At 36.9% G+C, this 72,089-nt stretch overlaps 2 protein-coding genes and 1 long non-coding RNA gene across 5 annotated transcripts; 2 read left to right on the top strand and 1 right to left on the bottom strand.

Moving 5' to 3' along the window:
- Window positions 1–27,817: 27,817 nt before the first annotated feature.
- On the top strand, window positions 27,818–31,391 carry LOC110869610. Its single transcript, XM_022118851.1, has 5 exons — window positions 27,818–28,319; window positions 28,711–29,634; window positions 29,727–29,810; window positions 30,187–30,423; window positions 30,589–31,391. The coding sequence occupies exons 1-5, from the start codon at window positions 27,818–27,820 to the stop codon at window positions 31,389–31,391; spliced, it is 2,550 nt and encodes an 849-aa protein (XP_021974543.1).
- Window positions 31,392–34,695: 3,304 nt separating this feature from the next.
- On the bottom strand, window positions 34,696–42,271 carry LOC110872166 (K(+) efflux antiporter 5). 2 transcript variants are annotated; one of them, XM_022120955.2, is made up of 17 exons: window positions 41,774–42,271; window positions 38,934–38,977; window positions 38,790–38,857; window positions 38,636–38,672; window positions 38,488–38,549; window positions 38,331–38,406; window positions 37,199–37,345; window positions 37,025–37,108; window positions 36,889–36,957; window positions 36,646–36,812; window positions 36,476–36,572; window positions 36,346–36,399; window positions 35,823–35,918; window positions 35,560–35,748; window positions 35,403–35,480; window positions 35,180–35,323; window positions 34,696–35,104 (listed from the first exon to the last, which is right to left on the bottom strand). In XM_022120955.2, exons 1-17 carry the CDS (start codon window positions 42,003–42,005, stop codon window positions 35,036–35,038), a joined length of 1,713 nt encoding a protein of 570 aa, XP_021976647.1. In that variant the 5' UTR covers window positions 42,006–42,271; the 3' UTR covers window positions 34,696–35,035. The 2 variants fall into 2 exon arrangements, with proteins under 2 accessions (XP_021976647.1, XP_021976648.1); XM_022120956.2 differs by having other exon boundaries at window positions 34,696–35,101.
- Window positions 42,272–45,991: 3,720 nt separating this feature from the next.
- On the top strand, window positions 45,992–48,624 carry LOC110870862. Of its 2 annotated transcripts, none has more exons than XR_004876719.1 (3): window positions 45,992–47,746; window positions 47,837–47,948; window positions 48,323–48,624. It is a non-coding gene; the product is annotated as an uncharacterized LOC110870862 (long non-coding RNA). The 2 variants fall into 2 exon arrangements; XR_002553309.2 differs by having other exon boundaries at window positions 45,992–46,513; window positions 46,901–47,948; window positions 48,323–48,618.
- Window positions 48,625–72,089: the final 23,465 nt, after the last annotated feature.

The raw sequence follows: 72,089 nt of genomic DNA, 5'->3' as shown, positions 1-72,089 counted from the left end.
TGTATTTGTCTTATTTCTTATACAGTTGTGATGTTATTTGGTATTCCGTTCAAAAGATAATTTTGTATGACATAAATTTATTATAAGATTTGGTCATTTTATTAATGGATTTTATCCCGAATAATCAGAAATTATTGTTTCATTTGCAGATGTTGGTGTTTGTATCTTATTTATTAACGAAAGTCTTTTGAAGTTTGTCCTTTAATAAGTTGCATAAACTACATGTTTAAACGTGGTTAACCTTTAGTCGAAACTATGTTTTACCTTTAAACTGGATCTTTTATCTCATGCTTACTATCCTCTCGGAAGTATGTATTGTTTTATTTTAAATGTTAGATGTTAGATGAATGTTTTCAGAGTTTACTGTTTTTATTCAGTGTTAGATTATTGTTTTACGGTTTATATGGATGTAATCTATAGTTGAGTGAATATATTTTATACTATTTTTGTGAATTAATGATATATTATTTTATGATATTCAGATTATATTGTTTGAAACTTATTTAGTACACAAAGTCTCTTTATTTTTGTAGTATATGTTTTCCAAAACTGCATCTTTAACTGTAGTTACTCTTTTTCATTAAAATTTTGTTTTATGATGAATATGTATTTATATTTAATAATACTTCTAATGCTCACTTTCACTTAACTGTTTTTTCAGTTCAATTGCTGGTTGTGTTCATAATGGGAGACAATTCCGATGATGAGGTTCTTGAAATATCTCGTGATCAGTTCGTTCATAAAGTAGACGAGGTAATCTACTAATATCTGTAAACACATTTTTGATTAATGGTTATCTGGCAGTAATTATTTTGCATATTGTCCTTTATAGGCCTTACATAAAGATTATGGCTTCTTTTTTTCACATGAAGAACCAAATGTCCACCAGGTAATCGTATATTTTTATAAATGTCTATTTTTACATAAAATTCATCTGAGATTTAACAATAACATGTAATCATTTACCTTATTTATGTGAATGTAAAATGTGGCATTGAAACAGGATCTTTGCATTCAGGAACAAAATGCTATCACCATAAATGAGGGACTTGGAAAAACAAGTAAGGGTAAACAACATGACGTTGATTGTACTTCCAAGGGATTTATAGCTGAAGGATCTCCATCTCTCACAAAAGATGTAAGTTTATCAATTTATACAAATAATATTCATTTGTTAACAATAATATGGTATCGTTTTGAAAATAACAACTTTTTTAATCATAAAGGTAAAGAAAAATATAAGGTCGGTTGGTACTTCCAAGTCTAAGAAGCGTTTACCTGGAAACAAATCTGGAAAACACACTATTCCTGAAAATCCTGAGTTTTGTAACTTTACACGTAAAGGGGAATACAGGCTGGTATGATTTTTGCTCAATCAATCTTTAAATTTACATTGTTTTTCGTTATTATTGGATGTTTAAAATTTACACTGTTAAATACACGTTGTTACATGCAGCGTCTTCCGGTCGGGGTATCAAACCGCGCAGGTTTTACAAAGAAGCTTCATACACTGAAGTTTGAAAACCTGCAGGGGCAGGTTAGTATTTATGAAGTCAAACCGGAAAAAAAATGGAAGTGCATTACGCTATTCAGTCATAGACTGGCCTATATTTATGGCGGAAAATAATTTGAATGATGGCGTCATGCTTGATTTCACTTATGTGACTTCAAAGAAAACCGTCATCTTAAAAAATGTCCGATCTGTCTAAGCCAAAGTGCACCTATCTTTTATAAACTGTCTTTAGAACAACTGTTTGGTCTTTGTTTTGTTAACTATCTTTTGAACATGTACCTTTATGGACTTTTTTGTTAATAGACTTTTGTATGGTACCTAACTTTTGTGTATATATTGAATGTTTATGTTTATGTTTCTTATTACAACTAAAAATTTCTATCAAAATTCCAGTAGACTTTATGACTAAAGATACTAATTAGTGTCAACTTTTGTATAGACATTTGTGTGCTACTTATTTTCATGCACTATCTTATTTATCAAAAGAAACATTAAATTAAACCCATATTAGTATTCCATTTAATATATAATAAAAAATTATATTGGTTTGTTTTTGTAAATAAATTTAATACATATACTACACATATGGACATTTTAAATATAAAAAAAAGTTGAAAATTTATTAGAAAACGAGTAGAAAATCAAATCTATATAATTATTAAAACAAACAAATTCAAAATAAATTTTGTAAGTAAGGTCAACTTTTTTAGTTTCTTAAATTTTTGTAAATTTTTTAAATCAAAGAATATATGTTAAAGGAATTGACTTTGTGAATAGAGTAACTATTAAAAAGGTATATATTATCGTGAGTTACTCTAATAATTTATCAATCAAAAAATAAAGTATTAAAATTATAAATCCTCCATTCTTTAATTCAGTCGACTATTATTTTCATGCTTAAATTGTGGAGTAAATTAGAATTTTAAAATTTATAATGGGTTACTCTTAACTTCATAAAGATATAGGTTGTTATATTTGTGATCCTTTTTTTTAATTAATGTTAATAAACATTTCATTAAATGTCGAATGCAAGTATAAAATATTGATGTTTTTGTAACTTCCAAATTTAAAGTTTATGCTCAATCACTGCCAAATTTAAGTATCATTCAAAAGTTAGTGTACAGATTTTCTTTAAATTATTAAATTCCCATCAGCGAAAAATATTATCATTGAATTCACATCCATGCTTTAAGTAAGTCGACAATGATTACCGTGTAAATTGGCGAGTAAATTAGAAGTTTAAAATTCATAATGTGTTACAGTTAACTTTATAATGCCATAGTTTTCTATATTTGTGCTGCCGTTTTTTTTAAATTAATGTTAATAAACATTTCATTAAATGACGATTTCAAGAATATTAACATCATTTTTTTCGTAACTTCTAAATTTAAAGTTTAAATTTAATCACTGCGAAATTTAAGTATGATTCAAAAGTTATTGTTCAGTTTTTTGGAAAATTGTTAAAAGTCTACAAGTTAGTTTTTGTAGGTCCCTCGGAGGTTGAGGATAAACCTATTCCTTGTTATGTTTAACACTCTAGCAAGTGCGGAATCCAAGCTAGAGTGCAAACCGAAGTTTAGATGAAAGCAAAGTAACAAGAGAAAGAGTAGACAAGCAATATATCAAAGTTTTCTCTTGTATTTCAGTGGACACGGTTACAGCTCTTGACCAAACTGAAATGCTCTCTTACAAGACCTTGGGTTCACTCACAAAAGCTCCCAATATGAACTTGAACAACTGCTAAAGAACTTTTTGTGAAGTGAAACCTACATGGGATATATATATACCCACATCAGTTAACATGCACGAAGGATAAGGATTTCTGGTCGAGAAGGATCCATATGTTCCTCGAAGGATGATATATCCTTCGAGGTCCATAAGTTTCCAACGAAAGATGTCTTTCGAGGTCATCGAAGGATACATAACATCCTTCGATGACATCCTTCGAACCATATTATCTTTCAAACATAATGTTGACTGTTTGGCCAAGTCAAACCAGGAGGATGGTTGACTTGGTCAAACATTTAGTCAAACACTTAAACAAATACAACAAAAGACGTAAACACAACAGACAAAAGACATCGTTTTATACATTACAAAATACAGACAAAGTACAGACACAAGTGCACCAACAAACTCCCCCTTGGCTGTAGCTTTGTCTCGGTCTTCGTGTCTCTAAGTCTCTGACGTCCTTTCCACTGTCAAATGATGTGATGACCATGCACTTCCTGCGTTGACCAGCAGATTGAAGCAGTATCGGGCCATCCTTTGAAACTTCATAGCTTGATCTCGATCCTGAACTAAGTAGTTTATCTCATGATCCTTCAGAACAATAATATCCGATCTGGACATGTTAGTAATCCACATCGGATCTATTATCCTGAAGTTCTCCTGACTATCTCTGAAGAGAATCACCGCTTCTCCAGTATCAGCATCGTAAACCCAGCAACGGAAGTTTCCAAGAAAGTCGGTCTTCATCTTCAGCAAGGGTATCTTCTTCATCACCTTGGGAGGATCATATACCAAACGATAACGAGCTGTGTTTGTCTCTGGATCAAGTGTAAACCTGATCTGCTCGTATCTGGGAAACTGTGGCTTGTACAGAGGATCCTTCCAACCCAATCTCCTTTCCAACCTGATTTTCTTAGCGAACAGATCCACCATCTTTTCTTCGCTCCGATTGATGACATCTAGTTGGGCTAACACTGCAACATCATAATATGGAAGTGTGAGAATACTGAGGAGAGTTCTGAAATACTGAAGACCCGTTTCTCTTTTCACGACCATGCAGTGAAGATCTTTGACAAACATCCAACTAATAATGCGACCCCGAGCCCGATTCTTCTCCAGCATCATATAGTTAACCTGTTCCAAAGGAGCGAGCGGAGGAGGATTCCTAGCAAGGAAATCCGCTCGCCATTCATTCACGGTTTTCTCACGGTTTTCTTGAGCTGATGGCGAATCAGAAGAAAGATTGGCGAACTCTGCAGTCTTTTCAGCCACAAAATCATCATCAAGGGCATTCACCTCCGCATTGTCCTTTCCAACATATACAGGACGATCAGGATCCGAACCGATGAAGATTTCATCTATTGAAGAGAAATCGGTTTGATCCTGAACTAACGGAGTGTTATCAATCATGCTTACTGCAACATCATCCAATTCCGTCAGAGCCAGTATCTGTTCATCCGACATTTCAGAAACATATTCTCCCTCTTCTAACATTTCACCCGTAACTGGATGAAACTTCTGAGCACCTGAGGATTCAGGGAGATCTGTAAACGTTTCTGCTTCAATACTAACATGTTCAGGCCCTGTAGATGTTTCCAGTGTCTCTGTCTGCTCAGATGGCCCAGTGGTAGCTGTTGGAGGAGCAGAAGGAGTGTCTTGAGGTGTACCAGATCCACCTGCAGCACCGGATGCAGTTGCACCGGAACCTGAGGCAGTTGTTTGATCTGGATTAGCCGCATCATCATCTTGATCATCCTCACGCCTTGGGGGAACTATCCCTAAGGTTTTGCACCTTTCATTCCACAATGTACCAACCTTGGAATGAATCTTGTTGAAGTTTGCATACATGGGTTTGAAGGCTTCCATCAGTCTATCATCACGACTACTTACCTTCTCCCTCAACGCTTTCGCCTGAGTCTCCAAGTTAGTACTATGCTTTTTCATAATCTCGACCTCCCTATCTCTTTCCTTGTTTGCCTGTTTTAACCTTTCAATTTCCTCAGCCTGTTCCTTGATTTTGATATTCTGAGCTTCAACAATTGAACACAGATGATTGTGTGCCATTACATCCTGTTTACGCTGGACACGATATTCTTCAATAGTTCTTGTGTGTTGACCAACTATAGATCCCAATTCACTGACTTGTTCAATCAGGAATTGTATCTTGTCAGCTTCAGAAAATCCAGACAAGGTTTCTGCCAGAGTTGGCCTTGAAGGCTCAGGTCTTGAAGAACCAGACTGACCAGCCTGACCCGAAGCACCTGTAGGACCAGTAATAGTGAGAGGGGGTCGAGCATGTGTACCTGAGGTGGGAGTTGCAGGCGGCTGTTGATCAACAGTCACCGTGCGTGTCCCAGAAGACCTCTGAGGAGAAGACATTAGCTCCAACGTCTCTTTTTCAGTAAATTGATCACCAGAGGGAGGAAACTGCTGCTCAGGAGCAGATGAAGGCTGAACAGAAACTGGAATAGAGGAATCACCAGCAGCTTTCTTTGACGCACGAGTACCTTGTCGTTTAGCTTTCCTCTTTCTGATAAAACCCGGAGAAGTAAGGACATAATCCTCATCCCTGTCAGATTCTTCAGTTCTAGCTGTCTTCTCTATTCGCTCAAACCGGGGATTCCCGCGACTATCAAATACTTTCATCATCCCTGGAGGAGGAGGATTATCATCCTCAGACGATGAACCACCATCACCCGAACCTCCTTCCTCATCAGAAGATGAGCTGCTTTCATCAACTACCTTTCTTGGCTGATCTACCTTGCCTTTACCCTTGTCAGTCGCAACAGTACCAGACTGACCTGCAGCACCACCATCTCCACCTGTACTAACACCTGTTTCAACAACCACAGCACCACCATCACCACCTGCACCAATACTAGCATCAGGATCTACAAACTCTTCCTGAACTTCTTCAGTTGCAATATTAACATCCACTTCAACATGTGCTGGAGCACTAGAACTCCCAGCAGACTTCCTTGATGCTTTAATTCCATGTTTAGCCCCAAGCTGCGTGTCTGCCAAAGCGATCAATCTTGGCTCTTCATTATCAGAGTCACTTGCGTCTCGCCGCCATTTGAGGTTCTGTGGTGCCTCGTAATTAGGAATATCAAGATGACCAATAAGTTTCCTAATTGGATCTGATTCCTTGTACGCGGCCATGGACTTGAATATCAGCAGAGTACGCTCATTCATTGGATTAACAGGTAGTTTATCTGCTTCAGCCTTTGGAAGATCAGGAATCTGATCGTCAATCATCATTTGCAGAAATCTGGGATATAGCCAGAACTTGGTGTTTGTTCGTTGTGTTGGTGACAGAAGTGGCCTTCGAGCGTTTTCCTTCAGATTATCGAAGATATAGCGAGATATGTTGAACGGCTTGTTCAGAATCAACGCCGTAAACAATCCAGTTAAATCGATTGGCGACAGATCATACCCAGAACGCTTGTTGCTTAGGCAATGAATAAGAATATGCAACAGGAACTTGTATCGAAGTGGCATATACTTCTTGTTGATCTGATTGGCAAGAACGTCGTCGCTGTATCGCAGCCTCATCAGTAACCCCCGCTGACACTGTAAGTCTATAGAAGTTGGATCTTCAGGTTGATCTCCAAGCTGTAGACGTTCTCTGATAGTGTTTTCTGTTATAACCACGGGTTTTTCAGCAACTGTTGCCCTGATCACTTCCTTATTTTCCACCGTTTCAATCACAGCTGAACTCCAAAACGCCTTGATGTGCGACTGATAGGCAACGTGCTGTGTTGTGATAGCATAATTGATGCGCGCCCTATGAAGATACTCCATGATTCCAGTAAACTCAGGACTGATACTGCCTTCCGGTTGTAAATACGCAGCCATGTTATGTCTAGATTCAGACATAGCCTCAACTTTCGATTTCTCCTTCTTTGTTGGCTTGGCCCGCTCTTTTCTTACTTTCGGTGCCATTTCTGTATAATAACACATTGACACGTAATTAGAAAAGTCAAATTGTCAAGCTAGGGTTTCATACTTAGAAAAATTTCAATTTGTTGAAAATTTTCTAAGTGTTGAACCCTCGAAGGATCACATCTATCCATCGAAGGATTGATCATGGCACGAAGGATGACAGATGGTTCGAAGGATGTTAGTCAATCTCGAAAGATGTCACTTATCTTGAAGGATGACAACCTTATCGAAGGATCATCTTTCGAATAATCAAGAGTTTTGAAAGATATCTTGATCATTCGAAGGATTGATCAATCGAAGGATGATCCTTCGAGATATCTAACATCTTTCGAGACTCACCTCGAAGGATGTTGTTCAGCACATCTATCGAGGTGATGAGTCATCATCTATCGTTTTGACTACCGACATCACTGTTCAATGGCAAATTTTCCGGTGGGGTTTTAAGTGTTTTCCGGTGAGTTTTAATTGAAATTTCGGTGATTTGTTAAGTTTTGTTCAAATGTGTTCTATGCCAAACACTAACAACATCATCCACCATTTCAAACCATCAAGATTTAGACCCAAACCAGACATGAACACACACATGCATCAGTTTTTGACCATAAACCCAAAACAATCCCCTGTTTTACCCAAACCAAACCCTTGATATCAAAAATTCAAATGAACACACTGATGATCCGTAACAACTCAACACTATTCTATCAACATTTTCATACCATATTCAACACCTATCATTCATCATTTTCCTAAACTAAGAAACTAAGAACAGAAAGGTAAAATAACATGATCGATTTAAAGTTTCACAGTGTTGTTTGTTTTAATGTTTGAAAGAATTCTGGATCATCCTACCGTGTTTGTCAAAGAAACCTGATATCAACAAGTTTTAGAAAATTTTGGCAGAGGTTCGAGAAGATGAGAGGGTTTTTGAGATGAATTTTGAAACTGTGAAGTGTGCAAATGAAGAAGAAACCCTTTTTATACCCTGACCTCGAAAGTCCAACCGTCTCGAAAGTCCAACCGTTTCGAAAGATAAATGACCATTCGAAAGATGCAAAAGAGAATCGAAGGATCAACTTTGGGTCGAAGGATCCATATTTGGCTCGAAAGATCCAGATATTTGAAAGATCTGGATCGAAGGATACCAGATATTTGTTGTTATCCTTCGAAAGATATCTTTCGACCTTTTCCATCTTTCAAAGGATCTGATTAGCTCGAAGGATTTGGTCAAATCCTTCGTTGACCAAATCATCTTTCGACTGAGGTAGTTGACTTTCATTGACTTTCTTGACCATCTGATCTTTGGAGGGCCATTGCTTCCTCGAAGGATCAAATTTCCCACCAACACTTTGGATTTTTGGGAATTTCAATTTAAACCCTTCAAATTTTGGAGGTTTTCAGAAATGACCATTTTGAAAAGTTGTTCGTTATGAAGTTCTGCAAAGGTTAGTTTTATGAAGTATCTCGGCTTGTCAGGTATCGGATCGAGCACCAACATCAGTTAATCAAAAATAATGTTAAATTGAAAATCTTTTTGGATTTTGTGATTTGATAAAATAAAAGGCAACAATTTTAGTATCCTTTGAATGTTATCAAACGACATCACCGCTAATGTCGTGCTGATATGCACCAAACGACAAAACTGTTTAAAATAAAGCAGTAGAAATTAAGCAGTAAGTAAATATGTACAAACACAACAATATTTTTGCGAGTTTCTGGCGCAGAGAATCATATCAGCTTGCGGTCTTTTGTCAAAACACATTTCCTTTTAAAATTCTTTTACAGAAGATGATAAGTATTCTATCACAATTACCGATATTGTTATCCACTTAAACTCAACAATCAAGTGTAATCATAATACAATGAGATACGTTTAAGGTATGATTTATACTTACCGACCGGTGTTCATCCACTCACGACACATTCCCGTATCAAGGTATGCACGAGAGTTCATCATACTGGGGAGTATACCATTTATCATCCGTTTTTAACGTATATATATACAATGTGAACAAGTCACTTATTTGAGTTTGAAAACAAGCCCTATGTGATAGAATCACTTATTGATGAGGAACTTGATTTTCGATGCATGAGGGCACAGGAGCAAGTCCGTGAACAGGTCAGTACTTCCGTACAGCAGAGAGACGAACTTGACTCCCGGATAGATGTGATATTTTATCACTTATTTTGATGGACATGTGATTGTTTATCACTTATTGAGGTCAAATGCAGTATGAAATATGTACACGTATGTATGGTATCATGGAAGAACTTAGACTTTGTCTTTTATAGAAACAACCATGATACCCAGATGATAAACAGCATAAACCCCGAATATCTCAGAACCTCGACAATCTATCAAACGAAATTTCGGTACCAAGACCATATGCCAATGAGCGGTTCCCACGCGGTTTTCAGTTCGTTATGTTTATATCTCCTGCATACTTTAAAATGATCGTGAGTCTACCGGTACATCATTAGTAGAGCTACTTATCATTTTCTTTTTCTTTTGATTTCTGGAAACATGTTTCAACCGACCTCTGATGTAATATCACTTTCTCTTATATTACCAAGAAACTCATTTTTGTTTTTCTATTGTTTTTGTGTTTTTCTGAATTTTCTCCCCCTTAAATGCAGAAAGTAACTAAATTAAAGACATATTTTTGTATTTTTGTGGTTTTTCAATGTTTTTGTATTTTTCTTGAAACTTTCTCCCCCTAAAATTCAAAAATAAAGTGAAGTAAAAATATTTTTGGATTTTTGGTTTTTAGAAAAATATTTACAAAAACGATTTCCTGATGTCGGTTACTCTTGCTTCACCTTAATGCCGTTTACCAAAAGTAAATAATCAAATCTTGATTTATCAAATGCTTTGGTAAAAAGGTCGGCACGTTGGTGGTCGGTATGAATATGAACCACATCGATAAGTCTCTTTTCAAAACAATCACGTATGAAGTGATATTTAATATCGATGTGCTTCGTTTTCGAGTGCTGTACAGGATTTCTAGTGATCTGTAAGGCAGCCTCATTATCAACATAAATAGGAGTAGTTAGGAATTCAAAACCATAGTCCCGCATCTGTTGTTGGATCCATAGAACCTGGGAGCAGCAACTAGACGCAGCAATGTATTCTGCTTCACATGTAGACGTAGCCACACATGTTTGCTTCTTGCATTGCCAAGTGACTAGGCGATTGCCTAAGAACTGACATCCTGCTGTAGTTGATTTTCCATCTTTCTTGCAGCCGCCGAAATCAGAATCACTGAAAGCTTTGAGATCGAAGTTATCATCCTTAGGGTACCATAACCCGGTGTCAGGGTAACTCTTCAGATAACGAAAAATCCTTTTGACAGCAGCATAGTGAGAGACCTTCGGATTCGCTTGATACCTAGCGAGAAGACAAGTTGGATACATAATGTCGGGTCTTGATGCGGTGAGATACATTAAGGATCCAATCATAGCACGATAGAGTGAAGAATCCACAGCATCCCCTTCTTCATCCGGAGTAATCCCGTGATTCTGCGGAAGAGGAGTAGAAATTGGCTTCATATCGGACATCTGGAACCGGCTCAAGATGTCTCCGACGTACTTGGTTTGATGGATAAAAATTCCAGATTCGGACTGATTAACTTGCAAACCCAAGAAGAACGTCATTTCACCCATCGCACTCATCTCGAATTGATCTTGCATCACCTTTTCAAATTCTTTGCACAACTTATCATCGGTAGAACCAAAGATAATGTCATCGACATACACCTGTACCAATAGAAGATCTTTACCTTTCTCCTTGATGAAGAGGGTACAGTCGATCAAACCCCGTCTAAACCCATTGCTCAGCAGGTAGGTAGACAACGTTTCATACCAAGCCCGAGGTGCTTGATGAAGACCATATAACGCCTTGTTAAGAAGTAAAACCCTGTCAGGATGTAATGGATCTTCAAACCTCGGTGGTTGCTCGACATATACTTCCTCTTCGACTACTCCGTGTAGAAAAGCACTTTTAACATCCATCTGGTACACCTTGAATTTCTTAAAGGATGCGTAGGCTAGAAAGATTCTAATAGCCTCCAGACGAGCAACAGGTGCATACACTTCATTGTAGTCAATACCTTCAATCTGACTGAAGCCTTGTACCACTAACCTTACTTTGTTTCGAACAACAATCCCACGGTCGTCCTTTTTGCACTTAAACACCCAGCGAGTTCCGATCTTCTTGTAGTTGTCGAGCCTATCAACCAATTTCCATACACCCAACTTCTCGAACTGCTGAAGTTCTTCTTGCATGGCTTCCACCCAGGAATCATCTTTCAATGCCTCCTTCCAAGATTTAGGCTCTTCTTGGCTAACATAGCAGGCGAAAGACCAATCATTTTGTTGTCCCGATTCTCGTATCTCAGCATACAAGCCAGCATTTTCGTTGTTTCTGATTTGATTCCTTGTCCTTACACCACTGAGAACATCACCTATAATATTCTGCTGAGGATGAATGTTATGAATTCGGGTTTCAGAAACTGGAGGAACTTCAACATTTGACCTCAAGTTATTGATATTTAAATTCCCGATATCATTCTGAAGCTGGTGAGTTGTAGAAGATGATGCATTTTCTTCTTGGATAATAGGCGCAGACACTGGATCCGTTGCTTCTGAAGTACCTTGAACCGGACGCAGTGCTTCACCATCATTTGCATCAACATACTCCTCATCTTCCGATGACAAATTGTAATCGACAGCATCATTAAACACCTCATTTGAAACGAGATTGTTGACAGAAGAAGATGCTTGAGAGTCAACAATGATTGGACGAGCTAACTGAGAGCCAGTCGCATTCTCGCTTTCAGACAACATTTGAGCAATTGCATTGTCATCATCAAATGTCGGCAGATTAAATGAGTCGAAAAGACCATCATAATCGAACATCCATGGATCTCCAGAAGGATTCGGAGGATTAGAATATCTTTGAACTCTGACTTCACCCCATTCTTCAATCCTTTTGGTAGTCAGGTTCCATACTCGCAGATTAGGAGTAGCATACCCAAGGAAGTAACCTTCGATAGCTTTGGCACCAAACTTCCCGTCAGGCTCAATCATGGTACATGGTGCACCAAAAGGTTCTAGATATTCCAAGTCAGGAGTCTTCTTGTGTAGGAGTTCGAAGCACGTTTTGCCATGTCTTTTCACTGTGAGAACCCTGTTTAACGTGTAGCAGGCCGAGGCAACAGCTTCAGTCCAGAATTGAACTGGAAGCTGAGACTCAACCAACATGGTTCTTGCAGTCTCAATTAAGGTTCTGTTCTTTCTTTCTGCGACTCCATTTTGTTGTGGCGTGTACCGAGAGCCGTATTCATGAAGGATTCCTTTTGCAGTGCAAAACTCATCCATAACCCTGTTTTTGAACTCGGTACCGTTGTCGCTTCGAATTCGCCTCACCTTTAGATTATACAGATTTTCCAACAGGGTGATCAAATTCTTCAGAATTTCTGGAGTCTCACTCTTGTGAACCATGAAGTCAACCCATGAAAATCTTGAGTAATCATCAGTAACTACCAAGCAGAAAACTTCTCCGTGCACACTCTTGTGTTTGACTGGGCCGAAAAGATCCATATGTAAACGCTCGAGTGGCATGTTGACAGTGTTAACCTTCTTCAATGGATGAGATTTCTTGGTCTGCTTTCCCTTTTGACATGGCACACAGACATCTTGAAGTTGAAAATTTTTCACATTAACACCTCTCACCAGATTGTTTTTGACTAGGTGATTCATTTTTCTGAGGTGAATATGACCCATTCGTCTGTGCCAAGAGATCGTCTCCTTTTCAGTGGCTTTTGAAATAAAGCAAGTAACTTGTTTTGACTGAGTTATTGCTTGGCTCATATCAAGGACATACAAATCATTAACTCTTGGTGCTGATAAGAGAATCCATTCAGTGGGAATCTTGAATCCTGGCTTCAGCACATAACAACCGGCATCATCAAAATGCACGGTGAACTTCTTGTCGCAGATCTGAGAAACACTCAGAAGATTGTGATCCAACTGTTGCACATAATTGATTTTGTCGAAACTCACAATTCCATTTGAGATCATTCCCTCGCCGGTGATATACCCTCCTTTGTCTCCAGCAAACGCAACATATCCTCCTCTTATACTTCGCACATCGAAAAGAAGACGATAGTCGCCTGTCATGTGCCTGGAAGCCCCACTATCAACAATCCAAAGACTATTAATAGTTCCTTCTGGAGCCGCCTGCACATGCAATTAACACATCAGTTTGAGAGGGGGACCCAAGCCTTTGTGGACTTGGGTCGTCCTTGATCATCAAGGAAAGTGATCTCAATCACTTGATGATTAGGAAATAAAACTTCTGGTGCTCCCCCTGACTTAGTTACCTGTTTTTGTTTCCAAGCTTGTTGTCCTTTACCAGTATTTGGATTAATTGTTTTTGTATTTACTGGTTTTACATTTGTAGGTTTAGCTTGTACAGGTTTTTCATCCTTGACCTCTGATTTTAAGGCCTTCTCAATTACCTTTTTGTTCTTTTGTTTTACCTTCTTTTCCCTTTCTTTCAAGACACGTGGGTCTTGTTTCGGGGAAACCGATTGTTTTTGGTAATTGGTTTCTTGGGGAGCACTTGTTTTTCCTTTCAATTTTTGCAAGTATGGGCAGTATCTTACAATGTGCCCAACTGTTCCACATTCAAAACACATTCTCCGCTCTACAAACCTCGGAGAAACGTGTTGATGACCAGACGAAGAACCAGACACTGAACTTTGTGATCTAGATGTGCTTGGACCTAAGTCACATCCATTGGTGTGTTGGGTATAATTGTTCTGATCATTTCGTTTTAAAATTCTAACTTGTTTTACAAAATCAATGTTAGATTTATTTTGAAATGTTTCAAGTTTGTCCGTACCCTTTGATCCAACAAAGTTCACTTTCTGTTCTCTTTTCTTAGCTGGAGCTCTTTTGTTTTGCACCCTTTGAACCTTAGGTTGCTCAACCTTAGGTTGTTGAATTTTAGGTTGTGCAGCCTTAGGTTGAGGAGCCTTAGACTGCTCAACTTTAGGTTGTTGAACCCTTGGTTGTTCAGTCTTAGGCTGCTGAACTTTTGGTGCTTGAGTATTCTTGTTTTGAGCCCTCTTTTCCTGTACCTGGCCCTTACCCTTTCCAGAATTCACTTGTTGTTTTCGCTCAACTGGCAGTTTTTGGTTTCCGTATTGTTTTCTAATTAGCTCACACGGAATTGGTTCACATTGAGTGACCGTCACTTTGTTACCTTTGTTTCCCAAAAACTTATCAGTTCGTCCTTCAAAAATTTTCTCAATTAAATCTTGATTTACATTTTTGATTGGAAAATCTCTGTCAGAATAGATTTTGTTGTCTCCCTTGAGCGTATACAACAAGTTATTCTTTTCAATGCTCGGTACACTGGGCTTCATTGCCTTTGGTGTTTCAGCCTTACTCGGTTTCACTGGTGGATCACACAAGATGTGATTCTCAATTGGAATGTCTGGTGTAACCGAGTTAGGCTGTGGTTTCTCATTTTCTTCAGATTCATCGTCCGAAGAATCAGCATCCTCAATAATCGGAGGACTCTGTTCCTTAACAGACGATGAATTTTTCACATTCTCAGATTCAGATTGCCCCGAGGATGATGTACCTGTTGTGAACCCGAGGCCTACTGCAAAGTCATCGAGACTGAGTGGCACATTAGGTTCAAAACGGGGCATATCCTCGTCATTAGGCAACTTGGAGTAATTGTGATTCATCGGGGGAGGGCATGATTTGTAACCAATACATTTTGCATCCCCCTTTTTTCTTTGAACATCAATAATGTGATCCAAAACATAGCGGGAATTGGAATAGCTTTCCAATTTCTGCTTAATTGTCTCACATTCACATCTAGCTGTAGCTAACTCTACCATCTGTTTTTCAATTGTGTCAATTAAATTATTGTTTGCATGTTGTTTTCTCAAAACAGCCTTTTGTAGTTCAGAAACATCATGTTTTAATGACGCAATTGTTGCTTTAAATTCCTTTTCATTTCTGGTTAAAAACAAGTTAGCCTCAGTTGCTTTAGACAGATCAACAATCAATTCTTGATTGTGTTTGTGTGTGATTTCAAAAAGACTTTCCTTTTCTGCATATTCAAGACATTTAGCACATTCAACAGCAGCAGAAATAGAGTCAGGTTTTGAATCACATACCTGAGAGGTTTGTCCTTCAACATGAGCCATGAAGGCTGTATGAAAAGAAAAAGATCCATCTTCAGAGAAGAATTGAGAAAGCTTCTTGGAAGTTCCAGCAGCTTTCTGGCAAAGAATAGATCTTCTTTTGCATAATGCTTCAGCGTCAGCCAAGAGCTCATCAACCTCCAAGTCTAAAGCCTCACTTGATAAATCACCAGCATCAAGTGATTCCCCATCCAAACTTCCACTATAACCCGAGCTATCTTCATCTTCTGAAGATTCACCAGCAGACACTGGTTCTTCAACCTTTTCAACCACCTTAGCATAACATGCTGTTCCACCATTTCCTCCTTCACCAAGCTGAAGATTCCAGTTGCAAATCTCATCAGCTTGAACAACTAATCCTCTGTGGGGATTAGAGTTTGTGGATCCAGATGTATTTCCTCCCACGGGAACTATTTGTCTGTCAGAATTGTTCTGTTGTTGCTGAGGCTGTCTTTGATTCCTGAAAGGATTCTGATTGCCTTGCTTAGGTGGCTTCTGACATTCCCGCTTGAAATGACCCTTTTCACCACAGTTGAAGCAGGTGACAGCATTCTTATCAAAACCATACTTGGTGTTGTTGTTGCTTTCCAAGTTGGTTCTCCCCGTTCTCTCCATAAACTCTTTAGCTCTACGAATAGCACTGGCAAGAGCCCACTTTATATCCATCATCTCAAACTCTTCTTTGTCAACTTGCTGGTAATCTTCGTTGGTTAGATTGATGTTTCCAATCTGACCTGCAACCAACCCACAGTAAGCACTAACCAAGGTGTTCAACATCTCCATATGCTCCTTGGCTATCTCGACACTGACTTTTGAAAAGTTGGAAGTGTCCAATCTGACAGTGTTCGGGTTGGAAGTAGCTTGAAGGCTTGAAGAACTTCCATAAAACCCTTGCTGTTGTGGTTGTTGCTGTTGAGCTCTGTTTGGATCCAAGAAAGGCGGTGGTGTGAATTGTTGAGCTGTCTGTTGTTGTTGTTGTTGAGAAGAGGAATCTGGTCTTGAATACATCATCGTGTATGCTGAAGGATCAAATTGATTTGCTGTTGAAGGTCCGGTGTTGGAGATGAACGCTGTTTGAAGCTTAGCATGCTGAGAAGCTGTTTTTCTCCAGTAATACCACCTGCAATCCCAAAATACATCTCTGGATTCTGAGGAGTGATTGTTCTTTTCGCCTTGAGATTTTCTTCCACATCTTTGTTTTCCAATTTCTGTATTAGCTCATAAACGGTGATTGTGTCCAGAACACCGTTTTCCTTTAGGATCTCAAGATAACTGCTCCACTTTGCTGGTAAGCCATCAGCAAATCTCTTCACCATTTCTTGTGGAGTGGCAGTGACTCTGAAGGCAAACATTTCACTCAACAGATGATGGAATCTTGTAGATAATTCTACCAAACCCTCGTTCTCCATACACGTGAAACCTTCAAACTCTTTCTTCAGCAACTCTTGCTTGATCTTCCTTGATTGAGCGTTTCCTTCACACCGTAACGTGAGCATATCCCACAAGCTTTTAGTAGTTGTGCAATAAACAAACTGGTGGTATATGTCTCTGTGAAGAGCTTGCGTGAGAATCATGAATGCTTTCTTTTCCAACTCAAACTTCTTCTTATCATCATCAGACATTGTGCTGTAAGTTTCTGGATTTGATCCTGCAACTTCCAACTCATTTTCAAATGGAGTGAAGAAACACATCCATAGATCTTGACCTTGCCCCTGAACATAAGTTCTCAGCCTTTCTTTCCACCATCCCCAATCATTGATGTGATTTAGTTTTGGCGGTTTTGTGCTTGTACCAGTTTCACTATCGTTCTGCATCATTGCTTGAATGCTGCTGCTTTGATTTATGACCAATGCCCATTGATTTGCAGTTATTATTGCAGCTTGAGGTGGGGCAATAGCCTGCATCCATGCAGTTTTGTTGAACTCTGGCGCAGATTACGTGGTTGATGATTGCGTAGATGATGACTGTGGAGTCAAAGTTGTTGTAGTCCACGCAGATGGATCCCATTGACCGTTTGTTCCCATTTTATAATTAATATATTAGGTGAAAATTAATTTAAAAAAAATTGATTTTCACAAACTATGTTAAAAATTGAAGGATAACAAACTGTCGAAGGATCTTGGATCGAAGGACCTGAAAATCACAAGTTGTTAAGTTTAAACAGATAAGACTCGAAGGATGCTCGAAAGATGACACTTGTTCGAAGGATCAACAGTGTTCGAAGGATCACTGTTGAGTTTCGAACAATCACTTCGAAAGATTCTCCTACACGAAGGATCCTTATCTTTCGAAGGGAAATAGTAACTCGAAGGATGTATCTTTCGAAAAGATTCCTTGACTCGAAAGACAACACACTGACTTCGAAAGATATTCGAAGGATGGTTATCTGTCGAATCTCCTTGATCGAAGGATGATCTTTCGAGTTCGAAAGGTATCTTTCGAACACGTCTGACACACAGACAGAAAGGACGACTGGTTGGTGAAAAGGTGATGTGGTTGGTGAACCAACTTTCGGCAGAAGGGATGTTTCTGCACCAACTTTTCACCAAGTCAGATTTGACTTTGAAAATAATGCCCAAAAAGGAAGTTTCTTATCCACAACCGACCACCGGATTTTAGCCGGAATATTGGCCGGAAAATAGCAAACCTCTTTGAACAAGATTTTTAAGTTACCCAAACCTTCCCGTAACACACCCGGTTAGTTTAGAACACGTTTTTATGGTTAGAAAGGCAAGAAACACACTAAAACCGGGTGCTAAACCAAGAAAGTTTTTGTCCAAACACAACCAAAGTCTTGCACAAACCCGGTTTTAACAAGAAAAAGAGCCACGGCTCTGATACCACTTGTAGGTCCCTCGGAGGTTGAGGATAAACCTATTCCTTGTTATGTTTAACACTCTAGCAAGTGCGGAATCCAAGCTAGAGTGCAAACCGAAGTTTAGATGAAAGCAAAGTAACAAGAGAAAGAGTAGACAAGCAATATATCAAAGTTTTCTCTTGTATTTCAGTGGACACGGTTACAGCCCTTGACCAAACTGAAATGCTCTCTTACAAGACCTTGGGTTCACTCACAAAAGCTCTCAATATGAACTTGAACAACTGCTAAAGAACTTTTTGTGAAGTGAAACCTACATGGGATATATATATACCCACATCAGTTAACATGCACGAAGGATAAGGATTTCTGGTCGAAGGATCATCTATCGACCAGAAAGTCCATCGAAAGATTCCGAAGGATCCATATGTTCCTCGAAGGATGATATATCCTTCGAGGTCCATAAGTTTCCAACGAAAGATGTCTTTCGAGGTCATCGAAGGATACATAACATCCTTCGATGACATCCTTCGAACCATATTATCTTTCAAACATAATGTTGACTGTTTGGCCAAGTCAAACCAGGAGGATGGTTGACTTGGTCAAACATTTAGTCAAACACTTAAACAAATACAACAAAAGACGTAAACACAACAGACAAAAGACATCGTTTTATACATTACAAAATACAGACAAAGTACAGACACAAGTGTGCACCAACAGTTTTCTTATTTATGGAAAATAATTATGATCAACCTAAACAAATTGTCAATTGTCAATTTCGTCCAATCTTTTTTTTTAGATTAATTAATGGATTAAAGATTAAAGATTTTTTAAAATTTCCAAACATAGTTATCAATAATTTCCAAACACATTGTTAACCTATTCGAGATTTGATATTTATTTTACCTTTTAATACACTTCCTTAAAATAAATGATATATATGTGTCTTTATAAATACACTGTTTTCATCTTTCATTATCACCATATTTTATCATTTTATTTCTCTGTACCGATATCGATTCACTTGTTTCGCCATGGAACCTAAAAAAATAACTATGTTGTCTAATGTTAATGCGGTATCGAATAACTATACTTTGAAGTTGAAGATAGTTTCGTTATGGAGGAAGATGATGCATGGACGTCCCAATGTAACATATCGTGTTGACATGATATGCATGGATGAACAGGTGTTGACTGAATTATGTTTTTTCTATTCAAATTATTAGATGTATTATTTATGTCTGATGTGTTTATTAATAGGTTTAGACATAAAATTTTATAGCTATTTATTTCTTTACAGGGTGATATGATTTTGGCAAATTGTCTTCATAGGATATTGCCAAGATTTGATCATCACTTTAAACTCGACGAATGTCTTCTCATCAGCAGGGCATCTATTGCACCAAACAATGCAACTATCAACTACACGAAGAATAAGCAGAAGTTAACATTTAGTCTTTTCAGTCAGATTCAAAAAAGTGATGATTGGTGTGGTCCTAAGTATTCTTTCTCTTTTGTCAATTTCAAAGATGTTGTAGAAAATAAAGTTGAAGTTGGTACAACTGTTGGTAATTATTTTAACTTAACATGTTTAATTATGTTTCAAGTATGTTTCATTTACGTTTTTTTTTTTCAATTTATCATTATTGCCTTCTTTATAGATTTCATAGGGTATGTTGAAGTTTGCTTCAATATGGAAGACACCGATAAAAAAAGATGGTTCCAAAGGGAAGAGATTGAACATCAAACTTAAGGATATTGAGTGAGTATTTTACTTAGTACTTATAACCTCCCTACTAGATAGTTTTTGTAAAGGCCGTGTATATAACATTTATTACTTTACATGTAGGGGTCATCAAGTTATTGCTACATTGTGGGATTCATTTGCCATTGAAATGCATGCCTACTTTAATGATCCAAATCGAGAGAAGCATGTCGTTATGGTGATTCACTTTGGTGTCATGAATCTTTACAGAGGTATTAATCAACATCAAATTGATTCAAAACTTTAGTGTTAAAATTGTAGTAATAATCAAATTTAGTAACATTTTATTTTATTTTATTTATTCATTTGGTTTTTGTAGATAAACAAGGTTTGTCAACTTCATTTGATATCAGTAGGATGTTCATCAACTCTGAAATTGATGAAATAACATCATTCAAGAAGTGGTAAGAAAGAATATCTTATTTTACCAGTCACGAAACATTACTATTAAAGATTTTTTTTTTAATTTTATACTTTTCTTAACAACATGCTTAACTACATAATACCTTTTCATTTTGGAAATAATATAGTTATGTTGAGAAGTTTGCATCAACACCATCTTCAAGTGACAACGTTGGCTCTTATATGATATCAACTGCTGAGGATGAGTTTCTGAACAACACTAGTTTTGTTTTGTCAGCTTATCTTAGTACCATTAAGAAGGTTATATATATTTTATTAATTATTCTATTTATCGTGATAACAAATAAAAGTTTCATGAAATTTAATGTATTAATTCTTTTATTCATTAGCCCAAGAAGGTCATATTAGTTGGTACAGTAATCGGGATATGCACAGATAAAATCTGGTACTATAATGCTTGCAACCACTGCAAATCCCGTGTTGAAGAAACGTTTGTTACTGTTGACAAAGAGGATGGTTCTGGTGGTTTGGACGACAAAAGGATTGTCATGTGTACCAACGCTGATTGTAAAGGAGTCGATATTGTGTCCTTTCCTCGGTATGTTTTTTTAAAGCTTCTTCGAAAAAGACTGTTAAATGTTTTTATATAATATATTACAACACCTAAACATTTATATTTTGTTGTGTTTTAAATAAAATAGATACAAGATTCCTATTCGAGTGCAAGACTCATACGGTACCGTGACTCTTACACTATTTGATTTTGAGGCTTTTAAGATTTTCAAAAAATCTGCAAAAGAGTTGGTTGAAGTGCATGATGAGGTATTTTAACATACCAATTTCGTTTTTATTATTAATATTTATGAATACTGTATTTAGTTGGCCTAAATCTTTACAAAAATCCTAAATGATTACTGTACTTGATAGGAGTTGGCTTCTGGAGGCGTTCCCAAACCTTATCCCGAATTGTTTGACATTTTAGTTGGGCAGAAACTTGGTTTTATCATCAATGTTTTAGAGTTTAACATTATACACCAAGTTGAGAACTACGGAATCTCAATGCTCACGTCAGATCCGGATATTCTTGCTGGACTCTACGCTAAATTTAAAATACATGAGGTATAAAACCTGGTATCATTACTAGAAGTTGGTTTTTGTTAAATGTTGAACATTGTATTAAAATTGCAAGTCATATTTATTTTGTATTGATACAGTATGAGAATTCCGATTCAACCGGGGCTCAACCGTCTGAAATTCAATCTGTTGCTTGTGATGTTTCAAAGGTTTCTTTTTTTTTTTAAAGAGAAATTATTTTTTAATTATAGTTATACGTAAATACATGAACTGTTAGCAATTTTTTTATTCCTACTCATTTACCAATAATATTATTTTTTCAGGATGAGGTTTCGTTCACTAGTGATAACGAAACACCTTTGTCCAAAGGTTTGGAGAATGATCCAAAGACAACATCTTCTGGTGATGTGAAACATAATCTTCACGATGTTTATGATGCTGATGATACACTTGGATCTTCATCAACAAAACGTCGTGTTAATGATGGGAAAGATGAATGCCCATATTCTGAAGGTGGTAATATGTTGATTCCAAAAATCGAGAAGTAGTCGGTGTCGTTAGATTTATGGTTTGATGGTGTTGAAGTTAAGACAACTGGTTTTTTTTTATGTTCATGTGATTATGGGAGTTTTTTAATGTTCTTCTGAATAATTTTGAGACAATATGAATTTATGAAATTTTCTTTAAGTAAAGATATCTATTAATGACATTTATTTGATGTTGTTATTACATTTTGAATTTATGTGTCGTTTTTATCAATTTTGTGTTTGGTTATATTATTTTGTTTACTAACATTGCAATTTAGAATACTTTAAGCCCGGTTGTATATTGTATTATAGACGTGTTTGAATTTTTATTACTAATCGTCTTATATATGTATTATGTGTATAATTATAAATATTAGTTTTGTATTTGCATAATAGAACATTCACACTTACAATTTAGTTATTTGGATGTGAATGCTCTTATGTCTGTAATTATATTCCACCAGATTTTAATTTTTTTTTCTAATGTTATTAATAACATTCTATTTACTATTTTAACTGTATATAATTTATGTTCGTTAATTTTTTTTAGTGATTTACGTATAAATAATCTTTTTGTTAAACCATCCTATATTTGTTTTAAAGCAATTACATTTGATTACAAATTTTACAATATACAATATGAAACTTTATTTATTATAGCAGAAATCTTCTGTTAAATATTTTATATTTCAAATATAAAAAATATCATAATTTAGTGTGATTACAGCTTTATTGGTCTGTTTTATTGCAATTAAATTATTTAAAGTACGTAATTAAAATGACATGTTTTATATGGCATGATTAAAAAAATATTTTGGATGTTAAATTAATGGTCAATTATTATAAGATATTTCTATTCGAACTAACATTTGTTTTATTGCAATAATTTGTATTTCAAATTTAAAAAAAAATTCCTAATTTAGTGTTGATTACATGTTAATTGGGAGTTTTTATTGCAAGTAAATTATTTAAGGTACGTAATTAAAATGATATGTTTTATATGGCATGATTATAAAAATAGTTTGGATGTTAATTTAATAGTCAACTATTATAAAACTTTAAATTCGAATTAACATAGGTTTTGACCAAGCAAAATTGACTGCTAAAAATTAAATGTATGATTGTATAAAAAATATTCTTTATTAACTCCCAAATCCTTTCCTTCATTAACCATTTAATAAAACGTTCAAGATTTTATAAATCTTATTCTATATTTTAATTGTTTACCAAAATGTTAACATCTTCTTCTATAAATACGGTTTTTATTTGTCTTCATCTTCATTCGAAATTGCTTTGTTTTCTTGTGGGTTTCTTCATCAAGGTATTTATTCATATATTTATATCGTATATGTCTTTCTTGAACATATGTGATATAGCTCTTATAAATAATTGTTAACCATATATTTATACGTATAATTCATGTCTTCAAATCTTTGCAGTTATCATGTCTGCAAACGGAGATATCTCATATGATTTATTTCTTAAAGATACAACCATCACTAATGTTGGTGCCGTTTGGGAAATATCAAAGGTATACGTATATGTGTATAAAGAACTAAATTTTTGATGTTTATACTTAACAACTGATATCGTGTTTTACATATATCCAGCCAAAAAGTGTTGTTATTGTTGGTACTGTTATTAGTATTAACAAATGTTGGTACCATATGACATGCCCTACCTGTTCACATGAAGCCACTTTGGAGGTCGAGGAACTGTTTGCACCTGATTGTTTTGATGATTTCAAACAATTCGATGTTTATTACTGCTCCAATTACCAATGTTCTGAGAATACAGTTCAACCTGTTCCCAAGTTCAAAATTAATCTTGAAGTTTCTGATGACTCTGATGATGTTGAGCTGATATTGTTTCACGACCAGGCTGTTCAGCTTTTTAATGGTTGGTTTTAAATTTATTTCATATAAAACACCTGATTATGTTTGTTATAACATTTGATAATATTAAATAATTAAACCAAAATTTTACAATACTTTCAGTCTGACGATATTATTAAGCTTCCAGAAGACATAAAGTTAATTGTTGGGAAAGTTTTCGCTTTCAAGATAGAAGTCACCGAGTACAATTTGGTTCATTATGACGAGGTTTATGGAATTACCCATATAAGCGATGATGCAAACCTTATTGTTGAGATTAAGAACAACTTTGTTTCTCTTCAGGTTTTGAATTCATGTTTAAAATTGAAGTTCCGTGAATATTTCATATAACTGATAATTTTTTTTGTATTATGTTTTGCAGGATCAGAAATATGTCAATGGTAAACGAGGTGTTAATGAAGTTTATGACATTCATCCGATTGAACACTCTGTTTCAACAAAGCGCAAGACCATCGGTTGAGATTACCATGTCCACTGTCTTCCAGTTTTAGTTATGAGATTTATTGCATTTTTGTTTTTTCAAGAATTCCTATTAGTGTTTTTTGACGTATTATTTTCTAATATTGTTATTAGTTAACAGACAAATTATTGGATTTTGTGTTACTTTGTTTTCATTATATTGTTCCAGCATTGTCTTATACTGAGTAATGAAAATGTTTAATGATAATTGAATTTTATTTCCATATTCAGATGAGTAAAATCGAAGTTTATAATATTGATTTTTTCGTAACTTCCGAATTTAAAGTTTAGGCTCAATCACTGCCAAATTTAAGTACCATTGAATGTGATCAATGAAAAAGTAATGTATTATCATTGAATTAACATCCATGCTTTAATTATGTCCACAATGATTACCGAGTAAATTGGCGAGTAAATTAGAAGTAAATTGCCGTTTTTTTTAATTAATGGTAATAAACATTTCATTAAATGACGAAATCAAGATTATTAACATTAATATTTTAAAAAATTGTTATACAGATTTTTGAAAAATTGTTAAATGTCTACAAGGTAGTTTTCTTATTCATGGAAAATCATTATGCTCAACTTAATCAAATTGTCAATTTCGTTGAAAATTTTTTGTATACTAATTAAGGGATTAAAGATTTATTAAAATTTCCAAACATATTTATCAATAATTTTGAAACTTATTGTTAACCTATTCGATATTTACTCTTTCAAATGAGTAATTATTATTTTTCCATTGTTTAGGATTAAATATTATGGTAAGTTTAGTCTGCCTAACAAATTACTTAAATACATTCCATATTGACACAACATTTACTTAATCAATTATGTTTTCAACCCTATATATGTGTAGGATACACATTACTTGAGATCAATTTTCACTTCGCATGTAAAAAAGTCTTCACTGTCAACCATAATATTGTCAATCTATCACAAGACTTCAATAACAAATTCAAGGTAATTGTTTATTATCTATGTATCGATGTATCGATTGTTTTGTTTGATATCCATTTTCAGAAATAAAGGTATAATTAATATCCATTTTCTAGATTATCAAAGTTTATACTTCATTATTTGTTTTATATGGTATTTTGTTAAACCGTTGCAGATATTGTTATTAATACAAGATGTCAAAGAGAACCTCTAATTTTCGTTCATCAACATCATCATCTGGTAAATCTAAACAGTTTGATGTTAACAGTAAGTGTCTATTATTAAAATCATTTAATTTTTAAAACTACTATACTGTGTGTTTATTTTTAATAATCCATATATACATATAGGTGTTTTGGATAGAACTCCTCTGTCAAACATTTCTAATGGTAAGGGATTCGTTTTATAATATAACAGATAAGGTAGTTTGTATATTTTTTTTATTATGATACTACTAATACTTTTATTTATGTGGTTTGTTTAATTTTAAGTTATTGATACCGGTGAAAGGCGAAGAATCCGAAAAAGAATACTTGAGAGTAAGAGGACGAAGAATAGAACTTCTTCTTCAAATGTTGGTGTGACGTTACGTGATAAAGAAAACTCATCTCAAGTATCTAATGTTACAAATCAGTTAGATATAACAATCCCTTTTCAGAGAAGTGTAGATGCTACGCTGTCTTCATATATTAATAGTAAGTTTAAAGAAAATTTTTAAACCACTAATACTTATGGGTATTTTTAATAATCCATTTATAGATATAGGTGATTTTGATAGAATTCCTCTCTCAGCCATTTCTACTGGTATGAAATTCTATTTATTATAATGAAAATGTATTTTATATGTTAACTTCCTTTTTTAAATGAGTAGTAATTTATTTATTTATCTATTTGTTATTGATTATTAAGTTATTGATACCGGAGAAAGACGAAGTATCCGAAAAGCAATAAATGATAAAAAGAAGGGAAAGAAAAAAACTTCTACTACAGACGTTGAAGTCGGCATACGTGGGAAAGAAAACGTATCTCAAGTCTCTAATGTTACACATAATATAAATATGACAATCCTGTTACATGGAAGTATGAATGGTATGCCTTCTTTACTTGATACAACCTTATGTACGTGAGACTTTTTAATACTTTATATTATTTTGTATACGTAATAATAATACTTTATATTATAAATTTTTAATTATTTGTTTTGGATTTTACCAGTTAGTAATTAGGATATCCTTTTTAATATCCTTTTTAATATATTATTCAGGTAATGATAATTTGCATAACAACGATGTATCCTTGTGTACCCCTGGTGTATATACGTTTAACTCAAATATCGTGACATATACGAATTCGACTACAACATCTAACAGAACATCAATTAGTAAGTTATCAGCCGGTAAGCGCAAACTGAAGCACAAGGCACGTGATTTATCCCCAGTAGTTATGCAAAGTTTGGAATCGGGTGATCCTGGCGATGCTGAAATTTTTGTTCCAGATCCTTATAAAGGAATTTCATGTGGTATACTTTTTGTATTATTTAATACACACTTTAAATTACAAATACTTATTATTTTTATTAATATATATTTAAATTTATACAGAGTACATAGATCATGGTGATCAAGTTGTTATATGTGAGATTTGTCATGCCAAGTTATGGACTTCCGAAGGTGGTAAAGGTCGATTGACAATGGGCAAGTTATGTTATGGTTTATGTTGTGGATATGGGAAAGTTGAGCTACCAGATTTAAAGGGGGCTAATCCGTCGTATCAAAATTTGTTCCACATGTCCGATCATAAAAGCAAGTTCTTCTTAAAGAATATCCGACGCTATAATTGTATGTTCTCTTTTACATCAATGGGTGGAAAGGTTGATTCCAAAATAAACAAGGGAAATGCTCCATTCATATACCGAATTAGTGGTCAAAATTTTCATAGCTTAGGTAGTCTTAGACCAGCTAATGGCAAGCAAGCTAAGTTTTCTCAATTATACATATATGATACTGAGAACGAGGTATATAACAGACAAAGTGTGTTAGGGTAAGTGAATTCTTTATATTGCCTTTATTTTTTTTTAGGTTATTACATTTATCTAAATATAGTTAGTTGTTTTTTTATGACTTTGATAACAGGAAACATGTAACTTCACATGAACAGGAGTTGGACGTCGAAATAATTGAATACCTTAAAGATTTTTTAGATTCCCATAATGAGTTGGTTAAATCTTACAGAATGGTACGAAACCATTTTCAACAAAACCCTGAAGCAAACCTTAAGCTCCGTCTTATTTACAACAGAGACAAAGATGGTAGAACTTATAATCTACCATCCTCGACTGAAGTAGCTGCTTTGATTGTCGACGATTTAGATGCTTCTGTTGATCGTCGTGACATTGTTGTTGAAACTGAATCTGGTATGCTTAAACGTATTAGTGAGTTACATCCATCCTACCTTGCTCTTCAATATCCTATTTTTTCCCGTTTGGTGATGATGGATATAGAATCGATATTCCTCATAGGGATGGTGTAACAACCAAAAAAAAAAAATACGACCAAAATGCACAATGCGGGAATTCTTTGCATATCAAATACAGGATCGCATTAGTGGTTATTCTTTGGTTTTAAACGGAAGAAGACTGTTGCAACAATTTTTGGTTGACGCTTACACTATGATTGAAAGCGAAAGGCCAAATTTCATACGTGGTAAGCAGAAGAATCTACGATCTGAGACATTTGAAAATTTACAAAAGTATAAGCACACAGGTCAAGAAAATTTATCGAACACCGGTCAAAAGGTCATTCTACCTTCTTCCTTTACTGGAGGGGCTCGGTTCATGCAACAAAACTACCTTGATGCTATGGCTTTATGTAAATGGTTTGGATACCCAGATTTTTTCATAACCATTACATGCAATCCTAAATGGCCAGAAATTTCAAGATTTCTTAAAGATACTTCAATTAAACCAGAAGACAGGCCAGATATATTATGTCAATTGTTCAAGATGAAGTTGGATTCAATGATTAAAGATCTAAAGGATAATCAATTTTTTGGTGAAATGAATGCAGGTATGTATTTTATGTTTTGTTATTTTATCACATCTTATTAAGTGCACACAAATTTGATATGTGTAATTACTAACACATAAACTTTTCAACTTATGCAGTTGTTTATACAGTTGAATTTCAAAAACGTGGCCTACCTCATGCACACATTTGTTTATTCATGAAAGTCGATCAAAAAATCCCATCGTAGATCACATAGATCCTTTTATTTCAGCTGAAATTCCAAACAAATCTGAAGATCCTCAATTATACTCACTTGTTTCGGAGTATATGATTCATGGTCCTTGTGGGAATGCTAACTTGAGTTGTCCTTGCATGGTTGACAAGAGATGTTCTAAACGATTTCCAAAAAAGTTTTCTGCTCAAACTATTATTGACTCAAGTGGTTTTCCAGTTTATCGAAGAAGAGATTGTGGCCATACTGTTATAAAGAAAGGTGTTCAACTTGACAACCGAAGTGTTGTACCGTATAACAAAAGTCTATTAAGACGATACCAAGCTCACATTAATGTTGAATGGTGTAACCAAGCAGGCTCCATAAAGTATCTTTTCAAGTACATTAACAAAGGTCCTGACTGGGCTACTGCCGTTGTGTTTTGCGAAGGAGATGGTTCTAGCACTCAGAAACAAAAAGATGAAATAAAAGAATACTACGATTGTAGATACATATCTGCTTGTGAAGCTTCTTGGAGAATTTTCACAAATGAAGTGCATTATAGATTTCCTGCTGTAATGAGGCTTCCTTTTCATTTACCTGGTCAGCATAATGTTGTATATGGGGCAGATGATGATATTGAAGATGTCTTGAGCAAACCATCTGTTGCTTCTTCGATGTTCTTGAAATGGTTTGAATTAAATCAACGTGATGAGGAAGCATGTAAATTGACTTATGTCGAGTTCCCATCAAAGTTTGTTTGGAATGTAAAAGATAGATGTTGGCAAATACGAAAAAGGTATAAAACTGTTGGTAGAATTCATTCCGTTTCAGTTGCTTCTGGTGAACCTTATTATTTAAGGATTCTCCTAAACAAAGTCAGAGGTCCAAAATCATTCGAAGATATTCGAACAGTTAATGGAGAGTTATTCCCCACTTTTAAAGACGCATGCTATGCAATGGGTATTCTAGATGATGACAACGAATATGTCGAAGCAATTAAAGAAGCAAGTTTTGATGGTCATTGTCGGTATTTAAGAGCATTATTTGCCACAATGCTTTTAACAAATACTATATCAAGACCTGAATTTGTTTGGGATAAAACTTGGCATTTATTAGGAGACGGTATTTTGTACAGACGTCGAAAAGAGACACGTATCCCTGGTAAATGAGTTATTTTATTTTGTCACTTATATGTTTTACATTATTATATATATTTTTTTCTAATTTTTCCCAATTTTTTGTACTTTTTGTAGATCTAACGCTTCCTGAAGATCAACTGAAGAATCAGATTTTGTTCGAAATTGAGAATTATTTAATTTCCAATGGTTCATCGCTAAGTAAGTTTACAACAATGCCTTATCCTGATCATCACTCTTTACGTCAAGTTACCAACCGTCTAATCAACGATGAATTATCCCAAGACACAAATGAGTTGCAAACTGAGTTTTGTCGAATGAAAGAATGTCTAACTGAAGAGCAGTCGAACGTTTTTTAATGAAATTATGCATGCACTCGATAGCCAAACTGGAGGGTTGTTTTTTGTATATGGTTATGGTGGAACTGGGAAGACTTTTTTGTGGAAGACATTGGCTTCTGCAATTAGATCTAAAGGGTAGATTGTTTTGAATGTTGCTTCGAGTGGTATTGCTTCGTTATTACTATCTAAAGGAAGGACAACACATTCTAGGTTTAAAATCCCCATTAACTTGACAGAAGACTCCATGTGCCACATTAAGCCAAACGATGATGTTGCTGACCTACTAAAAGAGGCAAAGTTGATTATATGGGACGAAGCCCCTATGGTCCACAAGCATGCTTTTGAGGCACTAGATCGAACAATGAAAGACGTTTTATCGTCTTCTATGGGTCACCATTCTGAACTACCATTTGGGGGTAAAGTTATTGTTTTTGGTGGGGACTTTAGACAGATCCTCCCGGTCATTCCTAATGGTACCAGACAACAAATTGTCAATGCTTCTTTGAGTTCTTCATATATATGGTCAGAATGCAAGGTTTTAAAATTAACAAAAAACATGAGGTTGACAGTTGGAGCTCAAACATTTAACATTGAGTCTATTGAGAAATTTGCAAGATGACTACTTGATATTGGTGAAGGAAACGTTGGTTCAGAAAATGATGGTGAAGCACTTATAGAGATACCGGATGACTTAGCAATCACCGATTCGGACGATCCAATACAAAGTTTAATCGACTTTGTTTATCCTTCGATTTTAGAAAATTACAAAAATTCTGGATTCTTTTCTGAGAGAGCTATTTTAGCACCAAAAAATGAAGTTGTTCATGAAATTAATGATCGTTTACTTTCGTTATTTCCGGGTGAAGAAAAAGAGTATTTGAGCTCTGATAGTATCTGTCAAACTGAGCAAGTACTTGATTCTTTCCAACAAGATCTGTATTCTGCTGATAATTTGAATGCTCTCAAAATAGCCGGTTTACCTAATCATAGGTTGGTTCTTAAAGTTGGTGTTCCTGTAATTCTTCTTCGAAACATTGATCAACAAAGGGGTCTATGTAATGGAACTAGACTTCAAATAACCTTTCTCGGTAAACGAGTTATTGAAGCTGAAGTAATATCAGGCGGGAATATTGGCACTAGAGTTTATATTCCAAGGATTTCAATGATTCCTTCTGACAAGAAGATACCCTTTCAGTTTCAAAGAAGGCAATTTCCGTTATCAGTATGTTTTGCTATGACGATTAACAAAAGTCAAGGGCAGTCTTTATCCAGAGTTGGGCTATATTTAAAGGATCCAGTTTTTAGTCATGGCCAGTTGTACGTTGCTTTATCGAGAGTGAAGACGAGAGAAGGTGTCAAAATTTTAGCATTTGATGCTGATGGTAAACCTTCGAAGCAGACATCGAATGTGGTTTACAAGGAGATATTTGGTAACTTGTGATGTAATTTTAATTTCAGTTTTTTTTAATATAGTAGATATTTAGTTATGAAGTTTTTTTTTACATTATATTTGAATTTTATCCGCAAATACTATAAACCAAACAAAGTGACATTCGATATCGAATTTTGGGTTGTTTTCTAAAAACGCTTCATTTTACACACGGACAATTATATGTTGCACTTTTAGGAGTCAAAAGAATGCAAGGTTTAATGATGTAAATATTATACAATGATTTGTAGGTTACTAAAAAAATACAAATGTACTTTACAAAGATATATTATCAAATTTTTTCAATATCTATGAACAAATATTTCAATGATAATATACGTTTAACATTGAATTGAATCAATGTATGTATATCCTCTTAAATTTTATTTAAGAATCCCTACAAATAATAATATCCTAAAAATAAATCAACCCGTGGGTACCACGGGTTATAACCTAGTGGTATAATATATGCTCATTCCCAGCATAACCTAATTGGTTAAAATTAAGGACACCTCAAGGACAAAGAACAAATCGATATCAATGAGGTCCACGTAGTTAATCTTACCTCCTACATAAGTGCGACCAGGAGGATGTGTTAACCTATAACCATGAGAATCCTTAACGAGAAAAGATTAGGGAATCCATCTCATTATTCAACAATTTCGAACTTGATCAGTAACATAATGTTGAAAATTATGAGTTTATAGAACAAAGGAAGAAATTTAGGATTCATTACCGTATAACTGCATCATTGTTCATGATCAAGCTCTTCTCGTATGTACCAGGTCTCCGATTGAGACATCGTTCTGGTTCGTCATTGTAATCGTCGATCAAGAAACCTAAGGGACGTGTTGAGCAATTGGGGGAACAATGGTTGGTGAAATTGGGGTTTAGGGTTTTTATAAGAGTGGACAAATATTAAAGGTAGAATGACCCTCACGTGCTTCCCACATGACCTGACTTAACTGGGAAAATAATCTAGGTTTAGGGTAAAGGACATAACCTGAATAGTTTTTCAAACATTAGGTATATTTATTGTACTTAGTAAAGACAAAAGATACATTTTGTAATAAGTAACATACATAAAGGATGAATTTTGTAATTTACTCCTTTATTAAAGTCTAAGAGAAGTAGTTTAAATTGAGCTAAACATAATATTTCTTAGTTCGATAACATATACGTTTGTGTTTCAGTTACTTGTACATACTACTCATAACACGATCTCAATAAAAATGACATCGAGATGTAGATAAAAATATACTCGTCAAAGAAAAAAAATATTTATTAAGTTTACGAACTATATAGAGTAATTGCTTTATTAAAGTCTAGGAGGAATAGTTTAAACTGAGTTAAGAAAAAGATATAGAAAAAGTGGGTAAAGCTTAGAGATAATAGATGTAATATCTTAAAAAAAAAAAAAACACCTTGTGCTTCCCAAGTTTAGAACCTTGTGCTAGTTTACACCTTGTGCCTCCCGAGTTCAATGGATGAATTTTTTATTTTTAATAGCCAACATTCAATCGAGAAGGATCAGACAACAAAATTGAAATTAGTGCGATTCATATTCAGTTAAAAGATTAGTTAATAGTTACGTAAACTAGCATTGTCGGCAACAACTTTCAAATCAATCTAAACCATTAAATTTGTTTAATCAAAAGCTCACAATTCTTTCTATCGTTTTTAGACGAAACTAACTTTGCATTTGAACCTCTCCTACTAAATAAAGTCCTTATGTGACATAGTTAAAGGATATACATCAATCAATCCTTATGTATCACAATTAAAGAATGAGTAAACTGCCATTTTGGTCCCTGTGGTTTGGCCAGTTTTGTCATTTTAGTCCAAATCTCAAACTTTTTACATATGGGTCCTTGTGGTTTTACTTTTGTTGTCATTTTAGTCCAAAATTCAAATTACCCCTTATTTGACTGTTTAAGGCTGCCTATTTTGTCTTCTTGTTCAGGGCAAATTGGTCATTTCTGAGTTATTATAACAAATAAAAAAACCTTAAAACACATCTCTCTCTCTAAACTCTCTGCACTCTCTCTCTCTCTCTCTAAACACACATCTGACTCTCTCTATTCTCTTTCTCTATAACACCACCCGATCTTACTGCATCTTGTTTCTTGAAACAAACCAAGATCAAAACAAACCTAGATCAAAGCAAAACCCAGATACAAGCAAAACCCAGATACAAGCAAAACCCAGATCAAAAGCAAAACCCAGATCAAAACAAGCAAAACCCAGATCAAAACAAGCAAAACTCATATCAAACCCAGATCAAAACACACCTCTGACTCTCTCTTCTCTTTCTCTACTGCATCTTGCCACACCCCTCTCGCACCACCACCCCCACCCCCACCTGCCACCACCCTCTCGCACCAGCACCACCACCTGCCGCCGTCATTTATATCCTGAACAAATACAGACCTCTCAACCTGTCCGCCACCCCCATCTCCACTAAATGCAGATGACCACCACCACCACCCCTCTTGCACCACCACCCCCACAACATTAGCCACAACTTCCATCTCTCCCACCTCAATCCTCCCATCCCCACCGGAAAATCCCAAAATCAACCACCTAAAACCCAACCAACCTCTGCCACCTACGACCACCCACCACCGAATCAGCAACATTAGCCACAGCTTCCGCTTCATCAGTGACCTCCGGTGGAGTAATTTCAACCAGAGTCGTCTTCTAGGTCTTCGTCGGCGTCGAAACCGTCGAAACATACTAACACCACCAATCACCGATGAAGACACCACAGGTGGTTATCCACAAATGGCGAGCTTAGGTTTCGATTTGGCACCAGGAGTCTTAATTTCGATTTAGAAAAATACAGATATGGTGGTGGAGAAGCAAGCATCTGAACTAGATTTATATTGAGAGAGAGAGAGAGAAGAGAGAGAGAGGTGGGAGACTTTAGAGAGAGATGAGGTTTTAATCTGAGGAAAGATGAAAATGCTTTTATTTAGTTATAATAATTTTAAAATGACCAAAATACCCTTGAGGGTAAGGACAAAACAGGAGGTTTCAATTTGGGGATTCTGGTCAAATATCACTTTTGGACCAAAATGGCAACAAAATGCAAACCACAGGGACCCAGATGTAAAAAGTTTGAGATTTGGACTAAAATGACAAAACTGACCAAACCACAAGGACCAAAATGGCAGTTTACTCTTAAAGAATACATAAACTTACTAGGTTATATACCCATGTATTACACCGGTAAATAAATAAAATATTTCACGTAAGTAGGGTAAACTAAAACAACCGGCCAAATATAAGCCAAAGCCATGTAATCAAGTTCAGATTCACTGTTCTAAGTCAAAGCAATCAGCATATATAGTTGAAAATGATCTGGAACAACAATAAGCCGAATAAGGGTCGATTACATCCGCTACGTAAAGAATATATAGTTGGTTACAGGACAACTAATACAATCATTCATTCATTTATAAACCATCAGAATACATTAAACCAAATCGAGGCTATCAAAATTGGCGTATTTTCAGCATGCATCTATGTAGATGTCCGTCATGTGATGCGAGTGGCGCACACATATTACACAGAGAAAGCCCAAACCTCCTTTTCATCTATTATATGTACCTGCTGACTTAGTATACTACTTACTTGGTATGTATGTGTTACCCTCACAACACTCTGTTTCGTTGTTCACTCATTTTGCTATGTGCTGAATCATTCACCAAACTCATCTCCTGCTGCAAACAAATATAACTATAAGAAAACACAAACACGTGTGTGTGTGTGTGAGAGAGAGAGAGAGAGAGAGCGACCTCAGGAGATTGTTGGGCGGTTTCTGCCGGAAACCAATGCATCAATACGCCTAAATGCATCACAGCGGGTATCAATCTGAAAAGTACAGGAGTTGTCACCAGACTGAGAGCCGTTGTTCCAAGCAAAAGAAGGTACATCTTTCCCTATAAGACAAGTAAGAGTTATCATTAATAATTGTGACTAGAAGAAAATAAAAACAAAATGTATTTTACTATTTCAAACCTCAACAAGATGAAGATTAGAGGCACGGCTTAAGAGAACAAAAGCAAACTCTCCGATTTGAGCAAGCATAATTCCAACCTAAACAAAAATTAGTTAAAATTATAATCAGATATTTTTGGAAATTTAAATTGATTGAGAAATTGAGATCGAGGCTTACAAGAAAAGAAGTCTTGACGCCATATCCAAAGGCCTTGGTAACAAGGGCAGAGACGGTAGTTTTAACAACTATAACCAAAATAACAGATGCTAGTAGTATATCCACATGAGTCCACAAAAACTGTACATGTATCAGCATTCCTATGCTAGATAGAAAAAGAGCTGCAAATAAGTTGCGTATAGGCTCCACCTACAATATTTATTACCCCACTTTTTGAGATTTACTGCAACAATAAGCATGCATGTAAGAACTAAGATCATTACCTGATCTAAAGTATGCTGTGCAAAATCTGTAGTAGAGATCATAACACCAGCCACAAAAGAACCCAGCTCCAGACTTAGCCCCAACTTGTCGCTGCACTGAAAATTTCAAAATACAAAACTAATTTTAGGGATTCATAAAGTAAAATGCCATTTCCGTCCCTGAGGTTCGTCCAAAAGTTTGTTTTTCCGCATCTGGTTCCAAAAGGTTTGAAATCTTGCAATTTCCGTCTGGCTCGTTAACTCTATCCATTTTTCTCCATTAGGTCAAGGGTATCTGCGTCTTTTTTGTTAACTTAAAGGGCAATTCAGTCTTTTTTACATAAAGTGAAAATAACCGAATTGCCCTTTAAGTTAGCAAAAAAAACGAAAATACCTCAGACTTAAAGGAGAAAAATGGATGGAGTTAACGAGCCAAATGAAAATGGCAAGATTTTAAGCCTTTTGGATCCAAATGCGGAAAAACAAACCTTTGGGCATGGACGAAAATAGCATTTTACTCGTAAAAGGATGGAGAGATACCTACCCAAGCAGATAATAAGCAAAAGGCCACGGCAGCTAGCTGGTAGAGTTCATTCGTCTGATATGGAATTATGAAAACATTCAAGTAATGAAACTGGAAAACAGAATAATGAAGTGAAACCGGCGTAACCTACTTGAGATGATAGTTTCATCATTAGCTTGAGGAACCGGGGAATGAATAACCATGTCAAAAGTGATGCACCAAAGAGATATGTTGATAAAGTCATCAGCCTGAGGTGACAGAATACAAGTCAAAAGGGGTAATCTTTAGGTTGACCCAAAAAAAATCAAGTGAAAGGCTTACACTCTTCCCATTGAGACCATCCCCTGTATAATCCCACTGTTGCCACCAAGAACTGGAAGCAAAGCAAATAGTAGACCAACAGCACAGTCCTGAAAAATGAGTGTCCCAATAGTGACTTGACCATGAAGAGCGTTATTGTTATTTTTCTCAACCAAAAATTTCACCACCTGAAGTATATAAAGGAAAAGCTTAGAAATTGTTCTCAAACAGTTAGCAAGTATTAATCAGGTAACGAAAACGAACCACTGCTGTTGATGACATTGACAAGAAACAACCAACAAAAACACCCTCTGACAGCTTTGCTCCACATAACTGTTCCATCAATTAATTAGATCTCTAAAGTAAAAAAGTTAAAGTTTACCACAAATATGAAGTTTACCATAGCCATTGTTCCACACAAAAACATAAGAATAAGAATTTGAAGTAAACCTCCAAGAACAGCTACAGGACCCACAGCTTTTAGCTGCATTAGAAAGAAACAATATGATCAGAGCTATGCATACTACAAGATAAAAAAGAATCCTTTATTTATTGGAGTAACGAATGATTAAACCTTTGGCATAGAAAACTCGAGTCCTAGAGCAAATAATAGGAACACCACACCAAACTGCGCAAACGTCTCAACCTGTACCATCTCACTAACGTATTTCAAGCCACCAGGTCCGACCAAGGAACCCGCAAGAAGATATCCAACAATAACCTACCAAACGCCACATGGAACAAGCCAATAAGGTAAAATCAACTTCAACTTGAAGCTCAAAAAAATATTATTAGAAGTGGCCGTAGGGATGCGAGCGAACCGAACAAACATGAACAAGGCTTTGTTCGTGTTCGTTTGTTAAGGAAATGTATATGTTCATGAACACTTACCTAACGAGATTTTCTGTTCGTGTTCGTTTGTTTAGAAAATGAATGTGTTCGTGTTCGTTTGTTTGGTAATTTTAGGTAACGAACGCAAACGAATGTTCATGAACACAAATGAAAACAAACGATCATGAATTAAATATATAATACACCGATATTATATATTTTATTTGTCAAAACTTTGATGTATTTAAAAATAATATAAAAAAGTAAAAGCACTAACAAACTATTGAACACAAACGAACACATTACCGAACGTTCACGAACATAAATAAACGAATGCGGCCTCTGTTCATATTTGTTCATTTAACTAAACGAACAAAGTTCATTTATTAAACGAATAAACACAAACAAACTTCCCGTCGAACGCTTCACGAACTCTTTGCTGAACGTTTGATTCATTTGCAGCCCCAGGAAAATGGGTGGGTCATCGATTTGGGTAACCGGTCAAAACAGGTTTTGTTGCCCAAAACACTTTGCTTGCTTACAAATAACTAGTGTTGATTGGCAAAAAACAGGTTTTGTTACAAAAGTTATATTATTTCTATAGTAATATGAAATTTTGGAAAAAAAAAAAAACTATTTAACAGGATTTATGCATTAATGATACACTTTGGGTGGCTTTCAACTTGTTTCCTTTTTAGCTAGCGTTGTATTTATTTTGCTTGTGACTTGTTTCCTTAAAAGCTAACTTGAGCCTTTGACCCATTAGAGAGAACATAACCCAAATCAACCCATTAATAAGTAAATTTGACACCTAACATTGTGGTCTCTAAAGATAAATTACAAACATGTAACAGTTAAAAGCCAGATATACAAACCGGTTGCCCAAGGCAGGAACAGATGATTCCACCAATCGCAGCAGAAACAATGATTACCACCAAATCTGAAATCAGCCTGTAGACAGTAAACACGAATAACCTCTGTTAGTATAAGAATGATAACAACTTGAAAAAAAAAATGAATATATGATCTGACCTTACATCTACTTGAAGTATTGGATATTTAGATTTCTTGTTTGATATCACAAACACGTTGTCCTGCAATTGCGCAAAGCATACAATCAGGTGCCAAAAGGTAGAAGGTGAAGCAAAAGATATCAATAATATGTTCTACTGCCAGTCACCTGTTTGTCTATTAGTGTTTGCGTGCCTTCATCTTCGCTGTCGAGAGAAACAAAACGGAAAGAAGAATTTCATAAGTGAGTGAAAAATGAAATGTAACTACAATTCAGTTATGTACTATATTTATAAACACAGTAACAACGCTAAGATGCTCACGTTGCCTCTTGAGTGTCGTTTGTCTTAGTCTTTTCGTGAGTGATTTTAGCAACAGTCTCCAATACAGCCTGCAATTAATTAGATTTTTCAAGTTTAAAACTGTTGAACCTATCTTTGCACTTCTTTTGGAAAAAAAATTCTTACTTCTTGATCAGCAACACTGTTATTGAAACTGCTTTGTGCAGAACCTAGCATTATAGAAAAGAATAACTGGCATGAGATACCAACGAAACACTTAAAACAAATGTGCCAAAGAAAACATTTGGACTAAAAACAATTAGCTCATCAATAAACAAATAAACAATGTAAGAGTCAATTTTTATAGAAGGGTGAGAAGTGCCAATACAAGGACTCTTAACAAGTGTACAAGTTTGACGTTTATACTTTTGTGTATTTAAGTTTTAAAATCATCTCAGCTACCTTCTAGAGTAAAATAATGATGTGAAATATACTTCTCTGTCCCCGACTTCTAAGCAAGAAAGCAACCATTGCAGGTGAATACAAAAGTATTTGTCTTCTCTTTGATAAAAGGACAATTTACCAAGACGAAAATAAAACAACAGCCGTACCCAATATATCCCACCAATAGCAATGCTAGTGGTAGGGTCAGCGGAGGGTGACCCCCGGCTCAAAAAAAAAGAAAGCATACAAGCAAATAGCCGTCATACAAGAAAATAGGCGGGTACTATAGTGATAGGAAGCTACCAAATAACAAAAAGAGTGAGAGAATAGCACATATAAACACATATTTACCAAAAGACACTCACATGCGAATTCCAGTCCACCCTTAACCAAAGTTAGGCTACCTATGTGTCATCCTAAAAGTCTTTAACCTTAATCCAACGTCTCCACGAACGCCTATCCTGAATCATGTCCTCAGAGAGGTGCAACTCTATCAAATCCGCCCATCCCAAGTTAATACAAAATTGAATAACTGGACCGTAACCGGATTAACTGGCAAAACCAAACAGAATCAACCAAACCAATGGTTAACCATTTTCGAAAAGCGGAATTTCCTGGTTTGGTTTCATTTATGGTTTGTGTTATAACCGAACTGCTATCATAGCAGCGCTATGTTATGCTTTCATTTAGATGTTTGGTTTTGATGTTAGCAAATCTTTAACTAATGGTAATGTCCAAAATTCAGGCCCAAATATATAAAATGTATTGAAATCTGTTATTTTTGTGATAACTCAAATCTTATATTAAACCTGACCCAAATAAGACAAGCCTAAAAATGAAGTTTAGCGGTCAATCAGTTGAGCAATTCATTTTGTAATTTAACCGATGACCATGGTTGTAAAAATCCCGACTAGTCTCTGATTAGTCGCCGATCAATCACTAATTGGAGGTTCACCGATTAATGGTCAATTAATGGCTAGGCGGTCAAGCCAGACGCCTGCCAAATTTTGACCAAACCTTATAAATCCCTTCCAAATACTTAAAAAAAATGGGTCAATGAGGGGTTAGACATGTCTAGTTTAAAAAACTACAAATAAAAATGTGTGTGTGTAATTGTGTATATGTAACTAAAATTTATATATAAAATCTCAATCCGATTAATCCCGACTAATAACTAATCGGTACCGCACTGCCCGACTAGAGCCTAGTGATTCTTACAACACTGCCGATGACCGAACCGATAGGCTATACAATTTCCATAACCGAAACTTTCGATTATGGTAGGTTCATAGTTGTTAAAAGCCATCGCCTCTTGCGCCTAGGCCCATTTTTCAGGCGAGGCGAGGCAGTTGCACTTTAAGTCGAGGAAATTGCGCTTTAACTCTCCAGGTGATGGTTCGGGCACACATTCCGGCAAGATTCCTAGATTCCGGAGAGTTTCCGGCTAAATTCCGACAAGTAATCAAGGAAAATTACTTTTCTACACTAATACACTAATATTTTGGTACTAATTAGATGATATAAAGTGTTACATAATAGACTTTGTTTATTTTATTTGAAGAATAGTATTCTTTTCCTAATACATAATATATTTTTAAAATTTTTTCATTATGCGCTTTATTTTTCTCAGGCCCTCGTTTTTTTTGCACTTTGCGCCTAGGCCACAGGCGAGGCCTATGCGCCTTGAGTGCGCCTAGCGCCTTTAATAACTATGGGTAGGTTACGAGGTATAACTACTAGAGTTAGTATATAGAATCACGCAAATATGCAATGCAAGAAACATCTAGAAATTACAGCTACAATAACTCAATAAGTATGTTCATTTTTTTCTCAATCTATGTCTTCTCTTTTTCGTGGTATAAAGGTAAGATGTAGCACATATGTTAATGATGAAGAGTTTAGGAACAGATAATGCCCAATACGTGCAAGAAGGCAAATCTCAGGATTTAAAAACCTATGGCAAATAATTCATGCTGATACTCATCAATCACAGTTGGCAACTGCTTAAAAGAAACCGCTAGTTGTTTCAAAGTACATTCAAGACTTATATGCATACATCAATTATCAAGCATTCCATTACTGCAAATGTAAAGGGAGCATCAAATATTCAAATGGTTAATATCCAGTACTTCATCATCAGTCATTCATGATAATTTCCAAAAGAATCACCAGAGGCAAATTTCGACATAAGTAAATAGTTAGTGATTCAAGATCAGCTGCAGTACCTAACTTTGGCTTTATCAAACTACCTTTCCATCAAGCAACATGCAACAACTCACTTCACTCACATAAATAAACCGATTCGGCATTAACTGTCCCAATATGTACCCAAACATTTGAGTCCTAGCAACCTAAATCTCAAAACTGTATAACCAGATCTACACATTCATGCATTTAGAAAGCAATAGGTCCAATTCAAATGTCAAATCACAAAAGCAAATCTAGTTAAACCATATCATCACTAACAAAGTTATTCAACCTAAATTAACTAAATCAACTACTTACACCTTCAAATTCTCACCAATCAACAACATAAAACACAAAAAACAACACAGATCAAGTAACAAACAAAACTCATATACCATCAGTAGACTCATTCTCCGAAAACTCTTTCTCCAAAACTCGATCGAACATCTTCGCGATACTACCGTCGCCGGACTCCGGCGCCGACGAGTTCACCAAACTTCCGTAAAATCGTTCTCTAGTTTCCTTATCAGATCTCGCAAAAACCGAGATCCTTGCGCAACAAGAAAGAATGATTAAAATGTATAGAAGAAGAAATCGGTGATCCTGTTTGACGCAAATTGTCGCCATTGAAGCTGAATTCAGAGGAAATTGACGAGATTCATGTGAAGGGAGAAATGAAACCCTAATTGCAGAGAGAATAAAGTCAAAAGGATTCGAGAAGAAGAGTGTAACCGTTTACGTGAATTGAAGGCGAAAACAAATGGGGTTCGTTGGGATGATGATGATATTAAAATCGGCGAATAAAGATTTATTCAGGCGGGATGTAGTGAATTGACTAAATTGCCCAGTGTTTGTTCTGCGTTACAAATCTGACCCATGTTCTATCATCATATAATATTATTATATTAAAAAAGTTGGAACTTAAAAAAGACTCAGCTTAATATTGTTCTGTTATTAGAAAAAGAATATATATTTTTTTAGAAAAACTTGTTTATTGACAATGACCTTATGGTTCTGTTATTATAAAAAAAATTTAGAAAAACTTGTTTATTACCTATGAAGCATTGGCAGGTTGGCAGCCTCAATGACCTTTCAAAGTGAACATTAGATGTTTGAGTCCCGTCTGAAGTAAACTTGCTCTGGATTGAGTCAGGGGTTTACCACAATGGGTCTTTCGGGCAGTAAGTTTTCTTTGTAATGGTGGTGGGTAGGGTGATCAGTGCCGTCTCCATTCGTGAGCGTGGGTGACCTTTTGTCACTGGATCAAACTTTGTTGGTCGTTCTTAAAAAAAACTTGTTTTATTAATTAGTATTTTTTTCATAAAAAAACTTCATTTAAATCATGCGTAATGGCCATTATAGGGGTAGGAAAAGCGAGAGACGTTTCTAGTATAATGTCAAATGAAGAGAATTTTTTTTTTTGGAAAATAATGAATGAAATTACATTAAGGGGCATTAACCATTACACATTTTGGTGTATAGGCATTATTGCCTAGTGGAGATGGATATAACATATGGTTTCGCTAGTGGCATAATGATACTCTAGTGGTCCGTTAGTGATCCAAATTTGCCGTTCAAAAATAAAATAAAATAATCATTACACATTTTTTGAATTGATGATAATGAACTATGATGCTAATGTGACGGGAAAATATCACCTAAAGGGCATTGATCACTACGGATAATCTTAGATAGCATAGTTAAACTATTTATAGAAAATATTAAAACATCATTAATGAGATATGAAGTTAAAAGTGAGTTTGATTAATGGTAGTGAAATCATGAACAAATTTGGTTGCTTTATGAACCAGGTAGTCGCTGTTAGTTTGTTTGCTTTACAACCTTGTAATAACAAGGACGAGAGATTGAAGGATTTTAAATAAATGATTATACATGAAAGTGATACATTCCCATGATCCCATCCATCTCTTGGGGTGCTCCACTTTCCATCGTTTATCACTCTTAATCATGTTCCGACACGTAATCGAATTTGGTTTCATCACAAGTGATGGATTTTAGTGGGGGTGCCCATTAATAGTGATAGATTTTTTTATTATTTTTAAAATAATAAATTAACAATAATAATTTTATTTAAATAAAAACAATATTTATAGACATATTTTAGGTTACAACTTAAAAAAACATATAAAAATAAAAAGATACATAAAGAAAACTTACTTCTTGTCCAAATCCGGAAATTCCAAACCCAAAGAACCTACAAGTTCAATTAAATCATGTCTCAACCAAAAGTGAATTTCTTCATTACGCAAGTCTTGTTGGACGTTTTCGAAAACAGAAACTTATGTAGAAGGTTTCATCACCCAATCTGGAGATATTGTAAAATGTACATATTCTTTTATCATGTATCATATTCCAATTATGATCATTGCTTCTACTTGCGTTTTTCCATTTGTAATACTTTTACCTTCAACTTTTCTTAAAGTAATGTTTTAACCACTCAACTCTTTTCACAAGGATTTTTTTACATGTTAGATCAACTGTGAAAGATATTATTTTCATCTCCTAATGTTTATATTTTATTTTATTTATGCTATGATTTTTTAAAATGTTATATCTAATACTTTATTTTGATTTTTAGGTTTTGCCCAAACATTTCTATATCATCGTTGACAATCTCCTCTAAGTCCTCTTCGTTCACCTTTAACCACCACCACCTCCTCTAGATAGTTAATCATAGTCATTACTGATGATCCACAATCATTCATAAATCATAACCAAAAAGTACCCACATTATTAACCTTTAACATGTAGTATTTGTACTTATACGCACTAGATGCGAATGGTGAATTTGAGCTCGATTTGACTTGAAAAGTCAAACATAGAATTGTTGGTAATGGTAAATTAACCAAGTCGTGTTTTAGAAAGTTTAATCGTTTTGAACTAAGGAGCCATAAATTGATGACGAAAACATTATATCGCATTTTGGTAAAAATTACTAAATTAGCCTAACCTATGAAAATCAACGAAAATGTGATTTTTCAAATTTGGAACGCGTTTGAGGATGTATGTAACTTTACAAAGATGGCATTATTAGAATTACAATGGTTAGTCGAAGAATGATCAATTTAGTGAAACATGGTCCGACATTATCTCCCTAGTGTTGAGAACTAATCATTTTCAAGGAGTTTAATTTAAATCAAAGTAGTGATCGATGTTAGAATTATGTGGTATTCGTGTTGTATGCTAAATTGTCATTCGTTATTGCGATCGTTGTATATTTTCTAGAAAACTTTAACTCATGCATATTCACCACCAACACACTAATAATTGATGTAAATTTATAATTGATCAAAGGGCGAAAGGCTGAAAGCTAAGACTGAGGACTAGTGTGATAAAATTTCACGCTCACGTATTTTTTTTAATTGTGTATATGAATTGTAGTTGAGTTTCGTACAGAAGTATTGTAGCTCACTACATAATATGTACGGTTTTGTGAAACTAAATTTGCCATTGAGTTGCTAGTTGATAATTTTGTCAGTTTTTTTTAAATTTGTTTTTATTTGGAATTTTATGAATATTCAAATATTTATATTTATATTTATATATACTATCAATTATTCAACGTATACAAACTTAAAGTGGGGGAATAGTAGGCCGGCAATAGTGTTTTGCTGGGATTGGTTGGCTTGGGCGGCCACATGCCACCCACAAAATTTTTTTTTTTAAATTACGATTTTGCCTCGTTTATATTTATAGTCATGTATGGCACTCCTTATTGGCCCAACAAATATATGATTTTATCCCGTTTTAAAATTACGATTTTGCAAACAATTCAAAATTATGTTTTTACCCCCACTTAAAAATAAATTTACACTTTTGCTCTCATCTAAAAATTTCAATTTTGCCCCCGGCTTAAAATTACGATTTTGCCCAGTTTGAATTTACAGTTTTGCCATTATGCTTTTTTCCTTAAAATAACGATTTTGCCATCTGTGCAAAATTATGTTCTTACCCCCACTTAAAAATAAACTTACGTTTTTGCTCCCAGCTAAAGTTTCAATTTTGCCCTCAGTTCAAAATTACGATTTTACCCCGTTTAAAGTTACAGTTTTGCCATTAGTTTTTTCCTCTCACAGCCAAGTTACGATTTTGCCCTAAACTTAAATTTACATTTTCTCCGTCGTTTTTGTTTGTTTTCCCGGTTAAATTACAATTTTGCCCCCAGTGTAAAATTACACTCATGCCGGCAGCTGCCTGGCACTCCCCCATTGGTCCATTTAATTTACGATTTTATCCCTGAAATAAAATTATGATTTTGCCCTCAGTTTAAAGTTACGTTTTTCCCATCGTTTTAGTTTTTCTAGCAAAACTATAAAAGTTGTTTTTAATTGGTTGACTCGATTTAATTTTTTTCCGTCTCAAGGAGCTGACTAAAACTCGCTCATCAGTCCTAAAAAAATACAGTTTTACCCTGAGCCAAAAATTGTATTCTTATCATCGTTTTAGTTTTTTCCTAGCAAAATTACAATAGTGTTTTTTTAATTGATTGAGAATTATTCGGCTATCGCCCCGCAACGCGGACGAGACATCAACTAGTTCATAACATAACCGAACAATAGTGTTTTAACGGTAACGGGCGTTAGCAAGTTAAAACCAAAACCCTACCTGAACTGCCGCACACCCACTCTTCCCCCTTCCCCACTTGACCGATCACCGGAGCTACTTCCGGCGACCATTCCGCTTCCGGCGGGGAACAGTAAACAACGCCGTTAGAAAACGTCGTTGCCAAAAGAGAAACCACGTGTGACCCTAATACAGTTCCACCGCATCCCTCGACGTCCTCCCCTTCCTCCCTCTTCTCTTCGTTGAGAAACGTCGCTCTATTCAACATTCAACAGCGAAATCTCCATAGGAATCCACGTTTGATGCATGTCGTCTAAAAATTTAGGGCTCTAACAGGTATGTTTTGGGCAACTCTTCAGTTTTGCTTCTAAAATTAGGGCTCCGATGTTAATTACTTTGGGTAAATCTTTACAATTTGAGGTATGGTGTATTCTGTATTTGCATTTCTATTTTTAGATTACATGTATCAGTTGGATCTCACTTGGGTTGATTGTAGCTCCTTCAGTTATGTTTGCTTTTCATCTAACATTCACCATGGCAACGGATAGGAGGTACCAAGGGTTTTTGCCACACTATTTTAACTTAGATTTATTAAAATACCCATCATTTTATCAATCTGGTGTAGACAGAAGGTTTGATATTCTCATTTGATGACTGATAGCTACATTAAAGATGAATTAAATTACAAATAAAACTAGACAAGGCATAAAATGTGCATATAAGATATGTACCCTGTGCATTAATATGTTGATTATAAGAAGTGCATTTTAGTTTTGTGGGTGCAATACCACATATATAAATACACAATGTTGCTATAAGTTCATGTTTTATAAGAAACAGTTAAAAAAAGGGTGCAAAATACTTCTTTTTCTTATTGCCATATACCTTTGTTTGTTTGTGCTTAAAGTGGAAATGATGTGTTGAATGGGTCATATCAGGTTAATGGTCGAGCATGCTCGCAGGAGTTAAGTCAAATGAATATGGTGATTACGCCATCTGAGATGGCGGAACTGGGCGACATCCTGGCATCAGGCTGATGTGGCAAGACAGATGGCAATTGAGGTGGAAAGCATGGCTGGTTCTGCTATCTGAGAAGATAGATTCGAGTGACGTGGCTCATGGCTTCACACGTATACCTTATTCGTTGACATGGGATGAACACGTTGGATCTGATATCTGAGAGAGTAGAACCGAGCCGTCTGCAAATTGAAGGTGCACAGTGCTGTGTGGACGTGGCTAGGAGAGCTTCAATGGTTTGAGATGGCTAGAACCCGCTTAACTTTTTTTTAATATATTTGTTATACAAATAAGAATAAGTTGACACTCTCTATATCTCTATTTGCTAGACATTGGCCTCAACCATATCTAACTACTATATCTGTTGATGCATTGAGAATAACCTCTATTTATATCAATGTTTTAAACCTTGGATTTGAATTACACCGTTTTCAGCCATATCAATTGTGAGGTGACTACTCAAAACTTGTACCATGTATAGGGTTAATCTTGACGGTATTTTATTGGGTACAAGAAATGGAGCTTCATATTTGGATGAACGGGTCAAACAGGAGTTCGGGTTAAATTAATCATGTTTATTTTTATATTTGAATAGGTGTCAAGGTAGTGGGTAATATCAACGATTGTGTTTACTAAATTGTACGATAGCGGCTACTAAATTGTAGATGTTGCGATAATACATTTAGATGCATATTGAAACAGGGAAATATCAAAGCAAATCAAGGTTGCAACGCCTAATATCATAGTAATCCGGGCTGCAAAGTCTGGTAATGGTCAAAAAGGTTTCCTCGACCTGAGATTGCGTATCCAATGTGTCCTCCAAGTGTGACATCATTTGTTACTTTGAGTGTGTGCAGGTGAATCATACAGGCAAGGTTTATCGGTACTAGAACAATGCAAACTGAATCAGCATGATAGGAATTCCAAAGGATTGGTTCTTCTTTCAATTTTAATGATATGAGATTTGAGGTATGTACCGGGATTTCGGCATATGCATATAGGTTATATTTACAAACCCTTGGTTTTCATGTTCCTTTATCAACTGTTGTTTAAACAAAATTGATTTTAGTTTTTGTTCATATAGGTTTAATATAAAAAATCCAATATTTGCTTGATATGGTTTTGACTCTCTTATGGAGTATCATATAATAAAGGATTTTGAGTTTTTGGATATAAAATTGTGTTTTTAGATTTTTTTTCCATACTAAACACGTAGATTTTCAGCAGCAATACACTTTATTGACAATAATCATGTTTTCCTTTGTCTTAATCCAATTAAATTTACACAGGTATTATCATGTATGTATGTGTTGCTTAATATATACATCTATTTGTTGACGTAGGTGCATTAATCCAAAAGATGAGTATCATCCTATCTATCTTTAATATTCAAGGTAACCAGCCAACTAGCCAAGTGACAAGGACTTCCAAGTCGAGCCGAATCCCCATCTCAAGTAGCAGGTTCCTTTAACCAGCCACATCTTCAGCCAATCTTAGCGAGTCGTACAAACCCCGCCCCGCAACGCGGGGGTTTAAACACTAGTTTATATTCAAACAGGACTTTGAAGTTAAAAAAAGAAATGTTACATATTCTCAATAATCAATTATTGGCCTAACACTTATTGTTGTAAATTCAAGTATAAATATCAATTAAGACACAAGTCTGCCAACCCCCCCCCCCCCCAACCACTTGTGGTATAATGGTAGGAGATTTGGGTTTTCCAATTGAGACTTAAGTTCAATTCCTATTTGTGTCATATTGGGGTGGATACAGACAATCAAGGATTTAGACTAGGCCTTGTGTGAGATTGTCAGTTCGATTCCCGAGCCCAACTGGGGTTTTCGTCACACCGTGTGTTACGCCAGAGAGTTTTGCTCTTATGGTGGAGCAACGACTGTCAAGTGGCAGCCGGCGGTATGGTTTCCCGGGGGAACGCCCAAAAAAGCCAAACTTTGAAGCCAGCGTGGGCCCGGTTAAGACAACATAGTCTGGTCAAAGTGGGGCAATACGAGGCTCTCCGATTTTGAGAGTGTGGTAACCTTATACATGAAGTTCACTGTTAAAAAAAAATCAGACACACGTCTAAATTACTGCATCGATTCTAGTACTTAAGAATTTTGATTAATAAACCTGGGTTAAATTCGCAACTTACGAATCTATAATATATAATAAAAGAAACCATTTTTGGGACACTTGTCATTATATTAGGCCATATCTTATAGATAATTATTATTTTAGTTTAATGTATTCTAATTAATTATAGATAACCCTCCTACTAAATATTGTTTAGTTTAATTATTACTTTTATAGTTATCTATTTACTTCAAATTCAAACTCAGTTATCTAATCTGATATTAGAGTAAATTATGATTTTAGCCCCTGTGGTTATATCACTTTTACCCTTTTAGCAGAAAAAAGAATTTTTTAAAATCTGAGCCCTCAACGTTTATTTTTCTAGCCCTCTTGGACTCCAACGTCTTTTTTCTAATCCTTTTGGCCCCTAAAAGTAAATGGATGGGGTTAGTGTTAAGGGCCAAAAAAGTTTAAAAAAAAAGACGTTGGGAGCTCAGATGTTAAAAGATTCATTTTTAGGCTAAAAGGGTAACAATGATATAACCACAGAGGCCAAAATCGGAATTTACTCTTGATATTAACTATATATTTGAACGTTTTGTTTAGTTTGGTATCAAATAGATTTTACAAAATTTAAAATAAAATTAACTAATATTATTTATCATTTCTACATTTACAACTGTCAAATAAAGGGTTAAATTTATTGAGACTTCGTTACATTTATAAGTTTTAAATAAAGGGTTAAATTTATTGAGACTTTGTTAACAAATTTTACTACAATAGAATAATCTATTTATACCAATCTAAATATATATCTATACTATATAATAAAACATTTAATGTGTGACACCTATCATTCATTGTAAACATTTATTTTATGTTTTTCTTGCCTCACTTCCAAACATATCTTATATTAATTAAATAAATATTCACCCGTGCAATAAAAGGGGGTTTTTAAAGATATATTGTTTTATTATTTAGTATATAAAATTCATTTATTCGACCCGTATAATACACGGGGTTATAACCTAGTTTTGATTAATAAACCCTTGTTAAAATCGCAACAAAACAACTTTATTCATGTCATGAGCTTATGAGTAATCGAGTAATGACTAATATCTTCTTGGCCTTAGACAAACTAAATTTAAGTAATATCCACGCCATTTCTTAAAATACCCACAATCATAAAAAAGTAGAAATAAGTATTTTACAGAAACAATTCGAGTAAATAATCGAATTGCTTGAAAGGCATGCATTTCTTTGTATGATCAAAAGGTTGTTATTATTCTTTGTTTAGCATTGAATATTCGAATTGGTTATCAAATATTGTTTTTTATATACTTTTGTTCAATATTACACCACACGGTATAGTGGCGTGGATAGCTCAAACATTTAAAAACGATCATTTTCCTTTAATAGTTTGCTAGTTTTTTCCATTTTGTTTCCCGTCTCTAATTCCATCTAAATTGTTTGTTAATTAAAATGGTATTTTGGTAACTTCAAATATAAAACTAAGAGTATTTTAGTAATGTTATATATAATGATTTAATAACTTATTAATATTTCAAAAGTCAAAATTCACATACATGACTCTAATATACACACACTCTCCTCTCTATTCTCTCTCCCTACATGATATATCTCTCTCTTCCCCATCACCAACCACCACCACCCACCACCGGTCACTACCAGTCACCACCCAGGGCCGGCTTGGGCCAGGTGCAAGATGGGCCACCACACAGGGCCCAACCTTCCAAAGGGCCCAAAATTTATTTTTTTTATATATAGGTTTTGTGTACATATAGTTTTTGAACTGCAAATAAAACTAAAAAATTATATAGTCTAGTGGCATAAGCCCCTTTACTTCTATAGAAGATACTTGAGTTCGAGACTTGTGCTTGCCTTATTTCTTTATTGTTTTTTTTTTTGCTTAACCCACTGTCTACCTATTTTTGAGTTTAGACTAGCCCATTTTTATAGCTTTTAATTCTCTTTTTCTATTTTCTAGAAGCTTTCTTTTCTATTTTTAGTTAATTATATAAATGTTCTTTTTAAAATGTTTATATAATTACATCTATAATATACTTTAAGTTAAATATAAATTAAGTTAATTCTTATCTAAAAAAGCATATTATAAAATATGTTTAGTTTTGGCTCACTTAGGGAGCCATATATTGTTATATTATTGATTTTTTTTATATATAAGTTTTTATGGGCCCATTTTTTCTACTCGCACAGGGCCTTAACCACCAACCACCACAATAACCATCACTTCCGACACCACCTCACCGCCACTTGCCAACCACCACCACCAAAGGCTTACTTCACCCACGTATCTGTAATAAAACCTTCGCTAGCCCAAATCTAAACCCCCAAATTCCACAACCCCATATCTGCATAAAGAAAAATTGTAACCACGTGCACCCACAACAACCACCACCACTAGCCCACCCCCTTCACCAAACACCCATCCATCGGAATCAGGTCCTGAAACCTTCGTCGGAACCCTAGCGCCACCATCCGTTGGATTAGGACAGTGTGATTTGGGGGGTTTTGGACTTGTGGTGATGATTAGTATGTTCAGATCTGCCGTGCAACTGTTGCGGCGGCTAGTGGTGGTGGTGTTGATGGGTTTTAGACTTGTGGTGATGATTTTTTGTCGATTCGTTGTGATATCAGCCACATTGGGGGCATATGAGAAGTAAACGGGAGCGATTCCATCAGATCTGGTTCTCTGGCGTGTCAGATCCAAGCGAGGTGATGGTGATGACAGGTTGGTCGTGATGGCGGGATGGTGGTGGTGGCCAGTTGCTTATGGCTGACTAGTGGTGGTGGTGGTTGGTTAGTTGAGAGAGAAATGGGAGAAATGGCGGTAGTGTTGGGATGTATATATGTATGTTATATTATACATATATTAATATATAGATATTATTCTATATATAAATAAGCAAGTTTTTTGTGCATAATCAATTGTACTTTATGCTTTGTGAGTTTTTCAAAAAAAAAAAAATTTGATTTTTTACTTTTAACTCAAAGGTTTTTAGCTTTTATAATTTTAACCCTACATAATTTATTTTTTTAACTTTAACCCAAAACTAAACTTGATTTTTTACTTTTAACCCAAAGGTTTTTAGCTTTTACAATTTTTACCTTACATAATTTGTTTTTTTTAACTGTAATCCAAAACTTTTCATTATTTTTAATTTAACTTCACAACTTTTGTCACTTATACTTTTCATCTTTGACAAACTTTCGTTTTACGTATAGTTCTAAATTTTTCGACTTGGTACAACGCAACGTACGAGTGTGGTTCAACTTTTTTATGTTTTGTTTCAAATTTTGCAAGTTAACACGGCGCAACGTGCATGTGTGGTTCAACGTTTTTACCTCTATTTTTTCATGTTTGACAGGTTCGTCGCAACACGCAGATCCTAGGTCGAGTCAGTGTTGGTAGTCGATGACGGTTGTGTGACATTAGTACTATTTGACACCGTTTTACACCCCACCGCAACACGGAGTGTGCTTTGGGGGTTTTCTAAAGAAAAAATGATTATGCATATGGTTGTCGTGACCTTGGCTTTGGGGGTTTTCCAAAAAAAAATTGACTTTTTTACTTTTCACCAAAAAGTATTTCATAAATTACTTTTAACCCAAAACTATTTGTTTTTTTTACTTTTAACCCAAAACTTTTTATCTTTTGGAATTTATCCTCGCAACTTTTTTTTTACTTTTAACTTTAGTCCTCTATAGTTTTCATTTTCCGCAATTTTTTCGTTTTATGCTCGGTTCTAAATTTTGTGACTTAACACATCGCAACGTGCGACTTTGATTTAACGTTTTTACTTTTCGTTCTAAATTTTGCGAGTTAACACGACGCAACTTGCGTGTGTGGGTGAACGTTTTTACATCGTCTATTTTTTTCCGTTTGACAGGTTTAACATAACGTGCGGGTCCTAAATCGACTTAGTTATAACTAAAGAATCCCCGCCGCATTGCGGCGGGTTTCAATTCTAGTTAATAATTAAATAATCTGTTTATATTTAATATCAATAAACAAAAGATAACACAGATTTAACAAATTAATAATAAATATTAAGTATTTATATATAAAATTACTGAAATACCCTTACTTTTAACTGAAATGATTAACTGAGTTAGAGTCAGTGAGCAAACTGGCAATAAACTGGAAACATTAAAGAGGAAAACAACTATTTTTAAACGATTGAAGCAAAACTATTAAAATGACCAAATCACAGGGAATAAAATGAAAGTTAACTCTTTGTTTTAATATGTGTATGGGAGATCCATAAATCATTGAGGAACGTATTTAAGGGCAAATTTGTTGCCCATTGACATAATTTAATTTTTACTACATCTATGAAATGCATAATCAAGTTTGAACATCATATTATTCAAGTAGATGAGGCATATGTATTTCCTAAGGGTGACTAAAATGTTTAATTGCATTTTGGTCGAAACTAGACAACACACAAAAACCGAAGAAAAATTGATTTTTAAACTTAGAAACTCATTTTAGGTTGTATGTAAGATCACGAAGATGCCACTGTTAGAATTGCAATAGTTAGTCAACAATGATCAAATTTAGTGAAATATGGTCAATTACACGAAAGCAACAAAATTATGAAATACTCACATTCATTGGGCTAGTAGGTTGATTTAGGGGCTGTTTGGTAGCCTCTGAATGGTTATTAAGAGGCTACCTTTTAATGAAACCATTAAAAATTTTACCAATGAGAAGGTAGAAGAATGTGACATATGATGATTTACCATTCAGAGGTTACCTCTTAACCATTCAGATTGAGGTTACCTCTTATTCATTCAGAAGTTTTAAACCATTAAGAGGTAGCATCTGAATGATCATTAAGAAACTACCAAACAACCCCTTAGATGTTGATGAGGTTTTGGATATCCCTAGGGAATGAATTATATGCATTGATATTATCCATGTTAAATGGTGATTATGGTTTGAGAAGTTGAATTGTAGTCCAACCAACATTTCACGCAATATGCGTGAATCCGTTTACTAAACCAAGATGGCAAGGTGTTGATATTTTTATTTTTCTAAAAGTTTAATTTATGTGAAAGTAGTGATGGATGTTGAACCAAGATGGCAAGATATTGATATTTTTATTTTTCTAAGAGTTTAATTTATGTGAAAGTAGTGATGGATGTTGGAATTATATGTATATGTGTTGTATGTTAAATTGTTATTTCGTACACGTTATTTGGATCATTAGAGTTGACAATCTAATGTTACTCTAAAGAGTGTAACATATTGATTAGTCGTAGCCTCATGGTAGGTCACAACATTGCTACAGTAAAACACAAAATTATATCAAGTCCATGGTCGGTTGACGTTACACTGGTAAATAAGAAGACCACTCTACTCTATCTCTATGTTAAGGCGGAGCTTACCATGTATAAAAAAGTTATATTTTTAAAACATTCAGAATGTCTTTAAAGAATGTTCGCGTATATTATTTAGATTGTATAACTCATGCATATTTATCATGACTCGCTAATAAATGTTGTATTTATGGTTGACAAAAGGATAAAGGGTATGACTACTCGGAGTGGAGGTGCTTGAAAGGAGGGAGTGAAGCGACACGTGGCAACCACGTCACCAGCTTGCACCTCTCCACGCCGAGCAAAATTCCCACGCCGCCATCACCACGCCATAGGAAGGGGCGGTGTGCCGGCGTGGTTGAAGCCTTACGCCAACCCTTTCACGCTCCATACCGTTCGGTCTAATTTGGCCGTTGACAAAATACATTTGAGTAATATCTACGCCATTTTTTTCATATACTTGTAATTATAAGAAAGTAGTAATATTTATATTACATAAATAATTTGAGTAATATAATGGAATGGCTTGAAAGACATGCATTTCTTAATATGATAAAATTATGTTATTATTCTTTGATTGGTATTCATGGTTATTATTTTTTGATTGGTATTCATGGTTATTATTCTTTAATTGGTATTGAATCGAATTGGTTATGGCGTTTTCAATCTACTTATGTTAATTATAGTTCAGTAGTTCATCCCCAAGCAATGTAATACGCGTGTAGCCGTATGTAAAAAACAAACAATGAGCAGAAATAGCGATAAACAGTGACAAAATCTTATTAACCCAAACAAAAAAAAAATTATTCCCCCCCCACCCCCCAGAAACCCTAGATCTTACTAACTGTAAGATCACAAATGATACAGAGTACAAAGACCAACTGATGATCATCAACAAATGATCATCAATACACCAATACACAGATCTCTCTGGAATACAAACGAGAGATCATAACATCTTCAACAAACCCTAACTAACAACTGAGAGAGAGAGAGAAAGTATATGAAAAATAAGAGTGTGTGAATGAATGAATGTTCAGACAAAAGAGCTTATATATGAGCTCCAATATAATTTACATCAAAGCCCTCCAAGAATAAGCCAAGTTGATCGCAGTACTCATAATATTCCACATGAGCCCCTCAGTATATTAATCTTATACAAACTAGCCCAAAACTATGAGAACATGTCATGTAACACATAAAAGGTTGTAGGACCATATGAATGATAACATAGACTTATATTATATTTTTAACATTCCCCCTTCATTCATATGTCCTAAAAAATCAACCAGACCAGTTTTTCACAAAAGAATTCATGTTGAGCGACACTCAGGCCTTTAGTGAAAACATCTGCTAGTTGACTATCTGAGTCAACCTTTTGAGGACTAATAATACCATCAACCACTTTTTCTCTCAAAAAATGTAAATCTAACTCAAAATGTTTTGTTTTTTCATGGAAACAGGATTAGCTGCTATAGACATAACGGCTTGACTGTCACAATATAACTCAACTGGTAACAAACATTCAACATTCAATTCTTTTAACAAATCTTTTAACCACATTAACTCACAAGTTGCAGAGCACATTGTTCTGTATTCAGCTTCTGTAGTTGACCTAGAAACAGTACTTTGTTTCTTGCTTTTCTAAGAAACAAGACAATTTCCCAGGAAAATATAGAAGCCTGTAACAGATCTCCGAGTAGACAAGCATTTTGCTCAGTCAAAATCAACAAATCCACAAAACTTTAAGTTCTCACTTTTCTTGAAACACGGTCCTTTACCAGGGGGCTTTGTTTCAAGTATCTTAACAGCCTTAAAGCTAATTGTAAATGTACTTCTTTAGGACTATGCATATTGACGAGGTATGACCCGCATCGGCTAACCCGGCCCGGTCATTACCTATTATTTTATTATAAATAGATAATTATAAATGATTATTCTAGAACCTTCCATCTCCGTATGGAAGTTACACAACCAAATCTCCAACTTTTCGGGAAAATCATGCAAATCCCTAACTTATCGGAATCTATCCTAAGTTAGGAGAAACCCTAATGGTAAAACTATAAATAGAGGTAAACGTATAAGGTATAGATTATCTTGTTCTCATACAACTTTCTCTCTTAATCTTTACTCCCATAAACCGAGACTTATTCTCACGCCGGAGGGTGGTTACAGGAATAACCCCATTCCTGTAACGAGTCCTAACGATGTTTCTGTTTTGCAGCCAACTGTTCGGGTCACTGATCATTGAAGTCCTAGCCAGATACTACCGTGTAGGTCAGTGTTTCTTCATTGGCGCCATCCGTGGGACCTATTCGGTAACAGTCAGATAGAACCCCATGACAAGTGATCAGAACGTAGCAGTTACTCCAAATCAAGCAATGACAAACAACAACCTGGTGTCGGGAACAAGCCCTGTTACTACCGCACCGTTTTCCCCGGCCGTTACCAGGTCACTGGACCTGGAGTTCGAGGCGGAAGGACCACCGCCGGGTTTTGGCAGCACCACTGCTGTCTCTTCCAGGACCATGGTGGCAGATCCGTTTCTTTACGTACCCTCACAGTTGCAATCGAGGGGATCAGGGATAACTAGCGGTAACATGTTCACCCCAGCGGCAACCACTGGTTCACAGTCTTCACGCCTTGGCTCCATGCCTGTTATTACATCGGCAAATCCCAGCACCATCATACCACAGACCAGCATGCCCCAATATTATCAACCTTTGGTTACCAGCTCGATGCCGCCGTTGTATTCTGCGGCGCTAACAGCGGCATTGTCAACGCCACCTCACCAGCCGGTCGTCATGCCGGCCGGAATTATGAACGCTCCCATCACACCAGGAAATCAAGTATATTTCCTTGGGTACTGTTACGCACCCCCATATGGATATTTACCCCCATACGGAAGCTCAACGTACCCACCTCAGGGAACCACGCAGGGCAACTCTCAATCGCCATACGCAGCTTATATGCCGTACCGGTGGGCTTTCCCAGCGTCACAACCAGTTTACACTCAGACTCCGCCGACGGCGGAACCCGTTTATGATAGAGGAAACGTGGTCAGACCCCGATTCTCTTTAGGAGGAAGTTCCAATCCCATGCTAGACATTGCTCAGGGTGTAAACGCCCCTCCGGTACAACCTATAAATGTGGAAGAAGACGAACTTACCAGACTATACAAGCCGGTGGATGCGACTTTCCGGTCTAAGTTCACCAGAAGAATAGCCGAAGCTCCTATCAAGGAAAAACCCAAGATGCCTCAAACGGTAGGCAAATATGACGGTTTAGGCGACCCTAACGACCATCTCAACCTATTCAAAAGTGCCGGTGAAGTAGCCTGCTGGTCCATGCCCCTATGGTGCAAAATTTTTGTGCAAACGCTGATAGGCGCGGCCCGAGTTTGGTGGGATAGTCTGCCCATCGGCGAGATAGACAGTTTTGAAGATTTAGAATCCAAATTTATCCTACAGTTCAGCCAGCAGCGCAGACACACGAAGGATAGAAACGAGCTCCTCCACATCCGCCGGCGAGACAATGAAACGGTGGAAAATTTTATTGTCAGGTTCAATAAGGAAAGCCTGGCAATCCCGGGAGTGACAAATGACCTAGCATGTGGAGCTTTCCTTCAAGGAGTAAACGATGATGAGTTGTTAAGAACACTTCATGGAAGGGATAGCGTGCTCCCCACAATCGACGAAATACTTCGAATAGCCAAAGTTTATGTCATACAAGAGAAGGCAGTGGCAGCCAGTCACGCGGCCAATAGGAAAAAAGAAGCTCTAAAAAACCAGGAGGAGAGGGAGCACCGGGGGTCTAGAGGTAAAGGCAGAGGAGACCGATACCAAAGGAATGATAAAGCGGACACGCGGTACGACAGACACCGAAACTCCTATTCAAGGAACGAGCCCTCGAAACCTCGATCCGACTACCCCAACCTGAGCAAGACACCGGCAGAGATCTTAGCCTCGGAGAACCTCAAGTTCAACCCTTCAAAGCCGCTGAAAGATAATCCCAACAAAGATACGAGTAAGTATTGTGAATACCACAAGGGGAGCGGTCATGATACCAACGACTGTTTTCAGCTAAAAAACAGATCGAGTATTTTGTAAAGGCGGGCAAATTGGCACACCTAGTAAGAGATATCAAGCAGGGCCCACCTGTCGTCAAGGAAGAAAACGATAAGGCGGCGGGCAAGAGGCCGCGGGAATTGAATATGGTACACGCGGATATGGGAAAAGGGGCAAAACGGAGCTTCTCCAAGCTTGAACCCTGGATGCTAGCAACAATGACTATAGAACCTCGTATGGAGGACTTACACCTCACAACTGATGCCTTAATTATATCCGCTGCAGTAGGAGATTACCGCATGAGGCGAATCCTGGTCGACACCGGAAGCTCAGAAGACATTATCTATGAGCATTGCTTCAACAGAATGCAACCGGAAGATAGAAAACTGCTTGAATCAGTGCATGCTCCCATTAAAGGATTCACAGGTGAAAAAGTTTACCCTATCGGTCAGATCACCTTCCCGGTCACATTTGGACAAGAACCCAGAGAAAGAACCATACTCCTAACTTTCCTTGTGGTCCGCGCTGAGTCATACCACAATGTGATTATTGGAAGGTTCACTCTGGGGAAATTGGACGCTATAGTTTCTACAGCACGAGGATTCATGAAGTTCCCTACCCCGCGGGGTATTGCAACTGTGTTCCGTGACAAGATTGGAGAGGTACTAAGCACCAAAAGATACCGCCAAGGGCCCACCGGAGCTACTGGTCCAGAAAGGTGGGTACTAAGCACACGCCATCCGGACCAAACGGTCACAATCGGAGACAGCCTCTCTCCAGAAATTAAAAATGACCTGAAGCAACTGCTAAGAAGAAATGTTGATATCTTCGCCTTTGAACATTCTGACATGACAGGAATCCCCCGCGATAAGGCAGAGCATAAGATAGCAACGCTCCCGGGCATTAAGCCAGTCGCACAAGGTAAGCGCAGTATGGCCCCAGATCGAAAGGCAGCGGTTGTCAAAGAAGTACGAAAATTGGTGGAAGCTGGAATCCTCAGAGAAACACAATACCATACATGGGTATCCAACCCAGTGATGGTAAAAAAGCCAGACGGAACGTGGCGAATGTGCATTGATTTCAAAGACTTAAACAAATCATGTCCCAAAGACGCATACCCACTGCCTGAAATCGATTTCAAGCTCGACTCCCTGGTGCGTTACAGGTATAAGTGTTTCCTAGACGCTTACAAAGGGTATCATCAGATCAAGATGTCCAAAGAAGATGAAGAAAAAACAGCGTTTCACACCGATGTGGGCATCTTCTATTACACAAAGATGCCTTTTGGTTTATGAAATGCCGGAGCTACCTATCAGAGACTCATGGACAAAGTGTTCGAAACACAAATCGGCCGAAATTTGGAAGTCTACGTCGATGACCTTGTAATCAAAAGCAGGGAAGAAAAGCAAATGCTAGAAGACATCGAGGAAACTTTCCAAAAGCTTAGAGAGTACAACATCAAACTCAACCCCAAGAAATGTTCTTTCGGGGTGGAAGAAGGGAAGTTTCTGGGGGTAGTTGTCACCCGGGACGGTTTTAAAGCTAATCCAGAAAAGGTGGCCGCCATAGCACGGATGCCTTCCCCAAGAACGTTGAAGGAAGCCCAGGCTTTAAATGGACGGCTAGTGGCGATCAACAGATTCTTGGCAAGGCATGCTGAAAAATCTTTGCCATTCATTAAAACATTGAAGGATTGCCTCAACAAGAAGAATTTCAAATGGACCAACGAAGCGGAAGAAGCCTTGCAAGACATGAAGCGTTTCATAGAAAGGTTACCCATGCTGATAGCACCAAGGCCTAATGAGGTGCTAAAGATGTATTTAGCAGCAACCCATAACGCGGTAAGCGCTGTGCTATGGTAGAACGAGACGGGAGACAGACGCCCATATATTACATCAGCCGGGTACTGGCTGGGCCCGAAACGCGATATCCCACGCTGGAAAAGCTGGTCCTAGCGCTTGTACACGCCACGAGGCGATTGAGTAGATATTTCCAAGCACATCGCGTACAGGTCCTGACCAACTACCCGCTACAACAAATTCTGCACAAGCCAGAGATCTCTGGTAGACTGGCCAAGTGGGCGATTGAACTAGGCGCTTTAGATATTGAATATAAAAAACGAACAGCAGTTAAGGGGCAAGTAATCGCCGACTTTCTAGCCGAAATTCCCGAAGGAGAAGCTATAGTGGACCCCGTCATCCAGGACATCCCAGAGTCCAGCACTGCCCGGCAGACCTGGAAGCTATACACAGACGGGTCATCAAGTGGAAAAGGGTCTGGGGCTGGTTTAATGCTGATAAGCCCAGACGAGGTCAGACTGATGTATGCCTTATGATTTGATTTCGAATGTTCTAATAATGAAGCAGAATATGAAGCATTACTAGCAGGCTTAAGAATGACAAAATCTATGGGAGCAACAAGGGTAGATGCATATGTTGATTCGCTACTGGTCAACAATCAAGTAAACGAAACGTACGAAGCCAAAGATGAATCGATGGCAAGGTACCTGGCAAAAACGAAGGAACTTATGGCTTCCTTCGATAACGTCACACTCAACCACGTCCATAGAGGTAAGAACCAGATAGCAGATGCTCTCAGCAAACTCGCCACCTCAGGTATGGAAAAAGAAGTCAAAGTCGAGACGCTGCAAACACCCTCAATCGAACCACGAAGTGTTTCCGCTGTCACAGCGGAAGAGCCCTGCTGGTACACCCAGTGCTAAAATTCCTTGAAAAGGGGGAGTTACCTCCCGCCAAAGGCGAAGCACAGAAGATACAAACGAAGGCGTTGCAATATGAGGTCAACAACGGCGTCCTATATCGAAAGTCTTACCTAGGACCGCTGTTGCGTTGTGTCTCTCCAACAGAAGCAAAGTATCTGATTAGCGAGATTCATGCAGGTCTGTGTGGCATTCACGCCGGACCCCGGGCGGTGGTGGCCAAAATCCATAACGCCGGATATTATTGGCCCGGGATGCACGAAGACGTCGTGATAGAACTTCGGAAATGCCGTAGTTGCCAGAAATTCGCTCCTCAAACAGTAAGGCCCAAGAACAACTTAGTGCCGGTTACAGCAGCGTGGCCTTTTAAAAAATGGGCCGTGGATATTGTCGGACCTTTCCCACCGGCCCCCGGAAAGCTAAAATACTTAATCGTGGCGGTTGATTACTTCACCAAGTGGGTAGAAGCCAAGCCTTTGGTCAAAATAACAACAGATAACGCCAAAAAGTTCCTTTGGGAACACATAGTATGCCGATTTGGATTGCCGCTATATCTGGTGAGCGAAAATGGAACACAGTTTACAGATAGAGTTTTTCAAGAATGGTGCGCCGAACTCCAAATCCAACAAATCTTCACGTCAGTAGCGCACCCCCAAGGGAATGGCCAGGTGGAGCGGGCGAATAGAAGCCTGTTGGATGGCATAAAAAGACGATTAGGTCATGAGGGAAGCTCCTGGGTGGAAGAATTGCCAAATGTCCTCTGGGCACATAGAACAATGCCTAAGACAAGCAATAATGAAACCCCTTTTAGCCTAACCTATGGCGCGGAAGCAATGATACCCGCGGAAGCGGGACTGCCGTCACTACGCCGCCTCACTACAGGCGACGACATTGATAGATCCTTAAGGGAAAGTCTAGACCTACTGGAAGAAAGACGGGAAGCAGCCGCCATCAGCGAAGCAAAGTACAAAAAGTCATTAGAAAGATACTACAACAAGCGAGTGGCCAAGCATACCTTCAAAGTGGGCGACTATGTTATGCGCGATAATGAAGCAAGTAGGGCCGAACCCCTAGGTAAGCTAGGACCAAACTGGGAAGGCCCCTATGTCATCCAGGAAGACCTGGGCAAAGGGGCCTATCGCCTATCTCGACTAGATGGTACACCTGTGCCACGCAGTTGGAACATGGCCCAACTAAGGAAATGTTATTTGTAATGCCTTGCTCCTAACAGCAAGAGTGAATCTTTCTTTGAAAAACAATTGTAATCCACCCACAGCGGTGTCTTTTCGTTTCATTTCAGTTCAAGTTTAATAAAAGTCATTTACTTTTGTTTTTATCGTAAGTTACCATCGCACTATAACTGCATACAACGGTAAAACTACAAACAATACCCTTAAACACGAAATATTTTCAAATACACAAGTCATAGGGTTAATATATACAGCGCTGACAGCGGGTATCTTGGTAATAGATATATCAACCGCCACAAAAAAGATAGGCATTTTAACACATGCACACAACCTATCTTAAACAAACCAAGTACTTGTCCCTGTTGTTAAAAGCCAACATACGGGAACCAAAAAGAACATGTTCAAAACACCTACTGGTGGAAATCGGTCACCATCACCTCTGCAGGGGTATGCAGCACCACACCACCATCAACCAACATAGGAGGATCAACGGCCAAGCCACCGGATGATTCCCCAACCACTGACGGAGCCACCATTCCCAGATCGTCCACCGGATTCTTCTTGGAACAACCACCGAAACGACGCTCGTACGTCAAACGGTAACGTCGGACGTGATCAACTGGGATAAGCTCTGTCAAAACATCAGCTGACAGAGACATCACACCAGAATCCACTGGTTGAGGATTTTCATGAACAACACTTTTACAGGCTCGATTCGCCCGGGTTGCAGTAACATTGGGGAGTGGCCTTTTTTTTCGAAGCATCGACTTCGTTACAGGATTCTGCAACTGAAGTAAGCCGTCAGCAGCATCCAAAACCCGGAAGATTTCGGAAAGTCTCTGTCTATACCTTTTTTGCTCCATCCTGTCCAACTACCAAATAAGGAAACGAAGGGCTAATTTATAGAAGGGTAAAAGGTCAAATAGTTTTGGCAGTGATGACGTTAGAAGCATTAATGGAAAATAATCATTACATGTCACATTGCCACATTTCAGAAATACGGCGGTGTCAGAGATCATGACATTAGCATTAAAATGTCTGTCAAATCAAAACAGATATTTGCACCAAACCCAAGTAAAATAGTGTTATTAGCAAAAGTCGAAAGGAAGTACAGTACATGCCAAGCAAAATAAACAAATTTTTATTCCTCCTCAGACTCCTCCGCGGGGTCCGATAGCAAGCGCAGCGACTCTATACCATCTTCGTTCACTTTATCCATTAAATCCCCATAAGAAGACAATGGCTCAGTATATGCTTCTTCGAGAGCGTTCGACATGTCACTTTGAAGCTTACCCTTGGCCGAGTGAAAGTCAGGAGTTATTTTGTCTAGCTGCTGGCACTCCATGTAGCCTTTATAAACGCCATCATGATGACCAGATTGGTACGCGGCGGCGGATAGGCGATCTATCAGGGCCGTAAAGGGGGGCGATTCACGGAGATACTCAAACGCCCCCACCAAGCCATTGCATATTAACCAATTCCTATCGCCCCGTATAGCCGCCAGCTGGCTAGTCAAGTCATCCACATCGGCATTAGATTGTGCCAAGGCAAGTTCCACCTCCTTCAGTCGGGCAGCAGACGATGTACCAAGCATGTTGTTCTGGGAAACAAGAGAATCACAATGGCCCTGAAGTTCTTTAACTTTCTCCTCTCGCTCCTCCAGCTCCGCCTGTAGTAATCGTGATTTGGCATGGGAGGCTTCTACTTCAGCAGTCAATCCCTGGTACCGCTCTTGCACCTGGGACACAAAATCAGTGTCAACTCAGAACTTTTCCAACTGAGTAGATAGTTCGAATCTCACCTTTTGAGCTTCAGCTATAGCCTTACCCTCCAATTCTTCTTGCACACTCTTCGCCTGAGCCAGAACCCGGTCTTTCTCCGCCATATCGCGGGCCCACATTATTCATTCCTCAGCAAGGTGGGCGGTCACTCTCTTCAAGTCATCCTCGGCTTTATTCTTCTCTGACAAAAACCTAGCCTCCCTTAACCCGACGGCCTGAAGTTGACTCTCCAAGTGATACTTGTCATCTTTCAGCTCTTGGATAGTAGACCGCGCCTGGTGGAGCTGGGTGTTATCGTGCATCCACCTGCGCCGGATCTCTGCTAGCCTCCGGGGTTGGCTCACGGAATCCGCTATAGTGGAATTCATCAGATTTTCGTTGTTCAAACCTTCAACATACGCCGCCTCAGCTGGTGGGTACGCCCGCTCAACCCAGTGTTGAATCACCGGGGGAAAAATTAGCCTAGAGGACTCGGCGATTTTCCATTGGGGTTGATAGCGTTTATCCCGGGCATTGGGATCCCAGCTAACAGTGGGCAGAAACAAGTCATCAATCAGACGGGCGCCGTCATCAGCAATGCCACTACTTGACCCCCCAGCTTCACTAGCGGAAGCACCCCCGACGCTGGTGGCCTCCTGTGCCGCGGATACGGCGGTAACCTCCTTATCAGCAGCAGAAAAAATACTCAGGGGTGAGTCAAACAGGGACGGATCAATGCTAGAAGTCCGTGGTGTGGAAACGGGATCGACTGTAACAACCACAGAGGCGGTAGGTGTCGGAAGCGGCATGGTACAGCTAATAACAGCGGTAACGCTGGCCTGGGCTTTGGGCTCCGTAGCGCCGCCAGTACCGGAACTGGGAAGCGACACCCCCACAGATGATACAGGGATTGATGTAACATTCTCAGTTTGAGTCCCGCTAGAGATACCTGCATATAAAGCGGCAAGGTTCAGCAACATGAGGCTCATAACTCATATTAACGTTTGAGGACGAGCAATACATACCTAGTGGCAAGGCATAGGCACCCTGCACAGCCTGGAACGCACTCAGAGTAGGAGCAATAAATGTTTTCCGTTTTTTCGAGGCATGAACAGGACTCGTTATAACGGTGGTAGCAGGAGCATCTCCTCCACGAAACGCGGTTTCACCAATGGAAGAAACAACTACACCGGCCGCCATGTACTTCCTCCCAGTAAGCTTTATCCGGGTGGGCCTCTTTTCCAAAGCCGGAACACCGGTATTTGGGACAGATGGCAGGGGGGAAATGTATGTAGCAGGGTCCGTTGGTATAGCGGGTAAAACAAATTGCTCCAGATGCATCCCCAACACGCCCAATTCCCCTTCATCCAGAACGCGGTCTGCGGGCCTCAACGCAAGGTGCCGTAGAGGATCAACAAAATCAAACATGCTCCATTCCCCTGTGAATTATACATACATCATTTCTAAATCTGCGACATATGTGACCGAAGATAAATAAACATACCTGCATCATCCCTCTGAAAAGAAGGATACTGCCTAATATCACGCCACAACAAACTCATGCCTGCCATCACCAAGGAACCTTCAGGGATTACTGTGCACTTGAAAGGACGGCCACACAATTTCGTGTACAGGGCGTTCGACACATACGCGTCCTCAGAAGGACCGTCATCCTTGACCTTGTCCTTTGGCCTCTTTTCCCTCCAGTACATCTCACCAGGAATCACAGAGGCATCAATATAGAAAAATTTCTTTTTCCAATCCTTGTCTCTAGAACTGGTAGGAATGTCTCTAAGACAAGACACGTCGGTATCCCTCCGGTCAAAGGTGAAAAAGGGGGATTTCCATACAAGAACGAAGAAGGCCCTAAATACAACCAGTTCCGGAATATGACCTAGGGCTACACAAGCGAATTCAAATTGGCGAAGTTTCACCAACCCAAGTGGATGTAGTTGGGAAATGTGAATACGGTAATAATCAAGCACCAATTTAAGAAACTTGGTAACAGGCAATCGAAAATTGCAGAATTTGAAGAAATCACTAAACAATGTGATTTTGCCCGCTTTTAATGGAAACGCTGTGTCTGTTTTGGATGGCAACCCAGGATTCCATTCAGCCCGGATGCCATAGTCTTGCACAAGGTTGTTGTAAGATGTAACACCCCACTTACAGAAAAGAGCATCGGTGCTGGCGGAAACAGAAGAAGAAGATTCACCGGTTTTAGAGGCCATTTTTTATGAATTGAGGAAGTGCAAAGAAAAGGATGTGAGGGAATGGAATTTGAATCCTCACAAATAGAGGTGTTACTTATATACAAAGGTAACTTTTCAAATTCAAAAAGACGTACGGATGGCAATACGTGTCAAAACAGGGTAAATACAGTTGTCATCCCAATGATGACCTAACTGTCACGTCCTATCTTGTCGCCGCCACTTCCCCACAACGTAACGGCACTACACCCGACGAAATTAGTACCAAACAGGATATACCAACTTTTTTCTCTTAGTCCGATTTCATGAAATTCATTTCATAACTTCGGACTGGGGGGACATGACGAGGTATGACCCGCATCGGCTAACCCGACCCGGTCATTACCTATTATTTTATTATAAATAGATAATTATAAATGATTATTCTAGAACCTTCTATCTCCGCATGGAAGTTACACAACCAAATCTCCAACTTTTCGGGAAGATCATGCAAATCCCTAACTTATCGGAATCTATCCTAAGTTAGGAGAAACCCTAATGGTAAAACTATAAATAGAGGTAAACGTATAAGGTATAGATCATCTTGTTCTCATACAACTTTCTCTCTTAATCTTTACTCCCATAAACCGAGACTTATTCTCACGCCGGAGGGTGGTTACAGGAATAACCCTATTCCTGTAACGAGTCCTAACGGTGTTTCTGTTTTGCAGCCAACCGTTCGGGTCACTGATCATTGAAGTCCTAGCCAGATACTACCGTGTAGGTCAGTGTTTCTTCACATATATTGACTTAGAAACTTAACTGAATAACTAATATCAGGTCTAGTTAAAGACAAGTAGATTAACTTCCCAATTAGTTTCTGAAAACCAGTGACATTTTTTAACAACTGTTGATTCTTCTCAACTTTTGAGGTAACAAGATAACTTTGTTCTATAGGAGTGCTAACAGGTTTACAACCTAAGTACCCAAACTCAATTAATAACTCTAAAAAATATTTCTTTGAATTAAACAAATATTACCTTTGTTATATAAAACCTCAATACCTAAAAAGTATTTTAACACACCTAGATCTTTGATTTTAAAACTATCACTTAAAACCTTTTTTTATCCTGTCAACCTCATCTTTAGAACTTCCAGTGACAACAATTTCATCAACATAAACTAATAAGAAAATGACCTCATCCTTTTTAAACAAAATAAACAATGAATGATTACATTTACTTTGGACAAAACCAATATCAATCAACACAGCAGTTAGCTTTTCATGCCACTTCCTAGGTGTCTGTTTAAGGCCATATAAAGATTTAACTAGTTTACACACCTTAGTTTCATCTTTAGAGTAATAACCCTGAGGCAATTTCATATAAACATCCCCAGAAATAGTACCATACAAGAAAGCATTATCTACATCAAGTTGGAATAAAGGCCAATTATTTTGAACAACTAGAGCTATAATACATCTAACAGTCACCATTTTAACAACTGGTGAGAAAGTCTCCTCAAAGTCAAGACCTTCTCTTTGGTTAAAGCCTTTTGCAACTAGCCTGGCTTTAAACCTTTCAAGCTCACCACTAGATTTATATATAACTCTATAAACCCACTAACAACCTATAGGCTTTCTATCAGATGGAAGGTCTGTTAAGACCCAAGTATTGTTTCTAAACAAAGCTTCCATCTCTTTGTTCATAGCTTCAATCCACCTAGGATCTCTAACAACCTCTTCATAACTACTTGATTCAACAGTTCTGTTTAAAGAAGTTACAAAACACAAATTATCCACAGACAAATAAGAGTAATTAATAACTTTTTCTATACCATATTTATCTTTACTACTCATAACAAAAGTTTCAAATCTTTTTGGTAAAACAACATTTCTAGCAGACCTTCTAAGTGTTGAACTAGTTCCCTCAGATGGGTTGGTCTCAACACTTGAAGTTCATGTGTCCTCTGCCCTGCCAGATCCACCTCTACTACTACCTTCACTTCTAGACTCGACTACCAACATTACTAGTAGTGGCAGATGTAGAGGGGACTGGCTGCTGATCATCACAAGTAACCTCATGATATCCAGTATTCCCCTCTTCATCATTGGGAATGATAGAAACAATAGGTGTTGACACTTCAATACTATCAAAAAAATTTAAGAGATTTAATTTTCAAAACCAACATCTTCTTGGTTATTCAACTGTCTGGACTTAAAAGGGAATACGATTTCATAAAATTTTACATCCCTAGAATAAATTCTCTTTTATTATCTAAACTCCACAATTTATAACCTTTTTTAACATTAGAATAACCAATTAAGACACACTTCTCAGCATTAAAAGAAAATTTATCAGATTCATTCAAAACAGTACTGAAACACAAACACCCAAAGTTCCTAAGGTGAACAAAAGAGGGTTTAAAACTAAACATCAACTCAAAAGGACTTTTTCCTAAAAGAACAGAAAAGGGTAACCTGTTAATCAAATATACAACAGTTAAGATACAATCAGACCAAAACCTAAGAGGAAGGCCACCCTGAAACATTAAAGCCCTAGCTATATTTAAAAGGTGTCTATGTTTTCTTTCTACAACACTATTTTGTTGTGGTGTGTAGGAACATGATGTTTGATGTAATATACCTTTGCTTTTACAAAACAAATTCATTCTATTATTAACAAATTCAATACCATTGTCACTTCTAAAAACTTTTACCTTTTTCTTAAGAGTTAAGTGCCATTTACGTCCCTATGGTTTGTTCACTTATGGCATTACATGCCAAATTTCAAAATTGTACCATTTTTTTCCCTGACATTCTTGAAACGTGCCATTACGGTCCAAAAAACTAACCCTAGTTAAAAACACATGTTTAATAAAGGGTAATATTGTCATTTTCTATTTTCTTTTATTTGCCTTTTTCTTAAATACATATTCAAGTCTCAAAATTTGAAAATCTCAGGTACATCCACAATTCCAGATGTATTATCATCAATAACATCCACAATCCTCAATTCCAGATTTCAATCTTCAAATTCAATCTTCTTTCACACGGCGTTATGAATACTCATATCTTGTCCTTTCAACATCCTTCCAAATCCAGATTCATTCTATGGTTAACAAATTCAGTACCATTGTCACTTCTAGAAACTTTTACCCTTTTCTTAAACCGAGTTAAAATAATTCATAAAATATTTCTATATTTTCAAATACTTCCATTTTATTTCTTAACAAATAACACCAGACAGTTCTTGAATAATCGTCAAACACTGTCAGAAAATACTTGAAACCATCCCTACTAGTAACCTTATAAGGACCCCAAACATCTAAGTGAATTATATCTCCTACATGTTTAGTTTTATGATCACTCAAAGGAAATGGAACTCTAACCTGTTTAGATCTATGACAAATTTCACAGGGATGACTAACAACATCATTCACACCTAAATCACCTTGTAAAATAGTTAAGACCTGGTCTGCAGGGTGTCCTAACCTACTATGCCAAAGATTACTACTATTCAAACTATTAAAGCACAGATTAATTGAATTACCATTCTTAATAATAAAATACAATCCATTGTCTTGTTTACCAGTCACCAGGACTCTCTTTGATTTCGAATCCTCTAGTAAACAAGTATCTTCATTAAAGACAACATTATTTAACTATCTTTAGACAACTTATACACAGACAACAAATTGACATCATAATCAGGAACAAAGAATACACCACTTAAAATAACTCCTGTTGCCAATTTTATATTACCAATTTTAGACACTTTGGCTTTAATTCCATTAGGATGACAAACTTTTAAATCATAATCAGACACATCTATACTATTAAACATGTCATTATCAGTTTTAACCATGTGCTGATTAGCACATGAATCAACTATCCAGTTGTAATCAAAACCAAAATTTATAGCACTAGAACAACTAACGAAATTGCCAACAGACCTAAACACACAACTGGACTCACCTTCCATATTGGAACGCTGAGAATCAGTACCAATTTTTCACCAACAAGACTTAAAAGTAGCAATCTGTTTAGAAGAAAAAGGAGACACAGAAGAAGTAGAAGACAAGGTTGACTTATTATTAGTTGAAAATTTTTTCCCAACCTGATTACAAGACCTCGTTTTAAACCCTGGAGGATACCCAACTAACTCAAAACATCTATCAATAGTATGACCAAGCATATTACAATGAGTACATTTAAGATTTGGACTAGGCCCTTGATGTATTGCAAAATACATACTTTTATCGTGTATAGTTTGTATATTTTATCGTTATTTTTAGTTTAGTTTAGGTTAGAATTGCATGCTATTGATCTTTATTGTTTTTTCCAGGTCGTGATACACAAAAATGCTGGAATTGGAGCAAAACCGAGCTGGAATGTCGAATGTCAAGTCCTGGAATCAATACACAAGGTGTTAGAATAATTTTCAAGGATTTTGGAGAGTTGAACTAGCTTTTGGAAGCAACATTCTGTGAAAAAGTCCCACTCGCGTAGCGCTAGGGTGACACCCTTACCAGTCGCGCTACGCTACTGCCGCAGTTTGACTTTTCGTTGACCTGGGATGCGCTGGTGTAGCGCGAGCAATGAACCCTTACCAGTCGCGCTACGCGACTGGTGTAACTGACGAACCTGATTTGCTGGGTTACTAGGGTTTAATATAAAAGCTTATTTTATCATCATAAAACACAACACACGAACCAAGAACCCTAGGGCGAATTCCAGAGCAGATTTTGAAGGTTTTCGAGGCATTCGAGCTTGCAAGAATCATAGGATCGAAGCACGGAGCGTAGGAAAGAAGATAACTCGGGTCTTACCTCCCGTTTTTCACTATTTTCGCGTTTTGTTACTTTAATCATGAATTCTTGTTTTGAAACTGATTTGTTTTCGTTAGACATGATGTTTCTTGGCTAGATCTTCGTAACTACCTAGACTAGATGATGGTTTAATTATTGTTTGGATCTTTTAAAGGTTTTTATTTGTTAGACTATGGATTGATTTCTGAAAGTAAATTGTTCTAGATTTTCTGATTTGGTGCTTATGCATACTTGACAATTGTTTTATAACTACTTGTTACTTCATATGATCCTTGGTGACGGTCTTTATCACGTAATAGGGTTATATTAGGGTTCTTGATTTAGGTGAGTGTCTATATCACGTTATAGATCATTAATCCTTTAGGGCGAAAACGCGTAAGTAACCTTAGAAGTAATATTTGGTAATTTAACAAAATCAAGTGTTCTGCTTAACTTGTCGCTGAGAGGCTCGAGTTAGTTATTAGGTCGCAGTGTAATATATATCTAAGATAGGTTTTGAGAGAAGTCGATCTTATTTCCCTAATTGCATTTGTGTCTAGTAAACCAAGTCAGAACCTAGAATTGCCTTAGATTATCGCGCTGAGAGGTAGATAGTCATATTAGGGCACTTTTAGAATCGTTAGAGGACTGAGAGGAAATCTAACAGTCGGTAATCATAACAGCCTTGTAGGGTTTCCTAGGTTTCTTCCTGAGAAGGGTCGGGAAGTCTTAGAATTGAAATACCTTAAGGTTTAGTATTTAACGATCCCGGCTCCATACAACAAATAAACCGTTAGAAGTCCATTCATTGTCAAACCGGATTCATGTCTAGGTAGTCTTTAATCTCATCTGAATTAAAACCTTAGTTTTTCGTGCGTGTTTTAGTTAATTTCAATTTAATCATAATTTTAGGATTTTAGTAAAACCCCCCCAAA

This window comes from Helianthus annuus, chromosome 13 (genome assembly GCF_002127325.2).
Source record: "Helianthus annuus cultivar XRQ/B chromosome 13, HanXRQr2.0-SUNRISE, whole genome shotgun sequence".
NCBI classification, from domain to species: Eukaryota; Viridiplantae; Streptophyta; class Magnoliopsida; order Asterales; family Asteraceae; genus Helianthus; species Helianthus annuus.
Note: the sequence above shows the minus strand (reverse complement) of the source record. Positions and strands in the feature narration are given on the sequence as shown.

Bases quoted from the DNA above. Each gene is read 5' to 3' on its own strand.
- LOC110869610 (XM_022118851.1), top strand. From the start codon at position 27,818: ATGCGGGAATTCTTTGCATATCAAATACAGGATCGCATTAGTGGTTAT. The intron at 29,635-29,726 runs GTAAATGAGTTA...TACTTTTTGTAG, and splicing joins AAAAGAGACACGTATCCCTG to ATCTAACGCTTCCTGAAGAT. The intron at 30,424-30,588 runs GTACCAGACAAC...ATATTGGTGAAG, and splicing joins CCTCCCGGTCATTCCTAATG to GAAACGTTGGTTCAGAAAAT.
- LOC110872166 (XM_022120955.2), bottom strand. From the start codon at position 42,005: ATGGCGACAATTTGCGTCAAACAGGATCACCGATTTCTTCTTCTATAC. The intron at 38,978-41,773 runs GTATATGAGTTT...CTATAATGCTAG, and splicing joins GGAGAATGAGTCTACTGATG to GTTCTGCACAAAGCAGTTTC. The intron at 35,481-35,559 runs GTAAGCCTCGAT...ATTTTTGTTTAG, and splicing joins GCGTCAAGACTTCTTTTCTT to GTTGGAATTATGCTTGCTCA.